This window comes from Hydra vulgaris, chromosome 14 (assembly GCF_038396675.1).
Source record: "Hydra vulgaris chromosome 14, alternate assembly HydraT2T_AEP".
Classification (NCBI taxonomy): Eukaryota; Metazoa; Cnidaria; class Hydrozoa; order Anthoathecata; family Hydridae; genus Hydra; species Hydra vulgaris.
In genome coordinates, this window is record NC_088933.1 from 20,651,667 (window position 1) to 20,723,755 (window position 72,089).

At 27.7% G+C, this 72,089-nt stretch overlaps 4 protein-coding genes across 5 annotated transcripts in view; 1 reads left to right on the forward strand and 3 right to left on the reverse strand.

The window, feature by feature from the left end:
- Positions 1–6,909, forward strand: part of LOC100204193 (glucose-6-phosphate 1-dehydrogenase) — a 43,070-nt gene extending 36,161 nt beyond the window's left edge. For both annotated transcript variants that reach the window (XM_065818178.1, XM_065818179.1), the window contains exons 11-14: positions 35–127; positions 5,270–5,346; positions 5,452–5,544; positions 6,599–6,909. In XM_065818178.1, coding sequence (XP_065674250.1) covers positions 35–127; positions 5,270–5,346; positions 5,452–5,544; positions 6,599–6,698 — 363 coding nt within the window. In that variant the 3' untranslated portion in view covers positions 6,699–6,909. The remainder of the gene's footprint in view (positions 1–34; positions 128–5,269; positions 5,347–5,451; positions 5,545–6,598) is intronic.
- Positions 6,910–25,705: 18,796 nt separating this feature from the next.
- Positions 25,706–26,654, reverse strand: LOC100211063 (enoyl-CoA hydratase, mitochondrial). The gene has a single exon (XM_065818441.1). The coding sequence runs from the start codon at positions 26,637–26,639 to the stop codon at positions 25,776–25,778; it is 864 nt and encodes a 287-aa protein (XP_065674513.1). The 5' UTR covers positions 26,640–26,654; the 3' UTR covers positions 25,706–25,775.
- A 15,631-nt stretch (positions 26,655–42,285) lies between these two features.
- Positions 42,286–43,227, reverse strand: LOC136090966 (uncharacterized). The gene has a single exon (XM_065817946.1). It carries the CDS (start codon positions 43,225–43,227, stop codon positions 42,286–42,288), a length of 942 nt encoding a protein of 313 aa, XP_065674018.1.
- Positions 43,228–49,342: 6,115 nt separating this feature from the next.
- On the reverse strand, positions 49,343–50,287 carry LOC124806015 (uncharacterized). Its single transcript, XM_065817947.1, has one exon. The coding sequence runs from the start codon at positions 50,285–50,287 to the stop codon at positions 49,343–49,345; it is 945 nt and encodes a 314-aa protein (XP_065674019.1).
- Between the last annotated feature and the right edge of the window lie 21,802 nt (positions 50,288–72,089).

Consider the following 72,089-nt stretch of genomic DNA (forward strand, 5'->3'; position numbering starts at 1 on the left):
CAAAATCTGCTTAAATTTACTCTTGATATTTCAGGCTGTGTATTGTAAAATGATGACAAAGAAACCTGGTATGTTTATTGATCCTATTGAAACTGAGCTAGATCTAACTTATTCTCAACGCTACAAAGTAATTTGCTTTTAAACATTTTTTTTATATATATATTAAATTTTTTTTAAACCAAATCATAATTTTTTTCTCAACTAATTAAATGCTTTGTAAAAGTTTATAAATAAATAAAATTTTGTTTTAGGTTTAAAGTTTTATCACTATTTTTTTTTTTAAAGAAGCTTAACTTAAATTATTAAAATAAATAAGCTATTCAGATTTTTTAGTCAATTTTTTACAGTCAATTTTAACTGTAAGAGTAATTTAGAAATTGATTTTTTATTAATCCATGTTTGACTATTAATTTTTTATTAATATATGTTTGACTATTAATTTTTTATTAAAACATGTTAGACTATTAAGTAAAATGTATGACTCAAAAGAGATTGAGTTATAACCTTGTTGGTTGTTTAATATACTTTAAATTTATTAGAAAAAGAAAACAGTCTGTTCAATATTGTGCTTCAGTGAATGTATATATATATATATATATATATATATATATATATATATATATATATATATATATATATATATATATATATATATATATATATATATATATATATATATATATATATATATATATATATATATATATATATATATATTTATATATATAAATATATATATATATATATATATTTATATATATATATATATATATATATATATATATATATATATATCTGTGTGTGTGTTAGCATCTTATAACTTGACACAACACCTGGTAAAATTTTATTAAAGATTTAATCTTTACAAAGTTTATTATTAAATTTTACATTTCATTTAAGGATTTGAGTAATTTAAATATAAAAAACTTAATGCAGTTGTGACAATTCAAACTGCATTACATCCTAGGATTAGTTCTACTCATTCCAAAAACTCAATTGTTCTCATTTTACATGTTAGTATTGTTTATTATTAACATTAGTGGCTCTGGATAAACCCAATACTTTTGTATATTATAAAATAATAAATTATTATAAAATATTATTTTGCTTATTATAATAATAAAATAGAGGATATAATAAAATAGTTACGACAATGTTTATTCTTTTGCTCCAAATTATTAATTAAATTTTTTAATTAATAATTGGAATAATATTTACTATGTTATTAACTTAAATAGCTCTAGGGCTTTTGTTAAGTAAAAAGTAGCCGTGTTGTCTTAATACTTATATTAAAATTAATTTCGGCATATTTTGACAGCATTTTAGGGGCACACAGAAAATTTACATCATCCAGCCTCTAACTCCTTTCTCCTCTAAAAGTTTAGCGAATATAGTAAATTTTAAATCATGATAGTATTATAAAATGTTTCATATGATATGAAAAAAGCATTACACATAATGAGTAAACATTAGTAAACTGAAAAATTTTCAAAGGAAAAAAAATATACACAAAAATAATAATATATTGCTCTCCTTCATCTCATGACTGCACTCTTTTCAATGTTAGTTCTGATTAAATTGGCCAAAGCCTGCCATTCTCAGGTTACGAAATTTAGTCCTACTCATTTCAAAAACTCAATAATGATTTTTTTTCTTTTGAAATTTTTTCAGTTTACTAATGTTTACACATTATGTGTAATGCTTTTTTCATATCATATGAAACATTTTATAATATTATCATGATTTGAAATTTATTATATTAATTAACCTTTTTATAGAAAAAGGAGTTAGAGTTAGTTAGCTGGCTGGCTCGTGTGGTAGAGCCCTAGAGCTATTTAATCTCCTGTAGGTAACAATAATTAATGATCAGTTTATTAATTAAATAATAATTAATAAACTGTGCTAATATTTTTTGATTGTGTTGTAGACAATTTTCTCTTGATGATTTAATATGATTTTTCTTAAGATGATATAAAATAAGAAAGTTTTTTTTTGTTTTGGATAAATTGTTAAGATTTTGGCTGCATTTTTGAAAAATATTCATAAAGCTATTGGAACTTAAATTTGCATTTATTAGATACAATTCATTAAGCATGTTAATGAATTGTATTATATATTGTGCATATATTATGAACTTTTTTCATAATTAAGTATGGTACTTTCAAAAGTAAGTTATGAGTTAAATTATAAATAGTAATTTATAATTTAATTCATTGATTCTTCAGTATTAAATGAAGCTTTTATTAAATGAAATATAAAATACTACTCACTTATTTAGTTCAGATTTTATTAATTAAACTAATAATCAATCTCTATGAATTAAATGACAATAATAAATAAATCTCTAAATAAATGTAACGAAAAAAGAAAAGCTATACATAAAGAACAAGTTAATCTTAAGTACAAAGCAGCAAATTTTCATTCAGCAAAGCTGCTTCATTCATAATATCAATAGCAACTCTTTACAACCATGTTCATGGCATCAGTGAAACAATTGATAGTGGTTTAAACATGAGATTGTTGCAATAACTTAAATCAACTTTGGTAGATATGCTCATCTTTGACTTAAGGAAATTTGGTAGACTTAAGTTTGACTTAAAGAGATTTGATAGAACTTAAAATGATATCATTACACTATTAACCAGGTTTAAATAACAAGGACAACCTCAATTTTTTTATCGCGCAAATAGGAAAAATTGTTACAAGCTTTTTATCAACCTATGGAGTCATAAGTTGTGCATTAGAGCTCCAATAATTCATCACTCTGAGCTGCTTTTACATGCATAAAGTAGTAGCAAAGTGTTTCAATACATTGCAAAAGTATTCAACAAAACAGATATTAACAAAAACACTTCATGTGGATTACAAAAACACTTCATGTCATTTGTGGATTACAAGTAATCTTTAACCTAATCAATTTGTTAAAAATTAATCAATTTCAATTTAATTAATTATCTAATTAAATAAGTTTGTATATAGATTTTCAATTATAAGTATTCATATTTTTTTAATGTACACCACAACAACAAAACGGACATTAGGCTATCCCGCTGGATGTGGTTACTACACTTTATAACCTAATGACTACACTGACACTCACGCATACGTTCATTTGGAAGCTCCACAACGCACATCGGATCAGCACTTGCTGACTATGTGCTCAGATCTAGAATCTCACTCATTCCACACCAGCATGGGGCAGTAGCTCTTTTGGCTAATAGTGATGGCTTGTGGCCTATGGTGACTAATGTGTGCATTTGATCAATTGAAATCCATTCTGTAGGTCTTGCGTCTGGCTCTGATGTGCTAGCCCATAAGCGCAAGGAGTGAGTGTGTTTAGCTTTCTATACTCCCGATTTGAAAGTGAACAAAAAAACATAACAAGACCATACTAGACAACCAAACGGTACATACTAATGCACTACACCATCACACCTGCAGACATCAACAGTCTCTAAAATCAGTATATCAAATATTTGTTCTTTGTTAAATATAATCTACACATAGAGTAACTTGAGCGTTAGTTGTTTTTTCCCCTGTCCCCTGAGGATCTAACTTCATTCTTCACCTTCGCAAAAGTCTTACCACTCATTTTATATTTTCTTATGATTTTTATTATCACATCTCCCAGGTCTACGTAACTGGATGGCTCCGTTGGTCACTTTTGATCATTGTGTTGCATAAACAAACAAATTAAATAAGTTTGTATATAGATTTTTTTGTAGGTATTCATATTTTAATTGCAATGAATATGTGACATTTTTGGATTGTACTTATTTGTATCTTTTTAATTGCCATGTTACACATTCTGTAGCACTCATCACACACCATGTCAAAAAGAGTCTGGTGCAAATTCAACAATTTTATGCAGAGACAAAGTTTAGCAATTTATTATAAGAATATTTTATTCAATTACAAATAAAACTTTTTCAGTTTCTTCACACATGCAATTAGTCAGTAATTTTCAAAATACTGGTTGTTTCTACTCAACATCAATTAAATTATTCAGTCAAAATTACAAATTACTTATGTTTAAAACATTATTATCTCAACCTAAGTCTTTATTTATCATCTCAACCACCAGAATCTATACCTAATACTATCACCACCATTAACTCCACTATCTCACCCTTTGCCTTCTGAATCTACACAGAAAGCATGTAGTATCAGCAAATGTCGCATACCACAAGCTGTAAAGTCAAATTAAAACGCACTTGCAAACTTGCAACCAACTTTTTTTATATTTGTAGTTTAAAAGTATTATTGTAGTAACTCAGGCTATTTAAAAGGAAATTCAAAAAGAAGTTGATTAACAAATGCAATTGGTCTTATTGTTTGCAGCAGCTTTGTAACAAATATTTTGTGTCCAACTTGTTGATTCAAAAAAAAAATGAGTAGATGTGCCAAGACCTAAAGCAATACAGAGTTTTATTACACCAAAAATGTGCCGCACAAGTGACAGCTCCACTCAATCTCCAGAACTTCATAACAACTCAACATCATCACAGAATAAAAAAACTTTTTTTTTGTAAATTGTTATCATTGGTTGATGATTTTTTTTTTTAATTAAATTTTCTTTTCATCAATTTGCATATTTCATGCTCCTCAAATGTTGTGGGTAGAATGAAATAATTATTTTTTAAATTATTAGTAAGTAATTATAAATGATAAAAGTATATAATAGTAGTATATAATAAAAGGGTTTGTGAGAAACCATAAATCAGCATTGTTTTTTAGGTTTTGTGTATATATATATATATATATATATATATATATATATATATATATATATATATATATATATATATATATATATATATATATATATATATATATATATATTATCCAGGCTTAAAGAGCCAAAACAAAGTGGTTGAACCGCTAGTTTTTGTTACAGCTTTAATTAAAGCTATAGCTTTAGCTGAGAAAAAACCAGTGGCTCAAGCTTTTTAAAATATTAAAAAAATGTAAACAAATTATTAGCAATAATTTCGAATTTCGAACTTCTTGGATTATTTTTTAAATTCTTTTTTGAGTTGTTGAAATTAGTTATGATAATTTTAGAAGTACAGTTGTGAGCTCTATTTCTCTAAGAGCGGGGCTGTCACGAAAAAAAAAGTTGTGGCTCCACAAGACTGCTGATTATAATTTGATTTGTAAAGTTCTATATTGAAACATTTGTCCCTCTATTAACTGTTGAAAAGAATGTTAGTTTGTTATAATTTAAATTTGTTTTTAGAAATCTCACAAAGTTATTCTTCATTTTTAGAATGTTCATATGCCTGATGCATATGATCGTCTTCTTCTTGATGTATTTTATGGAACCCAACTAAACTTTGTCAGAAGGTAACCTGTTTCGTAAAATTTTATTATTATTATTATTATTTTGCCTTGTTTTAAGCATTGCTTTTAAACACAATTTAATTTATTTCATGTAATGTTTTGTAACAGTGATGAATTAGCTGAAGCATGGCGGATATTTACACCTGTTTTACATGCATACGACGCTGAAAAGATTGAGCCTGTTAAATACAAATTTGGAACGTAAGCATTTATGTTTTATGTATCCAGAATTGACTAGTTTTTATAAATTGAAAAAGTTGCAATATTGCGCAATATAAGAGGTTTAAAGTTTTTCCAGTTTTTAACTTTGATGTCTTGAAGCTTTAGTGGTGGTGTGAAGCGTGAACACGTGAAGCTTCCTCAAAGTTATCCATCTAAGTTACTTTCATAATAATAATTCATTAGGCCGTTATTAGATGATTTTAAAGTTAGAATAACAAAAAAATTAAAATGTTTTACACTTTTAGATTCGTTTTGTAATAAAGTTTTATTAATTTTGTGAAATCCTTTAAAATAAACAAATTACTGAATTTTAGTTCCCTGTTTGGTAAATAGATATTTGGTATGGTATGTACAGAGTGACGCAAAAGATGCGAATGGATTTGAGTAATCTATAATTTCTTAGTTTACTACGATTAAAACTAGTTTTTCTAGATTATATATAAAATCTGTGAAATTGAATTAAATCATATTACTTTTAGACTATATAAATAAAACATTAAAATTAAAATTAACAGATACAAAGGATCATATATTCGTATTTCATAGAGAATAAACCAGGTGTTGTTACCATTAATAGTGCCCGTTATTCTGCCATGTTCGATATTTTTGTAAGGCTGATAAACAGTTCACAACTGTGGTTTTAACAAGATGGAATCACTAGGCAAGCATCAAGAAAGTAATGGTGTTGTTACGGAACATTTTTGATAAACTTTAACTGACCTTGACTTTTTTCTATAGGTGTATTTAAAAATGTTTAAATGATTAAAGCTAGAGTTTATTAAGAAGAGATTAAACGAATAACAACACGACTAAGCAAAGCTTAAAACAGACACCATTTAAGTGATCCTAATTTTTGCATTAATTGAAATTATTTTTCATACTTATTATTAATTTAAAAGTTTTATTATTTTAACTTTGTAAAAAATTATGGATTACTCAAATTCTTTCGGGGTTTTTTTTGTGCCACCCTGTATATACACACAATATTATTTTATACTACTTTGTTTAATTAATTGTAATTGTTTATTTTCAGGCGCGGTCCAACGGAAGCCGATAAGTTAATAGCCGAAAAAGGTTATTATAAGTACTCTGATACTTATATATGGAGCAGCAATTGCAAAGCTGCATTGTAAATAATAATCACTAAATTTCATTCCTTCACTTTTTATCAAAAAAAATCTGTAGTAATGCACTTTTTACTTATATTAGTTAATTTGTTTTTTGGATATTTTTGAAAAAGTGTGAATGTGTTTCAAATCAAAACACACAGAAATTTTCATATAAAGTATTTTGTTTGTTTGTAATTGTTTTTGTTGTTGTAAATACTAATTGTATTTTTTTAAAGTATATTTTGTTTCGACATTTCTATTTGAGTAATGGTGGAAAACATGAAAATCATCTAACATTTTTAAAAAAAATCAGGTAGGCCATAATATTTTCTCAAACGTTGTGGAGCTGAACTGTAACACTTTTGTGAGTCGAAAATTTACTCTCAGTTACATGTGAAAGCGAGTTCTTTTATGTCTCGGCGCATATAAACATGTTCTCATGCTGTAAGACCTAACACATCGCCAGTTTCCAACTCTTTTAAAAACAATGTTTTACCAATAGCCTGCAAAAAAAAACAAATGTTTTAAAGGAATGTCGCGTCTTATCTTGTGCTCACTATAAGCAACAATTGCGTTTTATAGCGCACAATGATGGTTTAATTTCACAGAAGAACTAAATTGTAACCCGTTTTTGTTAATTTTTGTTTTTGAAAAATCAATTGAGATAGCCAGATTTATTAAGCATTTTTGATAATAGAGTTAATAAGCATGTTGATAATATTATCGTAGTATGGATTCTAAAAACAGGTATGAGAACACAAGAGCAAAAAAAATACCTTTTTAACAATTAAAACCTGGTAAAAGTTTGGCAGGACTTAGACACACCACTAATTTCATTAAACAAAAAATCTGAATATTTTTGTAGAAACTCCAAATGCATTCGTATCTTTTAACAAAATTTTCTGTCTTTTTTAAAAGTAATAATCAACATTCAAAATAAAATTCAAGGAAGCCAGTAATAATTTGTAGTTTCCGTACTGAACAGTTACAATCAGATTTTTTCACGACAGAAAACAAAAAAGTTGCTCACAGTTTTTTCTTTTTTTTTTGCAATGAATATGGTTACAGTACAAATTTATTCACTTCTAAACCAATTATAAAGGATTTATTTTCATGAAAAATACTTACGTTGATATTATATATTGTTTTTGCATTTATAATGATATTAATTGTCTTGCCAGTTAAAAATTTTTATACATTTGTTACTAAGATTTTGTTAAAAAAAAAAATTAACTTTATGTTTCTAGCGTTATTTATACATTGTATATCTTAAATAAAACAATTATAATAAAAAAAATTGAAAAATGTAAATTTGCCACAAAAAAACACAGTTTTATCCCACTTTGCATTGAAAAGATTATGATTTATCATGTCACAAACAGTGATCATTTGAGACTCCAAACAAGAACACGCATGATTCATAGTTGTCAGCCTATTTTCAAATATACTTGTATTATGGCAACGGCGTGGATGTACAACTTTAAATAGCAATCACTCAAATTAAAAATGGAAAGTCTTCATATTGAAGCTCTATTAAAAATTTGAAATTTGTACAAAAAGAAATGAGGTTTATTTGACTACAATTTGTGAAAACTAGGCCATAACTGTAAAATCAATCATGTTGACATCTCTAGTGCTACTGAAATAGAAGATGCATTGAAGATCTTTAATACCCACTTATAAATCAAACATATCAATTACTTAAGTAGTTACAACCATCTTTAAACCGATATTTTTGAATCATGATCTAGCGAGAAAAAACTGTTTGAAAATGAGAAGATGGTAAAATTAAAAATATTCAAATGACATGATATGAAGCAAATGATCAGAGAGCTTAAAAAATCAAAAGAAAAAAACATAAAATAATAGCAAATGGCTCTAGTTCTTTTACTTAATCTGTTTTTTAAGCTTGTTTTATTTGGTATTGCGTTTTTTCTTCAATTAAAATAATTTCTACTTTTTTTTTATTATTTTTTTGTTATTAAGGTGCATCGCGGAAGAGCATTTAACTAGGAAGTTCACGTCTTCTTTTTTACCAATGTCGCTTTTTGGGCTAGAGCCGGCGCACTGAGCGCTGCACTCCCACTAAAAAGGGAAACAGGTTAATATTTTGAGAACCATAAAATATTTAAAAAATGGGTGACAGGAATAGTGTCAAGAAATGAACTTCAGAATAGTGTCGAATATATTAAAAAGACCTAATGTCGCAAAAAAAAAGGATAGTGTCGCAAATGAATTTAATGAATAGTGTCGAAAACAAAACAAAAAAGGAATAGTGTCGCAAATGAATTTAATGAATAGTGTTGAAAACAAAACAAAAAAGGAGGTGTTGCAAATGAATTTATTAAATAGTGTCGAAAACATAAAAAAGGAATAGCGTCGCAAATGATTAATTTCAGCAACTGCTTACTCTTTTTGCTTATCTTTATAACTTTTACAGAAAGAAAAAAAAGAAAAAAAATAACAAAGAATAATGAATGAAAAGATTGCTACCAAACCTAAACCCTCAGTCGATCTAGCGGTACTCCTTTGCGGCAGCAGGCTATAAGATAGTTGTATGTATGATAGATGTATGTACTGAAGTCCCCGGCAGCAGGCTATTTTAGTATGACATCAGACATGTTATCTAAACATACATTTATAGTTATTATTTTTTTAATTTTTGTTACTATTCATTAAACTCTTTTAGGACATAATTCTTTTTTTTATTTTCGACACTATTTATTAAATTCATTTGCGACACTATTCCTTTTTTCTATTTTCGACACTATTCATTAAACTCTTTTCCGACATTATTCTTTTTTTTTTTTTTCGACACTATTCATTAAATTCATTTGCGACATTATTCCTTACTCTGATATTCGACAAACAAAAATGCGACAATTTGCGACACTATTCATTTTTTACATTTTCGACAATCAAATTTACGACTATAAAAATTTGCGACAATCACAATTTTGCGACAATATACGGCCTCAAAAAAAAAAATTATATATTTAAAAAACTAGATTTTTTACTTCTTTTCCGGATTAATTTAGTTTACCGGTAGTAAAAAGTTGTAAAGCTATAGTTTTTTTTCATTGAGCATTAAAGCATTTTTATTTATTAGATCATTTTGTTATTTAAAACTATAAAAATAGTTTTTGGGAGAGTTTTAGAATAATCTGAGTCGGTTTTATATACAGTTTACACCGGTAAAAATGAATTGAAGTATCTTACTACAGAGATAACTAGAATATTTTTTTACTTATAATAATTCGATTAATTGCATCAAATTTGTATCAAATAAAAAACTGGCTACCTCTATAGTAACATGGTTCAATCCATTAATCTGTGCGGACTGAAATAAATAAGAAAAAGCCATTATGAAAAAAAACTTTTTTTGACTTTTAGAAGTTTAAAATTAAATATATCATTAAGTTGATAATATATAATTATGATTTAAAAGTTTGATTAGTATTTTGAGCAATTCGAAAATTTACCAAAAACATGTGGTTTTTTAACCCTAAAACTTCTCCTCTTAAAAAAGAAAAACTAAAAAATATATATTAATCATTTTTTAATAAGGAACTATAAAAACTTTTAAAAACTTAAATTGCAAATATCTTTAGGAAATGTAAGTAAAACCCCACTTTTGCTTAGTAACGCATAGCGCGGCGTCGAACCTCTTGGTTCTGAGCCAGAACTCTAACCACTGCTATACCTTTTAACAAAGGTATATTTGGCTTATTTTAATATTTTTTATTGTAATTTTGCACAAAGATAGAACTTCGTTGGAAGAATGCAACAAGTCAAAAATATTTATAGTATGTTATCTCATTAAATTTAAAGTTTAGGTATAATATACCCAATTGATACTTTAAATCAAAAGCTCTTGAATATTAAAATAAATTAACAATTTTATTTTTGATTTAGTACATATTTTATACCATATATTATGTTATTATATATTACATATTTATATTAGATAATTATATAAATAGTATTAAAAATATAAAATTTTGTTTATGTTTATATGTGTTTCAGGCCCGTAGCAACCGGGGGGCAGCAGGGGCATTTCCCCTCCCAATAATTTTTCAAACAAATAATTTTGAAAAAGTTGACTGACAGAATGACTAAAAAAAAAAGGTCCTTAAAACTATTTCGGGACCCCTTAATCCAGCACAGCCCCCTCCTCAATATAATTTTTGTTCCAACGGGTTTGATGTATTTTGATCCTAATGCTACTGAAATGTTATAGTACCGGAAACAGAAGGGTTCCTGTAAAGATTCCTATAAATAGTGAGTACCTTAGGTACCTTCATACAACGCTCGCGTAGCAGAGTTTAGTTAATAAAATGTCCATATAATGACTAAAATCTTGCTCAGTTTCTATGAATTTTATTATTGTCCTTTTAAAGAGTTTTATGAGAGCTATTCAATGATGATTTGTAGCTGATTGTAAAAAAAGAAAAATTATTAGTTTTTATTGGCTATTAGTTATCAGAAAAAAACACTTACTGAAATTTTTTAGTCCCTGTGTAATAAGGTTATTAATAATTAATAAAACAAATTCACAACGAGAGGTAATCCACTGTTATTTAGGGTGGTAGCCCTCTAAGTTCAGAGTTTCAGACAGACAGTAATCCACTGTTATTCGGCGAGGTAGCCCACCTACCAAGAGAAGAATAAAAAAAACTACTAAAACTGTCATTTTGTTGAGTTTAAAAAAGTAACTTTACAAAATCCAAAAAAACATTTAATCAGTGTAAAAAAAATTAATAAAACATTTAATCAGTGTTTTACCAATATCGTGCAAAAAATGAACCGATCATCATTCTCAATCATTTTATTAATATCACTGATATTAATAAAATGATTGAGGGCGATATAGCGTTAAAGGATATAATTGATTAATTATGCGAAGCCGCTGGCATTTCAGTTACTATTTCAACTTCATGCAGAAAAGCTAGTGCAACATTACCAGATTTACGAGTTATAGCAAGAGAAAAGATTCTAGATGAAAACGTCCAGTTAAAAAATCAGCTCAATGAATGAGAGAAAAAAAAAACCGCTACCACACCTGCATCATTTTGAAGTAACTTTCCTAAACCAACATCATTGCCCAAATCATCCGAACAAATTGCTTATGACCTTGCTGAAAACAATACAACTTACTCATTAGAACGTACCAATATTGATAAAACCAGCACAACAAACTTACTTGATGAAACACTGAAAAGAATAAAACACTGAAAGAATAAGAAGAAATCGATTCAAAAATCGAAATTCAAACGAAGCAGAGAACAAACCAACTCCAATCCTTGCAGAATTTGATAATAATATAGATCGCTCTAACGCATTAAATTTTGCAAGAAGACTAAGAAACAATAAAAACTACACGTTAAGCTTTTAAACACTTTTTTGACGTTTCTAACACGAGTTTTGCATCGAGCTTTTAAACATGTTTAGAAAAGAAGCGTTTAGGTAAGGGGTTTATATGTGCTCAAAATCTAAACACTTTTCTAAACACTTTTCTAAACACGTTTTTTGCATCGTATTTTTAAACACGTTGAGATGCTAAAAGCGTTTAGCGGTTAAACATGTTTAAATGTTTGGTATTTAACAATCGAAGAATGATTCTAGTTAAGAAATATATTTATTTCATTAATTTATGATTTATAAATTAATGAAATAAATCAAAAGAAACTAACAGCTAAATAAAAATTAACTTCTAATTAAATCAAGATATTTTTTCTTAATGACAGCCATTTTGGTACTCTTGAAATTGCTTTTTCCTTTTGAATCATTTAATAAATATAATTCAAAAATTTTAAAATTTGATATCTTTTCAAACTCAATTTTTCGCAGCAAAGGAAATTGTTCTACTATCTTCATAACCGAACCATTGTCTATAACATCCAGTTCTTCTCTTCTACTTAAGTAAGACATTCTAAATGTTTTTTGGTCAAGACACAATCCTGCTTGTCCTTTGGACAGTTTCTAAATTCATATCAATATCAACAGATATTGATATGAATTTAGAAACTGTCCAAAGGACAGTTTCTAAATTCATGCTTCTCCAGTTTCTAAATTCATATCAATATCAACAGATATTAAAAATGTTAAAATAACATAACATAGTAATGAAATAAACAGTTTAAAAGATTAAACTAAATATAAGAGATTATATATATATATAACGGGTGGCCCAAGATAAATGGAATAGGTAGTATTTTTATTATAACTTTGTTATTCTTTTAGCTAGAACAGTGAATTTTTTTAAAAAGATTTATTAAATTCTCTATAAATCTGTCTTGGGTCATTCCATATCAAATCACCTAATGGTCCCCAGGGTACCACCTCAAATTTGCTTCAAATTTTGACCGCCCACAGCTTTTATGAAAAAAACACAATCCTGAAAATTTCAGCTTGATTAACCAAACCGTTCAAAAGTTATAATTGAATTAATATTGACCAAAATTGGAAAAATTTGAGTATCTGGAGGTACAGTAGATTTTTTTGATTTTTACCAGATCATAACTTTTTAAATAAAATAGATGATCACCTGAAATTTTTAGGGTAATAGTTTTTCACCCAAATTATCTATTTTTGTAAGTGTTTTTGACTGATTTTAAACAGTTTTTGAGTTCTTGTACCTCAAAGTTGCTAAATAACACAATATTAGAAAAAATTTTGGAAACTTTAATGTGCTACAGTCCAATACCAACAGACAAGCTGTGCCAATTTTTTGTTATTTTTGTGTACTTAGAGTAACCACTTGTGGAAAAAATTAAAGTTATGCGTTAAAAGTTATTTTAGCACTTGCAGCAGCCTGTTAGAATTTCACTTTTTTTAAAAAAGTATGATAAATTACATTAACTTTGTAGGCATAGAAAGTTGCGTAGACAGTTAAAATAAATTATGAAACTTTTTACTGGCAAAGTTCTATATATAGACAATCACCAAAAAAAAAATTAAAGCCCTATACTCTATTTTATCAAATGATTGTAGCCCTATGACTTATGTGTATATTTTATTTTTTCCCTAAATAAATATAATCAGTTTTTCATAAAATAAAATTATCAGTGTCTTAACCTAATTTATTTGATGTGATTTTATAATATATATTTGTTAAATTTTATGCATATAATATAATTATAATGATATTTTCACATGGTTATAATTTTAGTGTAAAATACTTCAATTGCTTCAAGACTTTGTATTAACAAAACATAGCTTCCTTTACATATATACAAAGTATTCAATTCAAAAAACGTCTAAAAGTTTTACCCATTCATAGTGAAATTGTATTAGTCCAAAAAAATATTACAATTTACAAATTCAATAAACTTTACAAACCATTCTGGTAGCATATATAGCAGTTTAAAATTTAACGGAAATGAGTTAGTACAAAGGAATATGGAAAATATTATTTTATTACAAAACTTATACGCACAATATTTTATCATCAGCCTATCATTTTTTGTCTACTGTTTGATTTTAATATGACGAGTATGCAGCACCAATTTGGAATCCATCAAAGAAATACGATATAGCAGCTCTTGAAAAATTTCAAAGAAGAGCGAGTCGAACAAGAAGCCTCTCACATCTAAGTTATGAATCACGATTTAAAAGGTTTAATATCACAACGCTAGAAACTCGAAGGTTAAGAGGAGATTTAATTGAATGCTTCAAAATTGTCCACGGTTTCATACAAGTTAAGTAGTGTATATCTACGTCAAAAATAATAATAAAAACCTAATGAGTTAATGGTTAAAAAAAGAACTAATAAAGGAATGTTGTTCATGAGGAGAGAATTTTATTCTTAATAGAATAGCCGCTGTATGGAATTGTCTTCCTCTGTCTATCGTGCTATCTACATCAGTGAAAACATTAAAAAAACGATTAGACGAATATATTAAAAGCAAATATAAAGTCACCGACTCATTATTATTGTTATTATTATTACTATTATAATTAGTTAAGTTTTGAAAAAATGGAAAAAAACAAAAGAGTTTAGAATAAAAAAGAATAAGAAAATATTTATGAATTGTAAAGTCAAGAATGAGAAAGTAGAAAAGAAATGCAATATTAAAAGTTCAGTGAAGATTATTGGGTTTTGCGGAAATATAAATTAAATTACGCGGGAATATAATTTATTTCATGCGGAAATAAAAATTAAAATAAGAAAAATAAAATAAGAAAATTTAAGTAAGATTTTTTAAAGTTTAAAAAACAAAAGTTAAAATATGAGCAGGTTTTTTTTTAATTTCTCATTGTCATTTCATATTTTTTTATTTATATTTTCTTATTTTGATTTTTTGATTTTAATTTATACCGAATAACCCTGTAATAAATTAAAAGTCTTAAATAAGACAAATATAAAATATATTTAATAGAAAAAAAATTATATTCAATTCATCTATAAGATAACGATATCAGCTAATCAATTTAATTACATATTAAACTTAATCCTTGCATTAGGTAATATACGAGAAATGCTATCATAATAATTAATAAAATTCCATTGCCGGCCGTTTATTTAATTTCGATCATTGTTTTTTATTTCTTCACGTTTTTGAGCTAATAAACGAATGATTTTATAACTGCCTTTTAAAACACGGAAAAATTTTTCGATGGGATTAAGTTGAGGGGAATAATATGGGAGAAATTTATACAACATGTTGTTCTCATTTAATATTTTTAAAACATCAGATCAATGATGAAAACAGCAATTATTCATAATTAAAATGCAATATCGATTTTGAATAAAATATGACAATAGCGTTCTGTTCATAAAATCAATGAAACAATCACCATTACAAGCACCATCTATTAAATCGTATCCAATTATCCCTGTAGTTGAAATGATTGCCATCAAGCTTATATTTTGCCCTTTGTTAGCTAGAACCGTTGTATATTTGTGTTTATTGGAGCATATTCATAATTAGATGAGGTGTGGAGGTTGAACCCCGTTTCATCCAAAAAAACTAACTTTGGTGTTGGTATTTGTTGAACCTCTCTTGCATAACTCTGTCTTAAATCAAGAGCTCTTATATTGTTTCTTTCTTGTGGAACCAGTGATTAACGCTTTTTTGTTATTTTCAATACTTTAAGTTTCCTAGAAACAAACGTCTGAGACACATGAAACCCTGATTCAGCCAGATTATCGCAGATTTCAGCTTGTGTTAGTAAGTTACCTCAATTGATCACAGTGTTGATTGTGTTTCTTATAGAATATTTCTCATAATATTTTCTTCCTTTTCTATTAATAAGTTCAGAATCTGGTATATTGGCGAGGATTTTGTTTGCGTTTTTTTAAACACAGCTATATGACAATTCCAAAGTTTGACTTGTTTCTTTGACTTCTTTTCCACTATCAAGTAAGTCACGTGTCACGTAATATTTTAAATAAATCAGATGTTAAAGTAGCTCTTTTTTTTGCTGATTTTCCATTAAAGTATATAAATTGATTATCAATAAAAATTGTTTTTTAATTTAAAAAATATTTTTTTACAGATTCTATCCAATAAAATGAATATAGATATATAGTGAGATACATCACAATAAATTTAACATTTCCCCATTATTTAGTTTATATTAACTTAATCTATATTTCCGCATAATTTAATTCACATTTCAGCATTAAATAATTTATATTTTCACATAACTTAATTTATATTTCCGTATAACCCTGTAACTACTTTATTACAGGGTTATACGGAAATATAAATTAAGTTATGTGAAAATATAAATTATTTAATGCTGAAATGTGAATTAAATTATGCGGAAATATGGATTAAGCTGCGCGGAAATATAAATTAAGTTATACATCACATGTACCCAGAGTGTTATAATGTATTGCAGTGAAAAGAGGAGATTAAAGGTCGGCGATGTCCAGCATTTGGAAAGTGCAGAAAAAATGATGATCAGATTAAGATATGGTGCAACTTTAAAAGACTAGCTGTCTGACTTTTCATATCCCTACTACTATAAACTAGTAAATTTAAATTAAAATAGGAGTTCAAATACATATTTATTTATCTCTACAAATTTATCTCTGAATAAACTAGAATATACTAATCTCTTAATAAACAATATATCTTAATCTCTTAATTAACATCTCTTGCTTTCTATCAGTTCTAAAACTTTTTATTCATTTAACAAAAGCGTTGAATTTCACAAGTTTAAAAAATAAGTATAACGTTATGCAACTGAGAAATGTTGAATTAAATAAATTTTTTATTTTTAATGTTTAAAAAATATGCGTTTAGGACGAAGAGGGGAGATTTGTAATAAATAATGCGTAAGTACGCAAAGGAGGGATAATTTATAGCATACAGATGCGTACAAGGGGAGAGGGAGGGTCCTAAATTAGTAGTTTTACAGCGTACTACTTTATGGATACCCCTTATATATATATATATATATATATATATATATATATATATATATATATATATAATTTATAATTTTGTTATAATAGTAATACAAATACTCATGTGCGTTTAAGAATGTTTAATACTATTAAATAATAGAGCAATATTTATTTATTTATATAAAATGAATAAAAACAACTTTTGATGGAACTCTTTTGTATGAAACTCATCAAGAGTTCCATCAAAAGTTGTTTTTATTCATTTTATATAAATAAATAGATAGTAGTAGTAGTAGTAGTAGTAGTAGTAGTAGTAGTAGTAGTAGTAGTAGTAGTAGTAGTAGTAGTAGTAGTAGTAGTAGTAGTAGTAGTAGTAGTAGTAGTAGTAGTAGTAGTAGTAGTAGTAGTAGTAGTAGTAGTAGTAGTAGTAGAAGTAGTGCGAACTCAAGTAAAGGACGAACATAGGTGGAGTAGAGTTGTTTCCATAAGAAAGTGACTCTACTTAGACATCATGAGATTGGAAAATGTGTTTTAGGATTCCTAGCGTTTGATTTTCTTTACATGAGGTAATGATGGATTGGGTTTTTACTTTTAGATCATTGGTAATTTGTATTCCCAAGTCACATTCAGAGGTGGTTACTTCCAATGTAGTTCGAGTTGTTATTGAACAAGTGGCTAATTTCTCTATTAAGTACTCAAAGTGAGTTAAATTTTTCTGGCCATAGTGCATGACCTTACATTTTTTTGCCTTTAGCTCCATGAGTCAAGACTTGGTCCAATAAACTATTTGGTCAATATCTGATTAAAGTTGAAAATGAGACAATGCTTAAAATTTTAGTATCATCAGGTCGATCTTACAAATGTTTTCTTTGCTTGTTACATCTGGCAAATGAAACAAGCAAAGAAAACATTTGTAAGATCCCAATATAAATTTATTATACAATGATAAAAACTAAAATATTGAAATTTAAACAGGTGTTTATTTGTATCAACAAAAAAAATGTGGGCAAAATAAACAAACCACAAAAACAAAATTAAGAAACCTTTATAAAAAAATACTTACAAAACATAAAAAAAAGAATTAACATTTTGATGACAATCCTTTTGCTTTTAAGTGTTCATTGATATGTTTCGGCATCGAGTTCACTAAATTCTGCATTAAAAAATTATCCAATATGTCTAAATATCTTTGGAATTGAGCCTTTCATCAAATATTTTAAAACAACCAACACTTTCATAGTTCATGCAGGCCAAGGTGCCTATACTACCACTACCATGTCTTGTTCTATATGTTGAATAATTTGGGTCCATTTTTTTATGTGGCTTTCTTCTCAGCATTACTTGGTTTCTTCTTAAATCAACCTAAAAGTTTACTCCATCTATGAAAAGAATGTTGTACCACATGCTCATAGACCAAATTTTATGAGCTAAGCATCAGTTTTTTTTTTCTGATTTTTCATTAAAAGACGTGGTTTTTCGCAAGACGTGGTTTTTTGCTGCTTTCACTATACATATAAGTGAACATTAATTTCTTTTATTTGAAATACTGAGTTTTCTAGGACATGGAGGATTTTAAATTGCATTGTATCTTTAGTATTGGCTGATTATTCTGCTAAAAGTGGCATGTGTCGTGTTAAAATGTTTTGCAGTTTCTCTCATTAAGAGGTTTTGTTCATTCATTACAATTATTTTACATTTTGTTATATTATAGTATAATCTTTTAGCGTTCAAAAATTATGACTATATAAAATTTACATCTCCCTAAATTTGAGGGGGTTACAAACTTTATATGGTCATAACTTTTGAATGTTAAGAGATTATTGTATGAAATTTAAAATGTATCGATTAATAAAACTTTTGCTAAGAATAGTAAAAAAAAATTTTTTCTTGTTGCTTTCACGTTTAGGGTAGTTGTGGCCGAATTTTTATGGTGTTTTGTTCCCAGGCTCCAATCATCGTAATTTTCTGCAAAACATCCTTATTTGACATAAGTATAAACATATAAATGTTTGGTGTTTGTTCCATGTCAGAAAGTTTGTGTCTAAAACACCAAAAAATACGGGATCCGCCCCTGTAATAAAAATGAGTTTCATTCTGATTAATTTTCAATAAAAGTCACCCACAACACAAAGCCTAAAATGAAATATACAATAAGTAGTAGTTGCAGGCTGTAGCATTATGACTTTCTGAAGCCTAAAATTTTCTTAAACATGATGGAGCTTTCTAGAATTTTCTGGACTCTTCCGGATGTTTTTAGTTTGAAACTTTCCAGAGTTTTCCTTGATTCTTTTAGTAGTTTACGGAAACAACGAGAACGTATAAAGAAAATTGAAAACAAAGTAACAAGTTTATGGCAAATAAATTAAATTTTCCATATTTATCAATTCAAGTCGTACTGACAAAACTTGATCAGGTGCGGAAAACGTACGATTAATGTGTAAAAAGAAGAAAATACAATCCATTAAATGAAGTTTTTGACATCACAAAAAAAGATGAATGGCTCTGCAGTGACAAAAGATTGTACCATCTTCAGATTGAAAGCAAAGGACAGATAGGGTATACAATTAGGCAAGCTACTAGTTTAATAACTATCCATGCATCTAAAAGAAGAAAATTTCTTTGAAGTCTACTTCAACCACAGTAACGACAACAGCGACAACGTCAGCTTCTGAATCCGAGGCAGAATATCAAGAATCTGAAGATTTAAAAGAACAGTCCAAAAGTATCAGCAAGAACTACACCAAAACTAAAACTGCAACCAAATTAGTAACATTTTTAAAATTATCAATCAGCAAAGCAGCAACCGTTTATCGACAGTTATCTCAAGATAAAGAAGAAATGAAAAAAACATTATATTAGAAAGCTGGTCACTGCACTTTGATGGTAAACGCGTTAATCGCCGAGAAAATCAAGCGTTATTCGGCAAAAAAAAATCAAGCGTAATTATTGAAGAATAAACAATAAGAAGGTAAGTTACAAACACTAGGTCTACCAAAGGAAAAAGCAGGTACTGTTGTTAAAGGTATAACAGCTGTTTTTAAAGAATATATCTAATGGAAGACGTAAGAATGTGCTCCGCGATGGAGATCTTAAGAAAACTATATTTATGATAATGTAGTTTTGTAAAAGATTATTATATAGAAGTAAGCGATAATAAAGATTGTTTTACTTCATCAAATTGGCGACGAAGATAAAAAAAAATAAGAGGATTTAAATAAACATTAAATTTACCACGGCAATAAAAAACCTTAATCTGCCAAACTTTCCACCATTTTCATGTACGGAAGATGCGAGTAAGTTATTTTCTAGCTGGAAACGCTTCGATTAAACGATTAAACGATTAAACGATTAAACGATTAAACATTAAACGATTCGAGTTACTTTGCGATTCACTTATAATTACAGATGATAAGCAAAAACTTTCGTTACTTCTTACTTTAACTGGAAATAACACTTACGAATTTTATGAAAACATTAATTCGCAAGATACGCTGATCACATACCAGCAAGCTGTCAAAGCTTTTAACGAACACTTCAAACCCCAAGTAAATCCGAGCTATGAAATTTTTATCTTTCGTAAAATGGCTCAACGTACAGATGAAACCACTCAGCAGTTTTTCGTTCGATTACACGAACAAGCTCTGAAATGCGAGTTTGCCGATAAAGATAAAGAAATTAAACAACAAATTGAGCTTAGTACAAACATTTTAAAACTTCGTAAATACAGTTTTCAAAATCCTAACAAAACTTTACTAGATTTGTTAACTACTGCAAAAACATTCGAACTGATGGACAATCAAATAGAAAAACTGGAGAAAGAAACGAATAAACAAAGCGAAGTAAATACAGTCAAGAAAACAAACTTACCACTAATCAGTAAAGAACCACATGAGATTATAAATGAGTCGCTGAAAAAAATTTGTTATCGATGCGGAACTGAATTCCGCATCGATGACAAACTTTTTTTAAACAACAATTTAATTGTTTTTAAAAAAAAATTTCTTATCAAATTTAAACAACCCAAATGCTACAGTACCATTTTGTATTGATCGTATGATTTTATGATTACATGGATATTTTTTTGATTTACACTACGTCCAAGGAAAACATAATATATCTGATTATCCAAGTCGACACCCGGTAGACTCTTGTGACAACGAAAAGCTAGAAAACCGTACCACTCCCCATTGCACAACTTGGATACCACCATAAACGCTCTTGTTCAATCGCCTTACAGGTTTCACAATACCCTCATTTCAGACTAGGGTTGATACAAATATTAATGATCAAGCCAAGAAGAGACAAGAAAATGCTAAGTTATACAGAAAGAAATACCACGATTCAAAATACCACGCAAAAAATCCAAATTTAAATATTGGAGATACTGTACTGATAAAACAAAAAAGATATAACAAAACTACGGCACCGTTTGAGTTTACACCCTACACAATTACGGCAAAGAACGGTACAATGATTACTGCCAAATCACACGTTGATAACTCGCAAAAAACTCGGAATGCTTCACACATGAAGAAAATACCAATGGATATACAATTCAATCCTACACCAATTAAAGAAGAGGGAGACGAGGAATATTCTCAGAACGAATCAGTTTCACCAAAAAAGGAAATAACAACTACTATGCCGATGCACACGTCCTATAGAATTATGAAGGAAATATTAAAACATTCCCGAACTTAAATAGTAAAACATTTCATTTAAAGAAGAAGGGGAAGATGTGAGAATGTGCTCCGCAATGGAGATCTTAAGAAAACTATATTTATGTTAATGTAATTTTGTAAAAGATTATTATATAGAAGTAAGCGATAATAAAGGTTGTTTTACTTCATCAAATAAGAGTATAAAGATGATTATAGTGGACAATACGAACGTAAACACTAGAAGAAGGAATGGGATTGTCAGTCAGTTACGCAAACTTTTTACGGAAAAGAAACAAAAAGAACCGCAGTTCATTGGTTGTCAACATCATGTTCTTGACCGATTCTTTCGCATAGTATTGGATGAAGAACTTGGAGGAAACAACAAGTTGCCCAATATTGAATATCCGTTTATCCTGGAACTTGTAAAGAACTACAAACAGTTCAGGAAGAATTTCAATAATAGTAAAAAAGTGATTAATGAAACAGCAGAATGGCGTGGTGATATAAAATTTCATTTATTTATTTTAATTATTTCATTTATTTATCTTATTTATTTTAAGCGAATTGAAAAGAAGTTGCGAAAATGCAGAACAAAAGAGTAGAAAAAGATTGCGAGCCAGAAAAAAAGATTGTGAGATAAAAAGAATTTTTAAATCAAATGAGTATAAAAGAATCAGTAGATTCATATCAAACTCGTGCTTACTGAGTAGACTTATTTTTCAAAAATTTTATTTTTGTTTTGCATTTTTCTGTTTTCAATTTTTTGCATACTTGTTATAACTTAAAACATGAACTCGAGATAGAGTTGAGCAAATTGCTTTAAATTTTGAATGTGTATTTAATATGATCTAATACTCTGGATGACCGGAGTATTTGGATTTTACATAAAAATTATGAACTTTTTGTTTAAAAAATAAAAAGTATTTGTTATGCAAACTACTTCTCTTAATGTATTTAACAGTTTTAATAAACTAAAAAATGTTGCAATGACGAATTTTAGAAAGTAATCAGTTTGCATTCCTAACACCTTAATAAGTCATTCGGAGTGGATGAGGGTTTACTTTTTGTGGTGTTTTTGTTCCCATACTCCTATTATCTCAATTTTTTACAAAACATTCTTATTTGACAGAAGTATGCAGGGGCAATTTTACATGGGGCGGGATAAGTGTCATAACTCCCCCTCCACTCAAGAAAGGACAATTTTTAAGCTACATTCGGTTTTTTAAAGAATATAGTCCGCTATTGGAGTATTTGAAACATTTGAGTCGGGTGATTTTTAGTTTTAAGGACATTTTCTTTATAAGATTTGCTCTCTTTCTCCCCCCCCCCCCCATTTTATTTCTAGCAATAGTTTATGTAAGTATGAACATCCTTGCGTTTTCAAAGCACCTGCATTTAAAATAATTAATACTTAAATTATATAAATAATTAATAAATAATATTTCCAAAAAAGTCTATCAATTTTATAATATAGATGCCGCGATGATTAAATTTAAACTCTTTTCTGATAACATGAAGAATTAAAACTTTGATATATACACTATTAGGGGGGATCCAAAATTAACTTTTTTTGGATTTTGTGTGGAGCAACTACTTTTTCTTAATTAATTTTTTATGCTGATTTCGAGTTACTTAATACTTTTTTTTATTATAAATATTTGGCCTCCTATTTCAATTTCAACTAAAAGTGATCATTTTGACAAAATCAATTGTTAAATTAAATAAGATCATTTTTATTATAATAAGTAGAATCTGTGGTAAAAATTTTTTTTTTTCGTTTTATCAATAAAATACATAATCATTATGTGTAGTTATAAATACAACAAAAAATTAGACATTATACATGAAATTACTCTATATAAGGAACAATTTGTTTATATATATTTGTTTAATATTGTTTGGGGAAGTACCTCTAAAAGTAAGTTACAAAATCTCTACCATCGTCAGAAACACGCAATGCGTTTAATATGTTTTGAAAATCGTTTTTCTCATTCTGATATTTTGTTTAAAAACGTTAAAGTACTTAACGTTTACGAACTCAATGCCTATAATATTTTATGTTTTATGTTTCGTTGTAAAAGTGAACAACCATTGTTCATTTTTAAAGATCTTTTTACCCATAAAGCTGTAAACAAATATACTTTACGAAATAATAATTTAATAATTGAACCCTTTTGTCAAACAAAGTTTAATCAATTTTGCATAAACTATCGAGCGCCGTATTTATGGAACAAAATTGTTGTTCCAAATTTTGATTTGTTAATTTCGTTTTCTGTTTTTAAAACTAAATTCAAAAACTTTATTCTTTCTACTGACAATATATATAAATATTTTTGAAATGTAAAATTATTTTCTGTTTTTGATTTAATAATTATTAACAATGTAGAAACATTGTTAATAATTATTAAATCAATTGTATTTTTATTATATTATATATACACGTTTGATATATTTTATATGGTTCTGACGACAAGATCTTTTGGATCTCCTTTCAGATACCAAGTTTATGTATTGTTATATTGTTATATTACGATTAATAATTGTAAACTAAAATAAAAAAAAATATTAAAAAAAAAAATATATGTAACAACTACTGGTGAAAATGTGAAATAACGCGATACAATGATTTGAGTTCTTTCTCAGAATCAAAAGGTCTGAGGTTCGTTGATCTGTCGCTTATTTGGTCTGTTGGCTCTGACCAGATAACGACATTGATAAAGAAGATGTAAACTTCTTATTTAAATTTCTCTTCCACGGCGCTTCGCGATAAGACAGTTATAGTTTTTCTTGGAGCACCTTAACAACTAAAAAAAAAGGCATCGTAGGTGATTGTGGATTGTTGTGAGGACTTTCCAAGTTAAATAGAAACTTTAAATTACTAGCTTATTCTTCTGTTGACATAAGACGACCAGGTTTTTTGATGCGTATTACGAACTTCTTCTACTGAGCAGTCAACCTAATTTAATGAAAATATCCAAAAGATAATTTATTGTTGACTTTGTTAAAGACAAGTACAAAAACAACCCTGAGTAAAGACAACTTTATGTGATAAAATTTATCAATTACAGGGAAATTTTTAAATGAGTTTATTAATTTTGGTTTATTTGTTTACTAGTTTATGATTTATTAATTAGTTTGTTACTTTTTGTTGCAATATTTTCTATTTTAATCGGTGTCTAAATTCAGTTTACAAAATTAATAGCAAAGCATTTTCTAGCGAAGCAAATCAAAACAAATTTTTACTCTAGATTGGACTTATTTTTGTTTAAACGCAACTTTCATTCATCTTAATTCAAAGTTTTCCAATCAAAATTGACATAAAGTTGCGTTACTTTACATGCAAAGGATGCGCTGCAAAGATTTCTTGTTTTTAAATTTTTAAATGCTTTTAAAATTTTAAAAATTAATGTAGAAGGTCAACCACAAAAAATAAGCAAATGCTGAACTATTTATTGAGCTTTTCTAAAAAAATTTACTAAGAATAAATGGTTAAACAAAAAATATAGAGTTTTGGACCCCCCTAATCCTATAAAAATCGAATATACCTGTCATCAATTGATGAACTAAATAAAAAAACGAGTATACTTAATTTGAAACTATTTTGCTCGCAAATTAACAAATGTAGTATATATATGTTATGCCGAAATTCTGTTTACATATTTGAATCCAACCATTCCTGTTTGGTCCAATTTAGAGATTAATGTCGGAGTTAAGCTGAACCTTGTTTAATAAATAAATTATAATAAATTTTTTACCATAATACGATATCAGTGAAAAGACTAGTTAGATTTTAAACTTTGGTTTCTAGTTAGAGTAGTTTTTTTTAAATTAATAAATTTCTAACCAGTAGAAAGGATTTTTCAATGATGGTTTATTTTTAAACAGAGCATGTTTTTGGACAACTTTAGTTTATACCTAAATTAAAGTTTAAAATTTAAAACGTATAAAGTTCAAAATTTTAAACCTGTCAATGAATTTTAATTTAGCACAAGTAAAAATATAAGATAAAATAAAGATTAAAAACTTGTTTTTATTATTTTGTGTTGTATTATTGCTTTTGCTTATATTATATATTTAGATCTACTTGTCTTTAAATGATGCCTTTCTTTTTTCGACAAATGCATCCATTCCTTCTTTTCTATCAAGAGTTGCAAATGTGGCATGAAAAAGTCTTTTTTCAAGGTGACAACCTTCTTTAAGAGGCAGTTCAAAACCTTTGTTAATGGCTTCTTTGCATAAAGCAGTAATAAGCTTTGAATTGGCTGCAATAAGAGATGCAGTCTTTACAGACTCATCAACAAGTTGATCTGCAGGTACTACTTTACTAACTAAACCGAACTGAAGAGCTTCTTGAGCATTTATTGGAACTCCAGTAAGACACATTTCCATAGCTTTAGATTTACCAACAGCTCTTGTTAAACGTTGTGTGCCACCAGCACCAGGAATAGTACCAAGTAAAATTTCTGGTTGACCAAACTTTGCTTTATCACCAGCATAAATAATATCACACATCATAGCAACCTCGCATCCCCCTCCTAATGCAAAACCATTGACAGCAGCTATTATTGGTTTAGTGCATTGAGTTATACAGTCCCAATGACTGAGAAAAGAACCGCCAAGGACATCTGCATACTCTTTATTTTGCATCTCCTTAATATCTGCACCAGCAGCAAATGCTTTGTCACTACCAGTTAAAACAATAGCCCCTATGTTGTTATCTGCTTCAAAGCTTTTCAATGCCTGAGATAAATCATTAAACAAAGCATTACAAAGGGCATTAAGTGACTTTGGACGATTCAAACGAATCACACCAACATTGTTTTTTTCGCCAGCTATTTCAACCAAAATGTTATCATAGCTTGATTGTTTATATGTTTGATAAAACCTTTGGCATAAGAATGGCAGTCTTTTATGAACAGAGTTGCTTAATAATACTTTTAGCATCTATACAGAACTATAGTGTACAATTAGAAAGAAATTACAATTTAAAATTAAAATAAATTTGAGAAAACCACAACAATATTTTATTTATATTTTGCATCAAATTATTGTAATAATTGACATACAGGATTTTATAAGATATTATATATAAACTGATATTTAAATATAAAATTACATCTACAAATTTATAAATGTATTGCCTAGATCAAACGAATTCCAAAAAACTTATTTGTTATTGATGGAGTTTTTTTTTTTTTTAATTTTGTTTGCTAATTTTAAAACATATTTCCACAATCTAAAACTTAAATCTTACTACTACTATTAAATCTTATACTATTAAATCTTACTTCAAATTTTATATATATACAAAACTTTAAATGATTAAAAAGTATATGTATAACTATTTGAAAATTAAATACATAAATTGCATACTTGAATAATTAAAACTACTAACTAAAATTATGTACAACTTTTAAATGCAAAACAATAAAACACCTTATTGCTTGAAATTTTGGAAAAATCGTATGTACATTTAAAGTTGTGTACAACTTAGTAGTATCTAGTATTACTAACAGTAATATGGTATATAGAATTACAAACACATAAAAGTCATGTATACCAATTTCATAACATAATTATAACTTCGTCATATGCAATTTTGGATCATTTAATTTAAAAAAAAACCAACAAACTTATTTCAAAGTCTTAAAATTACATTTAAAAACAACTTTCTTAACACTATTATTAATAGTGTTAAGGAAGTTAACTAAAAAAAAAACTATTTTTATAGGGTGTTAAAATTTTAACTTAAAACTAGAAGTAAAAACTATTTTTTTAATTTAATGAAATATTAGCATGACATTATTTTGTTTCAGTTTAATAAATATATTATTATAAAGTATATTGAGCATATTTTACAGGTTTATATATATATATATATATACATACATATATATATATATATATATATATATATATATATATATATATATATATATATATATATATATATGTATATATATATATATATATATGTATATATATATATATATATATATATATATATATATATATATATATATATATATATATATATATATGTATAAATATATATATATATATATATGTATATATATACACATATATATATATATATATATATATATATATATATATATATATATATATATATATATATATATATATGTATATATATACATATATATATATATATATATTTATACATATATATATATATACATATATAAACCTGTTTATACATATATATATATACATATATAAACCTGTTTATATATGTATATATATATACATACATAAACCTGTTTATACATGTATATATATATACATACATAAACCTGTTTATACATATATATATACATATATAAATTTATACATATATATATATACATATATAAACCTGTGAAAATTGCTCAATATATTATATATATATATATATATATATATATATATATATATATATATATATATATATATATATATATATATATATATATATATATATAATATATTGAGCAATTTTCACAGGTTTATAATATATTGAGCAATTTTCACAGGTTTATATATATATGTATATATATATATATATATATATATATATATATATATATATATATATATATATATATAAAATATATATATATATATATATATATATATATATATATATATATATATATATATATATATATATATACATATATAATGTATAAATGATTAAAATCGGTAAATAAAAAGTATGTGTGTAATATATTGAAATTATTTAAATAAATTGTTATACATCATTGTAAGGAGATTAAAATTAATAACACGATGGCGAAAATTTATATAAATTTGATAAACATACAATAAGTTATGGTCATTCAAATATTAAATTTGAAGTCTAAAAAAATCACGACTTAAATTTCGGCACACGGTAGTTTTGCTATAACTTTTTTGACTGTTCATTTTTTAATGGTCAAAAAATCGACAAAAAAAAAAAAGATTAGGTACCTCCACTTTTTAATTCCTCCGATAGCTGACTTGGATAAATCAAATTTATATTTCAATTGGTATATAAACAAAGAAATAAAATATTATGAAATTCGATGATAGTCTAGATAAATTTAACATAGGAGGTATAGTAGAATGGAGGGAGAAAGAAGCCGAAAATCGTTTTAAATGGTATTACAGTCTTTGTTGTATTATTCCAGCAGCAAGAAAAAATTGCGCCTTTGCGTTTAAAAAGGATAATTTTGAAATGTTTGTAACCTTTGTAATCTGTAATCAAAATAGATTACACTCTTAAAAGTTGATTGGATAAGTTTTTAACAACTGTTCGAACTATCAAGTAGTAATCACAACAAAAATCATGATCTACGTAAAGTAATCGTTTTTTGAATACCTCGATACAAGGTATAAACATCAAAATTTTAGACAATCTCTACTATTTAGTTGCTCCTTATTTTTTGCTACCCGTTTAGCTATAGGTTTGTTACATTCTTAAAGAACGTTTTTTCGACAAGAAACTTATTATATTTCTCTAAGATTTTTTTTTGTGTTGTAGTATTTTTTGTTGGATTTAAAAACAAATTGCTATATTTTAGGTATAGAGATATAATAAATCTTAATGCAAATCCGGCGAAAACTACCAATTCTTATCAAGACATTTATTAATTCAATTCTTGTCAAGAAATTTATTAATAGTCGTTTTGAAACAATATCATTGGATAATTTTTATTAAAAGTAGAATATCATTGGTTAACTTTAAGTTATGATGATCACGCGGTATTTAGTAGAAAATTATGCTACTACTATGACTGTTCTTTGAGAAATGACATATTTTAATGATAGACCCTAATGATAGGTTTTTGGGTTTTGTTCGGAGGTTACCAGGTAGTACGGTTTTCCGAACTTTGTGGTAACTCTCAAAGATGGTAATCACTGATTCCAACTTCAGCTAATATTAAATTATTAACATGTATTGTCATGTTGTGCATGGGTAGCGTTCGAGTTAGTACTTTTTGTGTGCGTTGTCTAGGGTACGTAAAGAGCTCTGAGCTACATTACCCTGCTGGCACTAAAGCTCATAATTTCTATATTTTTTCAAACTCTTACTAAGGTTTAACTTATCTTTGTCCTGACAAAAATTCTTTCCTTTTCAATCGCTTAGAACAGGCAGTCAATCTTGAACCTGATCTCTCTGTAAAAGCTTGAAGCTTGCAGTAACTTGTGAATTTTAACACCGAAAAAAATAATTTACTTACTGTAAATAACTATCGCAATAATGTGGACTTTCCTATATTTGTGAACCTTGTCACTGAGTCCTCCTCTTTTTCTACTGACCTCTCATGGAAACTATATATACAATCAATTACAAAAGTAGCATCTGCTAAGGTTGTTTCTTTTTATCTTGCACGACATTATCTAACTCCTAATTCAATTCTTTACCTCTAAAAATCTGTTTTTTGTCCCTGAATGAAATACTTTTATCACATTTCGGCTGGTTTTTCTAATGATGCCCTTTCTCTTCTAGATAAGGTCCAAAATCGCATTGTAATTTACTTTATCTGCTAAGCTTGAACCTTTTTCCATCTTCAAAAGGATGCAATTCTTTCTCTTTTCTACAAATACTATTATGGTTGCTGATCGAAGGAGCTATCATTTTATGTTCCATCAACCGAAAATAATTTCTTAACTTTTCATTCAGCCAAGTTGCATCCTTAACCTGTATCGATAACTTTTCAAGAAATCTGGCTACCGTTTTCTTGCTCTTTAACACTATTCTTTGTTTTTTAGTAACTCTTAACTTAATAGTGGTTGCTTGCAGGGACATAGTGAGCCAAGCCGGGCCCCAGGTTAAAAAAAATATTCATATCCATATTAAAAACGCAATGTATCAAACTTAAAGTCTAAAGTATGATATGTTTTTAATTAGTTAGGTTAGTCAACGAATCCTTACATTTTCTTAACAAGTTTCAGTTTTTAGAAATTAGTTTATTTAACAATATACTTATTTATAAAAAGCCTTTTAATTAAGTAACCTTTTCTTTAATATTGATATTATTACTTGTATATAAATTTACAAATTTATATACAAGTAATAAAATTTTGTTATAACCTTGACCACGATAGTCTATCTTTGGTATGTTTGGTATGCTGTGTTTTTTAATAACTCTACAATTTAATTCAGCAATGGCTTTTCCCGTTTTCTGATTGCAGTCAATAAACTCTAGAAATAGCTTTAGAACTTCGTAGAGATTATTTTCTTCATTAAAATTAACATAACGCAATATAAATACAGTTTGTTTCATTTGTGCGGAATCAAGAGTTGATCAACAAGTATTGAATAATATTTTTCTGCTCTTGTTCACTCAGAATAAAGTCTAATATTTTTTGACTCAACATTCTATAAACTTATTTTAAATTTTCGGTGAAAGACAATTTACAAGTTGTCTTCTCATAAATTTCTGCAACTTCATAACTTTGTTCAGATATTCTTTCAAGACAGAATCATTATGGCTCATCAATTTTTATATACCCAAAAAAATGTCATTTGCTGCAACTCCAAATCACTCGTTCCTCAAATCCCAAACTTTGTTCGGCTAGTAACAGTATATAATCGGTGAAGAAACTGTTTCCCGTGCAATGCTTGATTCTCAATGCTCTGCAGCAGCATAATATTGACGCTGGAATCAGAGTCAATACTTTTTTCCAATGGCCGTCATGTAATATAACAATATTTATAGTTGCTTCTGTTTTTGTGCTCTGGACTTTTGTCATAAATTTTTTTCCATTTCCTTTGAAAACAATACCCAGATATAATGGTTAAGCGTGAGGACATACTTTTGGTAGTTCACTAAATAAGCAACAAGTAAAACAAAACAATGGTTGTTTCATTTTGCTCCAAACAAGTCAATCACGGGGAAAAGCTTCTCCGTTTTTCATACTTGTATGTAGTATAAAAACAGGAAATGAATGTCCGTTCACATCTTTTGGAAATTAAGATAGGGTCTTCTCTGGACCCCTACGAACTGCTTCTTCAATTCAGAAGCGTTTGGACTTTCATTTTTTAGACTACAAACATCAAAGTCGAGCAGTTTTATTTTAATAATATTATCAACTATATTTGATTTATAGTTCTCAGAGATATTGTTGATAGGAAATGAAAATATCGCCGTGCTTGTTTTCATTCCTATTAACGTATCATGTTATAAGGACCTGGAAAGTCGCCAGTCATATTATTTACAACTGCAACTTGTTTAACAACGTTGTCGTTATTGCTGAAATTAGCTTCTACATTATGATATTGATTTTCTGAATCTTTTTCTATTGAAGACACTAAAAATCCATAACTTTGAAGTAGAGTTGTTTTTTCATATCATTTTTCAACCTCTACAATCTTTCTTTTCTTTTTTGAGCTCCAGATTGGTGATGGTAATTCATTTTTTATTTGACTACTAAATAAGATTTTATTTAAATTGGAATGAAATAAATAAAACATTTTGTATATGATATATCGATGGTATGTATTTTTAAGCAATATGTACAATATATTTTCTTAAACATTAACGTAGCGAGGGCAGACCATGGAGGAAATGGCCCCGAGCGTGAAAGATTTAAGGTGACTAAAAAAAGTCGAGGACCAAAATTCTCTAACATTCATTGACTTTTATTTTAAAATACCGCAAGTGATTTAAAGTACCGCAAATGATCTATAAAACTATAAATGCTTCCAAATAACGTGTTCAAAGTAGTTTTTACATACATTTTTCTTTATATATATTTCTTTTAAAATAATTTCCGAATAACTTAGCTTAGAATATTGTTTTGATTAACAAAACCAAATACAATTTGTATAAAAAGGCAATTATAACACTTTATAACTCACATAACCGGGCCCTTGAACATAGCCGGGCCCCAGGATAATATGCACCCCTGACCCTTTCCCTCCTTATTTACGGCCATAGTTGCTTGCAATCTTGTTGCGAGTAAATTAGTATTTAAAAAATTTGTCTGAAAGAAAACTGTTGAAAAGTTTAACTATTCAATTCAATAAAAAAACAAACATGTTTGTACACTTTTATTTATATTAAATTTTAAAAATTTTATTAGTCAACTTTAGGTTCCTTATGTTGACAGCTGCCTAGATTTCCCAAGTAGATAAACCGGGCCTGTATTCCAGATTATAATTTCAATACTCATGATTATAGCTAAGAACGTATTGTCTAAAAACTAATCAAATTGCTTGGTTTAAGGCAAACTTTATGGTTGCAAGTCTAGATGAATTCCAATTACTACTTATAATTTTCTTGCATAAACATAAAACTAAAATTAAGAAGTTTTTCTTTTCTTAACTTAATAAGAGTTTGTCTCTTACAAATTCTACTGAAAATTTATATTAATTTATAAGCCTTTAAAAATAACTAATAAAACCCGCGTAAACTATAATTATTCTTAAATCGTACAGAAATATTACAATATCCTTGACATCTAAGAATATTCTAGCATTTTACGTAATATAATCACACTCCTCCTTGACTTTTATAGGTCACACAAATAGTAATCAAAATATTTTTGAGGCATGAGTTGCCCTTGATTACTTGCATTTCACTTGTGCTTCAAATGCACATCAATTTCTTAAAGACTATTCTTGCATTGGCTTCAATGCGCACTTTGCATACCTCGGAAACATGTTTACTTTGGCTTTCACTTTTTTCCACAATCTTTTCTCTATTGTTGCCTGCATCTATTTCCACGTCAGAAATAAGGTATAGTGGCTGATATGATTTTTTCGAGATCTGATGTGTTTCATATGATGCGGAACTCCATCCACTTCTACAACTATTTGTGAAACATCTTTGTTTATTAATTCTAACTACAACTTGGCGTGGCACTTTGCACTAGGTGGTTTTAACCAAACTTTAATGCCAGTTTCAGTTGTATCATTTTCTTCTAGAAGATTTCTTTTTCTTAATTCCTTGATAACTATACGAAACTATATATTTTTTCCAATGGTCTTACGCCATTTTTTTTGACAGCTGCATAATAGTACCAATATACTACTTCCGGTATTGATATTGTTCTGCTGCTCTTTTTATTGTGCGACGGTTTTTCTATACAGTTCCGTTCCAGTCAGGGTAATTGGCAACTCAAAAAACAAAACGTACAAAACTATCAAGGAAACTTCTCATTTCTTTAGTCTTAAATGTTTTGTCATTGTCTGTTAATATTTCAGACAGTGCTCCTCGTTCACAAAAGTCAGAGAAATCAAATTATAGCAACACTTTCGTATGAACTTGACAGTTATTTTACAATACATATCTTGAAGGTCCGCAATCAAATATGCTCAAGAACTTTTGCGTGACATCCATGGCTAATCTTTCCCAACTTTCGTCAACATTTAACTTCAATTTGTCACCAACTTTTCGCGCATGTAATACCAACACACGAACGCTATTATTGTCAATCTGTTCTCCTTCTTTGCTCTCCAAACCATACTTTTTTAAATATCTTTCGACATAATCGAAACTTAACACATTCTCATCAATAAAGATGTCATCCACGTAAGCGGATGTTTCATTTTCACCAATTCGTTTTGACCAATAATGACGTCCACAACGGTTTTCGTAGTCTTTAACAAAGAAATTCAATCCAGTCGTGTTAAACAATTTTGCAAAATACTATAATTTAGAACAAACAAAGATGTTCTTTACGGATCCAATACATGGATAAACTTTTCCTTCGAAAGTTACAAAATTTGGAGAATTTAAATTTTATTTTAATTTTTGGACAAAAACTAAGATCTATAATTGTCTCTGAACATCCTGTGTCTGCCTTAGTTGTCGCCACCATAATATTAACTTTCAAGTGAATGACAGATAATACGCTAATTTCACTATTCAGAAGCGTGGTCGCACAAATTCCTTGCTTCTGCACTCATTTCCCTGTATATTTAGGCATCTCAATGTCACATGTCTTTTGTCACCACGTTTAAACATTAAGCACCGGAAGATTTTCTTCACAGGTAAGCTCTTTGCGTGTAAACAATTCTTCTCAATGTAGTGAAACCCTCTGCTGTTGTAACATACTCAAGGCACTTTTTTAGAATGATGCTGAAATATAGCTCTCACTTTAGGTAACATAATATTGATTTGGTTTATCAACCGCACTGACTTATCTGGCAGTCTTGCAAGATAACCCTATTGTTTCAAATCAGCCAAAAGTACGTTAGTTTTAAATCCATTATACAACTTTTGTTTCATGAAAAGCTCATATGCGCTTAAAGCATTCACAGAGAATGCTGCAAGCAGCACTCGCTGGACTTTATTGGCATTTTGCTTATATTCAAGAGTTAAAGCGTCATAGACCGTCATAAAGCGACATAAAGCGTCATAAGTATTTTTTTAAAGAAGAACTGGTCTTTTTAAAAGTATTTAAAGCTTTTTGTTCTGCATTTCAGCAATCACTTTTGTTCTTTGCATCCACACAGCAGCATCTAAAGTTCCATCAAACGTTTCGAATATATTGAACAATTTCATACTTGATTCCGTGCCCGATTTTCTTGTAATTCACTCGCATAAACTCAACACTAAAATTAAAAAGTTTTTCTTTTCTAAACTCAATGAAAACGTGTCTCTTCTTTCTCAAAACTCTAAAAAATTACTGAAATTTAAATTAATTTATAAACCTCAAAAAATAAATAAGCGTAAACATAATATGATTACACTTTAACTGTACAAAAGTATTTACAATAATTGTCAACTAAAAAACCACCTAAAATGCAATCTACTTGACATCAAAAAATATTTAAAAATTTTATGTAATATAATCATACTACTTACTAGATAAATGATTAGTAATAAATTAAATAAATTAGTAATAAATTAAATAAATTAGTAGTAACTTAATAAATGACATTTTTGATTTTTTACTCTTATAAAATAATATCATAACCTTTTCATAAAAAGATAATGCAAAAGTTGTGTAAAAAAGGCTACGCTCATAATTATTTATAGAGCCTTTTATTTGATACTTTATCGGATATTTCTTACTTTCCTTTTTACTCGAGTATTTTGTTTAAAGCAAAAAAGCTTTCAAATAAATTTTATAAATTTTGTTTAAAGTTTGGCTGTAAAAAAAAAAATGAAACCCTAGAATTCATATATAAAAAAAAACTATTTTTTAAGACTTTTTTTTTTTTTTTTATTCAAATTTTATTTCGCTGGTTAAAAAATATTACAATTTTTAATATAAAATAAATAACATCGTAAACATAAAAAACCTTTATAAAAAACGTTTTTAATCTTTTTAATTTATAATATATATACAGGGACTCAAAGAAGGTAAGGATGATGCGTTTATCATCACATCCTTTTCATAGAGCCTCTTTAGTCACTATTGAAATAAAAATAAAAAAACACTTTAATTTTTAAATAAAAATAAAAAATTTAATAAAATTAAAACATATAAAAATAAAAAAATAAAAAATAAATAAAAAGAAAAAAGTACAAAATAATCTGAAAACAAATACTGTAAACTATAATATATATGTCAGGAATTAAGGAGATGCATTTTAGTTTGTTGTTTAAACGATGAAATGCTTTTTAGATCTTTAATATTTTTATTTTGGAAACGATTCCATATTGATGGACCTCGGTTTGTAATTAGAAAACTTGACTGCTGTGATTTAATTTTTCCTAGTTGATAGTCGTTCCTGGTATTTGAACGCAGATTATATTTTTCAGAAAATGATATAAGAAAGTTATCTGAAAAAACGCTTGGTAGAAGATTGTTTTTATATTTATACATACAAATTAAATCTCTGTAATGTGTTAAGTTTCTCAATATCTAGAACCATCATGCTTTTCATCACTGGGGCCGGGTTTACTAACCTATTTAAATAATTAACTGCTTTGCATGCATGGTTTTGCAGATTTTGCAATTTTAGCAATTTGGTTTTATGGGTGCTGGCCCATACAATATTTGCCTACAAAAGCTGACTATGTACAAGACTAAAGTAAAGCATATTACGTGATTTACTATCGAGAAAAGGTCTTGAATTATACAAAACACCTATTACAGAGGACACCTTTGTTTCAAGAAGACCAATATGGTTTCTCCATGACAAATTTTTATCAAAAAGTACTCCCAAAAATTTTGTGCATTTGTCACGTTTAATTTGATTTTTATTAATAAACAGCTTAGGCAGCTTTAACGGAAGATTAATTGATTGTTTTTTTTTATGAAATAGAGTAAAGCTAGTTTTTTTACAATTTAGGGATAATTTATTTGCTATGAACCAGAGGTTGAAATTTTCGAGTTCAATATTCATAGTTTCAAACAAAGGTTTTGCATCAGGATGATTAAAAAAGAAATTTGTATCGTCAGCATACATAATAGTTGATATTTTTTGGGAAGCTTTATTCATAATAGTTGATATTTTTTGGGAAGCTTTATTCATATCGTTAATATACATTAAAAACAATAATGGACCTAGGATTGAACCCTGAGGAACTCCACACGTAATATCAAGGGTTCCTGACTTTTCTAGTAGTACAAATTGCTTTCTGTTAAACAAGTAGCTTTGAATCCACTTAAATGTTGAGCCTATTATGCCGTAATATTTTAGCTTGGAAAGTAAAATACTGTGATCAACTGTATCAAAGGCCTTTGAAAGATCAATAAAAACTCCTAATACGAGTTCATCACAATCAAAGACTCAAAGTACAAAAGTAGTAAAAGTGTTAAAATAAATAATAAAATAAAACACAACTCGGAATAAAATTTTACCTTTTTTTATTTACATGTGTGTGTGTGCGTGTGTGTGTGTGTGTGTGTGTGTGTGTGTGTGTGTGTGTGTGTGTGTGTGTGTGTGTGTGTGTGTTTGGTGTTCAAAGTATTTTCACATCTATGCAGACAAACTTTATAATGATTTTTCTTAGTACCATAGTAAAGTTTGTTGTTTGAAGTAAATAAGTAGAAATGTTACCACACATTCCGTTTCATTGTTTTTTCTGTGCAGCTGAATATTATATGGTAATATAATAGCAAAACTGCCTATTACACATTAAGTAATTCAGGTATTCCACCTAAGGAGACCAAAAATACAGAAGCAAACTAGATAATTTTTTTATAAAAGTAAACACAGCAACTTATTTACGCTTCAATTTGCTTTAATCAAGAAACTATCTTATAAAGAGTACTTTCAATATTAAGTGTTGATAAAACTATGCTTTATTGTTTTTTTCTTACATGATATTTTAGATAAAATAAAAATTATATTTCACGATCGGTACTTTTACTCTCTCTCTCTCTCTCTTTCTAAAAAAATTGAAGAAAAAAATCGAAAAAGAAATCGAAGACCCAAAACATGACCTAAATTTTAACGGTGATCAACTTGAGACAAAGATAAGCAAAGTTGAATAAAAAATGTACGAAATTAAAACTTCGTTAATTGGAATAAAATTTTTCCAAGGAAAATTAGTCAGCAAATCGACCGAGAATTAAAATAAAAACAGTCGGCCTGGAAGATCACAATTGCCGAAACAATTTGCGAATTGCGGGTGTAGAGGGACCCAATGAGACATACAATGATGTTGTAAAAAAATAAAAAACTCTTATTAAAGAGGACCTTCAAATAAATGAACCAATAATCATAGAAAGAGCCTATCGGGTTTAAAAATTTAAAAACAAGTCGAGGACAATTATTTGCAAATTATTAAACTTGCAGGAAAAAGAAAACGTTCTGGCTATGGCAAGAAATCTTAAGGGAAAAAGTATCTTTATTAATGAAGACTTTAGTGAAGAAACTATGATAATCCGCAAGGAATTATATGCACAAGCAAAAATGCATCGAAGTCAAGGTAAATATGAGAAGGTAGTACACAACCGCCTGGTCGTAAAGAGAAATGTCAAGTATAAGCAACGCAACGACAAACAAAGATAAGTGAAAACAAATACTTTTGTATTGTTTTTATTTTTATTTTATTTATTGACTTTGATTAAAAATTATTAAGAAAATGATCTAATAAGAAAATGAGTTCAACTAACAAGAATAATAATAATTTATATTGAAAACTTAGAGTCTCTAATTTTTTTTAGTTCTCAAAGAGTTTAACTCTTTGAGAACTAACAAAAATGAATATAGTTTTTTGACTGAAATAACTATAAGCCTCGACAACTCATTCTATAAACCTGATAAGTGATAACCTGAGAAAAAACAATAAAGATTTTGGTATTTTAAGTATAAACATAAGATCAATGAATAAAAACTTTGAAGCTTTTAAACATTTTTATTACTCTATAAACTTGGGAAGATGCAAAGCTGTCTCTGTCAGAAAATTCTTTAAACAATTTATCATCATATAAAGTACAACAGTCAACAGCGTGTTGGAAGCATGGGAGGGGGCGTTGCAACCTATATTCTTGACAAGTTTGTATTTAAAGCAAAAAATACTTTTTGTAAAGCAAACAAACATATTGAAACTTTGTATATTAAAGTTCTAAATAAAACTGGTAAGCCTTTTTAAATCTCCTCGTTTTATCGACTACCATGCGGTAAGCAAATTAACTTTCATAATATAAGTGAATTAAAACTTATCTTTTTAATAGAAAACAGTATGTAGTCCTGGAGGAGTCAGGAGCTCTTGATATTGTATGAGAAGTACCTCAGTGATCAATCTTGGGACCTTTATTACTTTAATATATACCAATGATATGAATAAAGCTTCTCTTAAAATATCGCCAATTATGTATGCACACGATACAGGTTTATTCTACAACAACTCTAATGCAAAAATATTGTTCAAAACAATGAGCACTGAATTAGAAAGCTTTAACCAATGGTTTATAGCTAATAAATTATCATTAAGTTGTGAAAAAAAAAGTTTTTTTTCTTCCATAAAATAAGACAATCAACTAATTTTTCGTTAAAGTTGTCAATTAATAAAAATAAAATAAATTGAGTAAATCATACAAGGTTTTTGGGAGTAATATTTGATGAGAACCTATCATGGAAAAAATATATTAGCCTAAGTGTATTATAAAAATCTAGGCTCTTTCTTGATTATAAATCGCGCAAAATGCTTTACTTTAGTCTTGTTCATTGTCATCTCTCCTACACTAATATTATTTGGGCTAACACACATAAAACTAAAATAATTCGATTACATAGCCTACAAAAACGCGCATATAAAGCAGTTAACTATTTAAAGAGATTAGAAAGCCCTTCCTCTGTAATGAAATACATGAATATGTTAAATATATCAAAACTTAATTCGCTCAAATATTAATATTTATGTATAAATATAAGAATAACTTGCTGCCAAAAGTTTTATCTGATATTTTTACATCTGTTTTTTTTTTTACAAAAACACAATCTTCGGTCAAATATCAACCATAACTATCACTTGAGCAGAGTAAAATCACAAGTGTCCTCTCCTTAATTTCAGACATATATGTAAGTATGTTTGTATATGTGTGTGTATTTATGTGTATATGTATATACTCGTATGTATGCATATATGTATATGTGTGTATGTATAAATATACGTCTATATATATGTGTGTATATGTGTATGTATATGTGTGTGTACGTATGTATGTGTGTATGTATGTGTATTTGTGTTTATATTTATATGTTAACATGCTCCTATATCTTATATAGGAGCCTCTTATATATATATATACAGTGCCGTGGCTTGTGGATTTGCCCCTCCCCCCCCAAAAAAAAAAAAAAAACAACTAGCCATTACGGCCCCAATTTTTTTTTTTCTTCTTCTAAAAAAGTGAATAAACCTTACAGATTACTTCAAAACAGCTGGGTACCTGACATATTTTAACGTCGCCGTTCATAAGACTAAATGCAATCAAATTAACGCTGAAATTCAATTAGATATATTTTATAATTGTTAAATTGATATAGAGTTATTAGTGAAGAGTTTCTTTAACTATTGTAAATGCATTACGCAGATAATAGAAGTATGTCGCAAACCATCAAAAAAAGGAATTGCGACGTGTTTTCATGCTTGCAAACTCATTTATTATGCCTTCATAACTTAATGTTCTTGCAACCTCGTTCTCAATAGACAGCATTGCTAAGAAAGACAAACGTTCATCGACCATTGTTGACCTATTTAAAAATACAAAGAAATAAAGCTACACGTATTTATGTATAATGAAGCAAGATTATTTATACTAACCTATGAAATGTTTTAATTAGTTTTAACTTGCTGAAGCTACGTTCTGCACTTGCAACAGTAACTGTTAAAGTAAGAATGATTCGTAACGCAATTACTAGATTGGGATAAGTTTCTTGCAGCTCTTCTTTGTAGATGCAGTTTAGGAAGTCATATGCAGATTTTAGGAGAGCATTTTTTTCCTCCTTTATAACTATGACAAAACGTTTTAACTCCGATTCTAAATCCTCAGAATCTATATCAGCAAGCTTTATTTGCAAATTTTTGCAATAAGCAGACAGAGAATTTTCATTACAAGCTTTGATAAGACTCTCAGATCGGTAAAGAAAGTCATAAAGCTTTGTGACAACGCTGATCTGTTCAAAACGCTCTTTTACTGATGCAATTTACATATCAATAAGTGTCAAAAAGAAATCTGCTTTATACTGATGATCAGGTTGCCAAGTGTGATCAGCACACTCGTATGAATAAATCGATTTTTTTTTCGTGAACGCACCATCAAAAAAACCTTTTCAATGCCTAATACTTCTGCGATTTCTGATGCCTTAACACGTGCGTCAGAAAATCCATTTTCGCGATACTCATAAAGAAACGCTTTTGTTGCATTTATTTCACTAGCTAATATGTCGAGAGAGGTTGCAGAAGACTGAAGCAGCTTACTTGATTTGTTAATTTGAAATAAAACGTCATACCAAATAATGATTGATAATAAGAAAAACCATGTTCTAATATATTCTGTCAGCGATCGTACTTCTGTGGCTGTTGCCCCATCTCTTTTTTCTAAGGCATGTTCTTGCAATTTTTCAAGTGCCTCTAAGATTTCTTTTAAATAGAAGCGAAGTGGTTTAACACAGTTTATTCTACTTTCCCATGTGGTATCTGATTGTGGCTTGACTGAAATTGCCACGCATGATTTTAAAATTTCCCATCGAGGAGACGATGAAAAGAGCGTGTATAACCTTGAAAGAACACCAAAAAAAGAAATTGCACTGATGGATGATAGTGCACCATCAACAATAACAAGATTGAGTGAATGGTTAGCACATGGAACATATAAGGCCTTAGGATTCATTTCCAGAAACCTTGCTTAAACACCTTTTACTTTTACTTTCATATTAGCACCATTATCGTAAGATTGACCTCGACAGTCTAAAATGTTTAGATCCCAATTTTTTGCCTGATTTAAAAATGCATTGAAAAGCCCTTTTCCAGTGGTATCATTTACTGTGAGATATCCAAAGAAATTTTCGGAAATATCGATACCTACTCCAGGAGTACATGTTACTGATCGCAGAATAATGCTCATTTGTTCTTTGTGCGAAACGTCTGGCGTACAATCTAAATTAATAGAATAGTATTTTGCCTTTTTTACCTTAGAAAGGTTTTTGGATTCAATCTCCCTGGCTAAAAGTCTAATCAACTCGTTCTGTGTGTCATTGCTCAAGTAGTGCTCCTTGGTTCCTTTGCATAAGCTCATTGAGAACGGTATCATACTTAGCCAGTAATTCAAACACCCCAAGAAAGTTTCGATTGCTCTTTGAACCAATGGCTGTGTCTGAACCACGGAATGCAAGATTTCTTGCAGAAAGAAATAAGGTAATGTCTAGTATCCTTTCTAACACAGCCCTCCAAAATATCCGCTCTTTATGAAGTAACTTTTGTTGTTTCTTGTCTATGGTAGCTTGATTTGCAATGCCTGCGTTACCAAAATTGAGGAAAAAGAAATTAAGAAAAAAAAAGTAACAAAGCAATAAATTAAAGAAAATATCAGTTAACCTTTTTTGTAAAGTCATCCATTGTTCAAAGCACTTGAAATGTGCACTGCATGTTTCGTGTTCTTTAAGTTTTTTTGACAAGCCTTCCCAAGTGTTCATTCCTTGCCGGAATGGTGAAAAAGTTATCCCAAAAAGTTTGCAACAAAAACAAAACACTTTATTGCTGTTCAAAGAATATATGAGCCAAGTGCGTTCAAAGATTTCTCCATTCTTCATCTTCCGGTTATAATAATTCAGTGAAAATCGTCTTCTTTCTAAATTGTATGGAAAATCAATTTCTATCTTTTTGAAACCACGTTTAACAATGTCACACCTCTGCGCGTAAGAAACATTATCTGGCCACTCAGAAGGATCATCACTGAGAAAAATAGGCGGAATTGTTATGGCATTTGACGTAGACTCGCATATCAACCTATCTGACTCTACTCTATTATTCAAATAATGACAATCAGAATTATTTGTAGTTTCTGTTGGTATCGAAACACTTCTAGTCTGAACTAATGGTTTCAAAAAATGTGTTAGCTTGGGGTAATTTGCGATTTCCTCCCTGGCTGCAGCTTTTTCTCTTCTCTTAGTGGCACCACTTTTCACTTTTTTCATACCAATAATTATATCGTGATATACTATCGAAATATAATTATAAACTTTTGGAAACCTTCATTGTTTTTTTGTTTTTTTATATAAAAAACTAACAACGCATAATAATAATAATAATAATAATAATAATAATAATAATAATAATAATAATAATAATAATAATAATAACAATAATAATAATAATAATAATAATAATAATAATAGTAATAATAATAATAACAATAATAACAAAAAAATCAGTTCAATGATAATGGCCTTATAACCATTTGAACTTTAAAATAAACAAATGCAAAGCGTAATAGTTTTCAAATGCATTTGTTTCTTTAAAAACAATGCGTATGATTTAATTGAAACAAATAATAGACTTTTTATTTCATAGTATTAAAGCAAAAGTAATAACATATAGAACAGTAACAAGGCCTTCTTAAACTTTTTTTAAGAAGGCCTTGAATAGTAATAGTTTAAGAAGGCCTTGTTAAAGTTAAAGTTAAAGTTTAAGAAGGCCTTGAATAGTAATAATATAAATTATTACCGAGATAAATTGTGAATCGCCAAAAATAAAAAGCGATTTATAATTTATAAATAAATAAACATTGAAATATGTAATCTAAATAATAATATATTCGCACCTAATAAAATATGCGAATTAGAGAATATGTTTCTTCGCACGATTGACTATTGCTTTTGACACGATTGCTTAATGGTTTCTCTTTAACGGTTTGACAGATTTTTATAAAGCTCACGTTTTTCATAAAATTCGGACCTCGAGAGTTAAACATTTTTTTTCTTTTTTTTCTACATGAAAAATATTATTGCTTTTTTCACGCTTGCTTAATTTTGGTAATATCGTGTTTAAAAGCCCATGTTTTTCTATTAATAGTAACAGCAACTATATATATATATTCAAATATTCTTATTATAAAAAATACAAAAAAAAAATAATTTCAAATTACAAAAAGGGCCCCTAAAAATCCTAGCCCCCCCCCCCCAGTTGGGGTGTGTGGGGGAGCCTAGCCACGGTTCTGTATATATATATAAATATATATATAAATATATATATATATATATATATATATATATATATATATATATATATATATATATATATATATATATATATATATATATTATTATTATTATTATTTTATTAACATCAATTAATACGAGTTTCTCTCGATACTAAATTTATTTTTATTTTTATTAAAGAAATTTTCGCTGGATTGTTGTGACCAGCGTCTTCAGCTTTAAAATTTTTTTTTTTTTTTTTTTTTCTCCATGCTTTATATAAGGTTACTTTCTATATATATATGTTTGTCTGCCACAAAATTTGAAATCAACTTTTGAAAGCTTTTTTCTCAACCAATTTTGCTCAAATTTTGCACACTTAATCATTTTCGATGACAATACAAGGAAATGGAAAACTTTGACCAAAAAAAAGTTAATTAAGTTAACAAAAATTTAATTTGTATTTCCCCATACATTTTATTTATTTGATATGAATTGCGTATTACGTCACAAAAATCATTGATTTGCAAATTATTTGTAGTTTCGAAGACATTAAAGCGCAGCGATTCAAAACCTATTGTTTTTTCCATGCTTTATATAAGGTTACTTTCTATATATATATTTTACTTTCTATATATATATTTATATAATTTATATTATATATTTATATAAATATATATATATATATTTATATTTATATATATATATATATATATATATATATATATATATATATATATATATATATATATATATATATATATATATATATATATGCTTTTTACTTTATATATATATTTTTCCATGCTTTATTTTAAAAGAACACTGAATTAATAAATAAAAAATTTAAAAACGTAACAGTAATTTTTCCTTCGACAAAAGATAACAAAAAAAGAATTTCTAGGCCCAATAGAATTCTGCTTGCATAAAGCATGGATTTGAAAAAAGAATTTTTTTTTCATTTACTAGTTGTATCTTATTTTTAAAACGGCAGTTTTATTTTATGTCAATGGGATAGCTTCATCTTTTTCTGACGTAAGTGCGCCATAAATGGCGTCCAAAATTTTGTTGACACATATTGACCCTCGTCTAAATTGATACCGTTTTGTTGAGGGGTACATTGGTGGTACTGTATTTTGAGTGCCTCACAAACTTTCCTATCAAACTTTTTAATATCAACTTTTAAAGTTCTGCAACTGTCCCAGTTAATTTGTTGTGAACAATGTCTCATGTGTGTAGCTAATGCAGATCGTTCTGTTTTATTTCCAATTGTACTGTTTTTGTGTTGCTGCATGCGTGTTTTTATTTGCATTTTTGTTTCACCTATATACTTTTTGTTACAATGACATTTAATAAGGTAGACTCCTGGGTGGCTGTTCATTTGTAGTTTAGATTTATTTCTTGATGTTAATATTGCTTCTAGGTTCAGGTTTGATTTAAAGACCGTTTTATATCCTGCCTTCCTAAACACCTTGCGTAATTTGGGAGACAATATTGGTACCCAGGGAAATTCATATTTACCACTTTTGTTATTTATTATGGATATGTCTAGAAAATTTAGTGTTTTTTTGTCATTTTCAAATTCGATAGTATATTGTATTTTTGGATGCTGTTGATTAAGTATTGTCTTAAATTGCTCAGCATGGGCAACGTTAGAGACTCTAGCATGACTGTCATCTACGTATCTATAAAATGACAAAAAAACACTAAATTTTCTAGACATTTCCATAATAAATAACAAAAGTGGTAAATATGAATTTAAAATACACAGAAAAAATGCAGTTACTAACATTCAAGTTAAGGCAACATCAAACCATGACCCACAAATTTTAAATGGAATATTCAAGGGCTTCGTACATAGAGCATTTAATGTATGCAGTCAAAAACATATAGAAAATGAACTGAAATTCCTTATTCAAGTATTTGTCGAAAATGGCTACAAACAATCTAATCTCATAAAAATCATAAAAGAAATAAAACGAAAGAACAAAAAATCACTAGTGACTACTAAAAACAATGAAAACATCACCAGTACGTATCCAACAATTTCATTACCTTGGGTACCAATATTGTCTCCTAAATTACGCAAGGTGTTTAGGAAGGCAGGATATAAAACGGTCTTTAAATCAAACCTGAACCTAGAAGCAATATTAACATCAAGAAATAAATCTAAACTACAAATGAACAGCCACCCAGGAGTCTACCTTATTAAATGTCATTGTAACAAAAAGTATATAGGTGAAACAAAAATGCAAATAAAAACACGCATGCAGCAACACAAAAACAGTACAATTGGAAATAAAACAGAACGATCTGCATTAGCTACACACATGAGACATTGTTCACAACAAATTAACTGGGACAGTTGCAGAACTTTAAAAGTTGATGCTAAAAAGTTTGATAGGAAAGTTCGTGAGGCACTCGAAATACAGTACCACCAATGTGCCCCTCAACAAAACGGTATCAATTTAGACGAGGGTCAATATGTGTCAACAAAATTTTGGACGCCATTTATGACGCACTTACGTCAGAAAAAGATGAAGCCATCCCATTGACATAAAATAAAACTGCCGTTTTAAAAATAAGATACAAAAAAACAAAAAAAACAAAAAAAAAAAACAAAAAAAAAAAAACTTTAAAACTGAAGACGCTGGTCACAACAATCCAGCGAAAATTTTTTTAATAAAGATAAAAATAAATTTAGTATCGAGAGAAACTCGTATTAATTGATGTTTATAAAATAATAATTTACATACTCTCATACATGATGTCTACATTCAAAAATATATATATATATATATATATATATATATATATATATATATATATATATATATATATATATATATATATATATATATATATATAAGATATAGGAGTTTTATATATAAAAACAGAAAGACAAATATTAACAATATGTCAGCAAAAACTATTTAGGAAAATAGTGTTTCGTTTATCAAATGAACTAAAATGGAGTTATAATAACAGTTACGCAGTCAATGAAGCAATTTCGGCTTGAATTTTGTTTACTATTTTATGTTGGACTTGTTCGCATGCAAAATAATATATATATATATATATATATATATATATATATATATATATTATATATATATATATATATATATATATATATATATATATATATATATATCAGAGTAATGGCTTCTAACATTTTAAGATATGAAAAGATGTTAAATTTTAGGAAGCCTTATATTGAACATAGATTTGAGTTTATTAAATTTATTTTCAGATAAAATAAATCCTTATCATAACAGATGATGGAAACGAGGCAATCGTTATGCGTGGCAAAAAGATTATTTCACGAAGTTTTTCATTTTCTGACGCCGTGCTTGGACTTATTGGAATACACTATGTAATGGACATGGATTATGACGCCCATGTCATGACGGCATACACAATTTACATTATATTTTACACTTGGATTATATTTTATTTAAAGATAAAGGCTCAACAGAAGCTTGTTTGAGTGAGATGAGTTGCCAATAGGATGAGTATTGCCGCTACAAGCAATAACAATAACTGGACATTTCAAAGAACAACAAGTTTTACTTCAACGATAAGAGTTGTTTAAATGTATAATTAATTTTTGAATATTCTTATTTTATATCATACTAATTTTAAAATGTTTCATTTTTTCTATAGAAAAAATGCTCTTGTTATATTGTTTAACAGTTCACGGAAAATATTATTGAAACAAGAAAATAGAATCTTATTTTAAGCAAAAATGTCCTTGAAATAAGAAAAAATTTCTTATTAATAAAAAGATAAATCTTAAAACAAGAGAAAAAAAATCTTTATTTGAGCAAAAATATTCTTAAAACAAGAAAAAAAAATTCTTATTTTAAGAAAAAAAATTCTTGAAACAAGAAAAAAAAATTCTTATTTTAAGAAAAAAATTCTTGAAACAAGAAAAAATATTTTTACGTGGCGGACAAGTTTTTTTTTTTCTTGTTTTAAGACTTTTTTTGCTTAAAACAAGAATCGTGGATTTTGCTGTGTGTTATAATGATGTTATAAAATCTAAGAATTTTACAATACATTCTATAACATATATAGAGTAAAAATATATTATTAAAATTTAACTCCAATACATGTAAAATTAAGCCAACATTTATACAGCGTTGAGCAACGTAAAATACGTCGTATCAACTAAAAATACAACGTTAAATCAACGTAGTTGATTTGAATCTTATTATTAAGAACAAAACAAGTTATTGTCAGTTTTTTTACGATTTTAGTCGGGTATTTGACACAATTCAGTCGGGTAAGTTTTAGTTTTGAGGACATTTTTTTTTTTTTAAGAAACCAGTTGGTACTTTTAAGGATTCACCTCCCCCCCCCCCTCTTTCCTTCTCCCTTAATTTGTTTTTAGAATTGTTTCTGTGTGTGCTAGCTGGGTATTGCTGCAAATTTTAGTCAAAAGAAAGATCACCTACAAATAAATTATACCGTGATTTTTGTACACTTGCTTTAATTCATTTAAATTTAAAAAGTTGTTTAAAACTTTTTAAAATTTAATGCAATTTTTCAAATATATAAATAGTATTGTAAACAACACTATTTATATATTTGAAAATATTCACCAAATAAAAAGATACTAAGAACAAAGGTAAGGTATGTATGTATGTATGTTTATACTATATATGTATCATTAAAAAGATGATTTGCGTCAATCATATTCTGAAATTTGAATGTTTTATTATTTTTAAAACTACGTTTTGCCTTGTTTGCCGCCACTAAAAATATACCTTGTTTGCCGCCGCTAAAAGCATACCTTGTTAGCCGCCAAATATACGTTGTTAGCCGCCACTAAAAAGCACGTACGTCCTTATGTATTTATTCCAGAAGTACGTCCTCATGTATTTATTCCTACCTGCCTATCGCGGCTTAGATCGGCAGGAATAAATCAATTAAAAGTTTAAGTTTGTAGGAAAATCCCATGAAAAACATCAGAATATATTAATAGTATTATAGTTTGTTATAGTTAGTATTATTGTATTTTACTGTTCAATTATTGTTTATTATAATTAAAACATTACTCTCCTTCTACTTAATCCAACAATTATTTGTTACAAACTTTATAAAGAAATCATGTATGTTTTAAATAAATAAAATAATCGAGTATCAATGTTTGCTTATTTTTTATAGATAATTCAAACGGTGTTATCCCTAGTTTGGTCGTCAAGTAAGGGTTTCCACCACGAACTGTTATACTATGAACCATTTTCAAGTTGTTTAAAATAATTGCTAAGTGTAACGCGGTCCAACCATCATTTGAGCTTTCGTTCACATGTGAGTTGTGTTGTAATAAAAATGTTAGTGCTGAAATATTTTCACCCATAACGGCAGCATGCAAGGGAATAAATCCAGACTCGTCTTGTTGAGAAATTGAACAGCCATTTTTTATTAGCGCTTTAAGACACTTATCGCAGCATTTGAATGCTGCATCATGCATTAAAAAATTCGGGTAACATCCAAGGTCATAGATTCTTTTTTTTAATATTGTCCTTATGGTTTTACAAGAGTGTATCTGAATGTTATTTTGTAAATAATCGTGAAACACTTGTCGACGATCATGTTTCCTAATGTTCGGTAGAATCAAAGAAGGCGAACTAAACGATCTTTTACTTTTTTGATTTTCATTATGTACATGAACATTGTTTGACTTGTTATTATGTATAATATTTAAAACACTACTTGTTCTTCGATTATTAATACTATTTTGTTCTTGTCCCGAACAAACAAAAAAAAAAATATTTTTTATGAAATTTTGCTTTTCATCTTTATCTATAAATTGTTTAAATCTTTCCGGTTGTTTGATGTATGAATTCAAACATGTTTGATCAAAATGATTGGTAGACTTGATTTTATTATTTACATCAATACAATCTCTATTTGCTTTGATACAAAACGATTGGGTTGTTTCATTAAGCAACATTGAGCTTCTAATCTGATCGAATTGATCAATTCCAAGAATATCAAACACTTTTTTCTTAGTTTTCCTGTATGAACAAGATTCATAATGTCGGTCCATAACGATGCCATGAGGAGTTTTAGAGGAAATCATGAAAACTTTGAGTATTACCAACTTTGAATTACGAGATACTTCTTAAAGCTGTTTTTTAGCTATTAGTTGTCAAAAAAAATGAAAAAAAATGTTTATATCAAATAGAATGCCGTTTTTGTTCTATTAAACAGAATACTTACTTTATTAAATATATGTTAAATATACTGAATTAAAATAGTGCTTACGAAAAAAAATAATTAAGAACCACAATTAACAAACAAACTATTAAGAAACAATGTTAAAAACCTATTAACAAATTTTATTTATGTATATATGTAAATTTATAGAAATAACAATGGTAATCTAATCTAAAACAGATCAAAGTTTTTATAAAAATATAAAAATATATATTATATAATGAGATATTTTAAACTAAATTACAAGTTATGACGGGTAGTCTTTAAGTAAAGACAAAAACATTTTAATAAATTAGTATATATAAAAAAATTTGTTTAACATATATAGTATAAACATCCTATTTATTTACTTTTAAAGAAAAAAAAAAGCTCAATAAAAAAACGAAAAATGTGTTTTTCTGGGAAAAGATTAAATAACTTACTCAAACCGAGCTTGTTTTTACTATACTGTGCTTAATAATAATGCAAATTCATTTTTTAAATAAAAATGTCACTAAAGTATACCATCATACGCATTGATGTTCCTTAACAAAAAAAAAAAATACTCAATTTGCAGGTATCGAGTGAAGCGCGTTATAACTTTTATTATTGTCTTGTCTCAGATTTACATTTTATGGTTTTAAAATGTGATTTTGGGAGGTCATAAGGAAACTGAAGTCTATCAGTAAACTTTAATTATGTCTCGTTTTAAAAGTTATTTTTAAATAACTTTATTTTTTAAAAGTTTAATGCATATATATATAAAATATATATATATATATATATGTATATATATATATATATATGCATATATATATATATATATATATATATATATATATATATATATATATATATATATATATATATATATATATATATATATATATATATATATAAATATATATAATATATATATTTTAATAATATATAGAATGTTATGTGAAAATATATATACAATTTAAAACTTGTTTTCATGTTTAGAAATGAAGCAACGTAACATTTATATTTTAGTAAAATTGTTTACCATAGGGTTATAGCACTTTCAATAATCGAAAGTTTTTATAAAAACAACAATTTATTTATATTTATTAAAAATTTAATATATTTATTAAAAATAACAATTTATTATTTATACTTTAATTATATATTAGTGTACTTTTAATATATGAGTATATTGATATGTTATGATATTTTATATTATAATATTTATATTTGGTGAAAAAGTGTTAAATGAAGAAACCATATCACTAATAGTAGAGTTGTTGTTCATAATTATGAATAAAATCATAATTAGAAAAACATGTCACCGTCTAGCTATCTTAATTAAAAAATTAAAAAAACAATCAAAAAATACTGTCAAAATTAACAATTAATAAAATAAAAAATCTTTAGAGTTTTTAAAGTAAAACGTTTATTACATAACAGTGTTGCATAGCAACAAACAAAGTTATTATTAGCTTTAAAGCCTCAAGTCTGTTTTCTATTTTGAAGTTATTCACGTTTTATGCTTAAAAATATTTAAGTTAATTACAAAATTTAGAAACTGAATAATGTTTATTCAATTAATGCATAGTTCATTTAATAATTATGCAATCTTTCCCAAAACTTATACAAACTAATTTTGTAATACTTCCATTTTGTATTATTTTTCAAAAATACGCTGTTGCTATGTAATTGTTATTATGCATACCATAAAAATAAATCTTTATAAAAAATTTGTTCAAGTGCTAAAAAAAGCGATTTAATTTTCATCATTACTACCTTATTCTAGCATCGTGTGTAGGAAACAAAAAACTAATGTTGCTAATGTTGATAAAGTTTGAGATGTATTTTACGTTTAATTTATTATTTAATATAGTTTTACAGTGTCTATATAGTTTTAAACCTAACTTAAAATATTTAACAAAGATATTTAATTAACGATAACTTTTATTTTGATTTGAAACGGTCATTTCAAATTAAAAGTTAAAAAGCAAGACCGTAATAAAAAAGTTCGTAGATGTAAGCGCACTCTATACACATTGTTGCGTGAATCCTTGGATAATTAAGTCAATGAATGAGTACACGCGCAACTAAAATGCCTCGCGCATACTTACGAAAATGAAAAATACAATAAAGAAAAATGTAAAAAAAAATGTTTACTACACTATAAACATTAAAACACAAATCATAGTTATAAAGAAAGTTGAATAATTTTAAAGTTGTTTAAAAATTAAAAAAATATATATAGATAAAAAGGGTTCAAGTTTACTTTTATAATTTTATAAAAAACGATAAAGTTTAATGAGGTTTCCTTAATTTATTTCCGTTAATATTAACAAGTTCCGCTATTTATAAACTTCAAATAACAAATTCCGCTTTTATAAATTCTCCGCAATTATATATCAACATAATGTAGGGTTTTGTTTATGTAACAAATACGTAATTAAAATTGTAATTATTGTAACCATAACATTTTAAAATACTTAAGGTATTTTTATTTAATTAAATGTCTCATTTTTTTCAAAAGTTCAAATGTTTGTAAGTTACGGCATGTTTATAAAAAGAAGTGTTGCGCAGCGTCGAGAAAATGTCGAAGTTTTTTTGTTTTGTTTTTTAAATGACGCTAAACAAAAGCGGCATATAACTTAGGTGGTGATAATTTTAATCTATAATAATGAGTTAAATGTCCATCTATCATTTCGTTTTGCTGATTTGGTAACTGAGTAGTCCAAGCAGCACAATTTAGTCGGCCCATCGTGTTTGTAGTTTTTTGGGCAAACAATGAGTTATAGCTAAACGTATGTTCGTGATGGCTTCTTATTGAGACAACGTTGACATAATTTACAAGATTTCTTATTATGTTAGTTATTATTAGTATTGCTTTATAAGAGATACGTTAATCTAATGTAGCGTTTTGTTTGGGTTATTATTGGGTTAACGTTATTGGGTTAACGTTATTGGGTTATTGGGTTAACGTTAACATTCCGCATGTTTCACTTCACCTTTTCAAGATGTAATTGAGAACTTGAAAGTTGTAATTAAGAAACGTAAGATGTAATTTAGAACACAAAAGATGTAATTAAGAAACGTAAGATGTAATTTAGAAGATGAAAGTTGTAATTGAGAAATGTAAGATGTAATTTCGAACATGAAAGTTGTAAATAAGAAATCGTAAGATGTAATTGAGAAAATAAAAGTTGTAATTGAGAAAAGTATAAAGAATACAAAGTTCTTTGTATTTTGAATTTTGTAGTCCTAATATACTTTGTAATTTAAGGCTGGAAATAATAATGTAAAATCAATAAAATATAAAAAGTCATGAAAAAGGCATAACTTAGGCGGTAACTGGAAAAATCCTATATGGTGTCAATTAAAGCTTTCTTTTATTTTTTTTTGTGAAAAATTTAATTGAGATTTTAGATGAATAATAAATAAAACACAAATAATTTATTTACATAAAAATTTAAATAAAGTCATTAAAAATCATTGCAATACTCAGTTAAGCACCAACTTGGACGTCTTCCATATTAAAAATGGATGCGTAATGCGTGGTCATATGTTGTACAGCGCGTGTACAATCACCTCCCATAATTGTATTTTTTGCCGCAGTAACAATTCTTTCTGAATACTGCGTTCGTTGTTCCATAATCCCAGCACCGAATACAGGTGGAATGCGAATAACATTTTTAACGTTTATTTTTATTTTGGACCAGATGGCCTCCACTGGGTTTAACATTGGGCTGTAGGGTCCTAATTGTAACAACTGAGCCGGTGAATTTTCAAACACTCTTTCCAAGCAAGCGTGACATGGAGCATTGTCTGTTACGACGACCAAATCCTCTAAACGATTCCCGAATGTAACCCACTGGTTAAACAAAGCCAACATCCACTCTTTATAAGAATCTGCTTTAAATGATCCTCTGCAAGTTTCCATCATGATGACAATTGTTGTTGATATAGCTGCAATCAAATGTATGTTTGCACCTTTTGAAGAATGTATTTTCATTATTGCTCTTTTCCCCTGTTTGGCACGTCCTTGTGTTTTTCTACAAAAAAGATTAAAATTTGTTTCATACAACCAATCTATCTGATGACCATTTGTGATGTGTTCGTTAATGTTCCTAACATATTCAGTTTTTATTTGTTTGTTTTCATTACTATTCATTGTAGTAGGCTCCTTGTGCAATTTTTTAAATGAAAATAGTCTACCTTCGAGGTAATTTGCAATTGTGGTTGTGCTGAAGCTAATATTAAATTGTCTTATTATTCTTGTTTTAATGGCCACCAATGTCAACTGACAGTCATTTTCAATCCATGTTAGTGTTTCTTCGATTTGATCATCGGTTAATTTTTTCGGTTTAAAACCACCTCTTCCAATAAAATTTGAATTTCCACTGCGGACCCAATTGTATGCTGTCTTGTACTTGACACCTAATGTTTGCGCCAGAGTCATCCAGTTGTCATTTCGCTCAGTACATTCAATAACTCTTCTTCTATCATTCGATGAAAATAAAACATAATATTTTCTTTCAACTTGTTCAGTTGTATGTATTTCATGTCTACAAATTGGACAAGGTGGTTCTGGTTTTTCCAGAAGTGGTTGTAAATAAATTTGGTAAAACAAATGCTTGCACGGATTCAATTTTAATAACAGACTTTCTATTCATAGTGTATTGACAAATAATACAAAGATCTTTCAATTCTATTACTGTATTACGGTCCATACAAATGCTAGATTTTATATTATTAACTTATTAAAATGCGTGTCCAAGAAGATCTTTTATAATGACCTTTAAGCTTACATTGAATTAGCAATTACAAATAATGTATTCTCGTTTACATATTATGATTTCTTAATTACAACTTTTGCTTTTCAAATTACATATTGCGATTTCTTATTTACATGTTGGGTTTCTCAATTACATTTTAAAATTTCTTAATTACATGTTGTGTTTCTTAATTACATATTGCGACTTCTAAACTACATGTTGTATTTCTCAATTACATCTTACTTTACTTAATTACAATTTTCAAGTTCTCAATAACATCTTGAAAAGGTGTAGGTTGGGCTACAGTTAAAACTAAGTTGGAGGTGTTAAATTGACCTAACGTTTGTTTATTGTTAGTGTTGCTTCGGCATGCAATGGGGTGCTGATTGGGTTGATGTTTCAACGTTAGTACCGTGCTTGTGCTACTAGATTAGTGTTAGTTTGAGTTTTAACTAAGTGTTTGACACTAAATAAAAAAACATTTATTGGGTTGCCATTTATCTAACCAAAATTCTCTCCGAAAAAGTTGTCAGCGAGTAAAAATAAAAATCAGTAAAATTTCTTCTTTTATTATTCAAAATGAGCTTATAAAGCATTTTTAAGTTTTTAGTATGTAAACCAGAAGTTGTGGAAGTCCTGTTATTTTATTCTAGATTTGGAATTAATTACAAACGTGTGAGTTGCGTGATTAGCAATATGCTTTAAAATTAAAAAAAAAAGCTTTTACGCAATTTGTAAATCTTTATTAAATCAGTCATAGTAATTCATTTGTTAGGGTTGATTTAGCGATTGCAAACCTGTGATCCTGGGCTTTTAAATACTTCAAAATCCCAAGATTGTCTAAAAAATCAATCTCGGGATTCCCTGTAAGGTCGAATAAAACAAAGCATAATGAAAAAATATATAAAAATAACAACAAGTTATGCGTAACTATAAAATAATTTTTATTTAGCGTAACATTACAGAAAGTAAATTTATGTTTTTAATTGCACTGTAAAGAAGTTCTTGAAATAGTTTAATTTTGATAAAAAAAATTCTTGCAAATCGTCGCAAGATGTAGTGTCGTGTTAACGCATACACAATTTTAAACTTATATATATTTTATATATATATACAGTCGTCCCCCGGTTAACGAACCCCCCTGATAGCGAACTTTCGGTTAACGAACCGAAAGTTTGCCCAAAATCCTCCCCCGGTTAACGAACCGGAACTCGGTTAACGAACCGAATTTTCAATTTTTTGGTAAAAAATTTGACAAGGATTTTTCATGTTCAATTTTCAATTTTTTCTTAAAATTTTGACAGGCATTTTTCAAGTTCAATTCTCAATTTTTTGGTAAAAATTTGACATGCAATTTTCTTGTTGAATTTTCATTTTTTGATAAGCAATGTTCATGTTCAATTTTTAGTTTTTTCTAAAACTTTGACAAGCAATTTTCATGCACAATTTCAATTTGTTTCAATTTTTAAAAGTGCATAAATCTCAGGTTTCAATCATTTCACCTTTGCCTATTTTATTTATCAAGTTGGACAATTTTTTGAATTTTTTCCCCCATTATTTCGGCAAAATCCACCAATTAAAAATTTTTTAATGGCGGCTTATGGGAAAACGCGTTTCGGTTAACGAACTTTTCGGATAACGAACTAGTTCGTACTCCGAATTAAGTTCGTTAACCGGGGGACGACTGTATATATATCTTTGTTAAATTAAAAATAATTGATGTAAATAAATATTGTTTAATATTTTTGATAAACGACTTATGTATATAAACATAAAAAGATATAGATTTCAATAAATCTTAAGTTTACATATAGTCTTTGATTAGAAAAGATCACAATTTTTAAGATTTTTTTATTATTCAGTTATATACAATAGTAATACTACTGGTAATATGTTTAATGATAACAGTTAAATTGAAGTGGATAATATTAGGCTCAAAGAAGTTATTAATGTAAATGCTAATAGGCAACTTGAAAATAGTTGTTGTCAAGTGAAAGAGATAGATCTAGGTAAGATGAAATTAATTGTTGCTGAAATTTAAGAAATGCTGCTCAGTTAGAGGAAAACTTACTTGCCAGAATTCAGTGTCAAGCAGTGTTAATGTCTGTTAATTTGATTTTACTTTAGATAATTTAGAACAAAGCAAAGTATGAATTTTACTATTTATAGTAACAATTAGTAAGAGTTTTAAACTTTTTTTATAATTTCAAACATAATTATGTTCTTTTTTTTTAGTTGCCTTTGTCATAACTTGATTAGTTTGGTTACTCAACTATAGTTGTCCCTCGATTGTTCAAATATTGTAATAAAGAAAATCTTTTTAGTCGTGGTATTTTAGTTCATAAAATATCTTATTAGTTTGTGGTGTTATTTCCCAGTGTTACTACATTGTGTTGTCTAGCCTTTTTATAATCTTTTCTTTTTTAATTACTCTGGAGACACCGTAATGTGTTCTTAAAAACATTTTATGGTCTGCGTTATTGTGACATAAAAATATTTTATGGTCTGCGTTATTGTGACTGTGTTTTGTGTTGATAGACCTAGGCTTTTATAGCTATTTTTTTATTCTTTATATTTTTTGTTATATTATTATCCTAATTCTACTAACAATAAAATGCAAATAATACTTTTGCTATTAAAAATTGTAATTTTTTTTTTCATTTCTTTTTTTAGGTATTTGCAGGCTTTACTTGACTTTCTTTTTTTGTTACCTGTGTTGTGACAGATTTTACAAATAACTTAACTGATGTTAATGCGGTCTTTATCTCGTTAACTTTAAGCAATGACATTACTGTATTATTACACAGGTCAACAAAATTTTTTTTTTTTTATAGAATTTCTCATTTTGATTTCAAATTTGCAACTTATTATTCACCATCACGTCAAGTTGTAAAGATAGTTGTAAACATTTATAACATTTGCACTTTCAATTAAAGTGCAAAAGCGAAATTAAAAAATTGTGAGAAAAGTCATATAGTTGGGCCGGTAATGGCGCCAACTGTTAGCCAACTGTTTTATCACTGTTGGGCCGTTAATGGTACCAACAGTTTATATAACAGTCGGCTAAGTGTTGGCAAAAGCGTTACGTTTTTTTCACGGCACCAACTAAATAGCCGACTGTTGGCCCAACTGTAACTAATAGTTGGTTATTAGGATCGGGCCAACTACTTACCAACTGTTTAATGTTTACTGGGAATCCTGTAATTTAAAAAATAGTTATTTTTTAAAGTTTTCATCAAATATTTTGAGAATTAGCACTAAATTTTCAAGAATTTGCAGAGAAAATCAAAAACAGTTGTTAATTTTCGCAATCAACTTATATCGCCAACTTATGTATTAAATCTCAATTTGTGAAACACGTGTAACCAATTCTAACAAAATACACGTATAAAAAAAATAGCAAATGTTAAATTGCATTTTAACTAAAGTTTTCTTATGAAATTAAATTTGACTAGCCGAAATGTCGGTATCGGATTCGGTAAAATATTTGCTGAGATGTCGGTTTCGGTTTCGGCACCAAGCTAGAGACTCGAAATTTCGGTTTATTTTGGTTTCGGCTTTTTTTCTGTTTCGGTTAATCGCTAATATTAGTCGATTTGGTAGAGAGGGTGAGATTCAGTGCCCCCTGGTCCAGTCATCAGTTCTTCGGCTCTATTAATACTAAGTTTATTTATTTAGTACTGTTGTATTATTATAACTATTCATACCCATTTTAACATAACACCATAACATAACAACATAATTTTAACATAACAAACGTAAATTTTATATCTATCTATCTATCTATCTATCTATCTATCTATATATATATATATATATATATATATGTATATATATATATATATATATATATATATATATATATACATAAATTCATATATATATATATATATATATATATATATATATATATATATATATATGTATACATATATATATATATATATATATATATATATATATATATATATATATATATATATATATATATATATATATATATATATATATATATATATATATATATATATATATATATATATATATATATATATATATATATACATATATATATATATATCTTTTAAAATCATATTCTTGTTATACGATATTTTCATATTTGTTGAATTTGATTAAAACGGCAGCGTATAAACTTTTTGTTTTAAATATATTTTTGATGTTATTATATATTTACAATATTTCCGGTATAGGTCAGCGAAATATTGTAAATATATAATAACATCAAAAATATATTTAAAACAAAAAGTTTATACGCTGCCGTTTTAATATATATATATATATATATATATATATATATATATATATATATATATATATATATATATATATATATATATATATATATATATATATATATATATATATATATATATATATATATGTTTATAATTGTTAATGCGACACAATAATCGCATATGGGTGACCAAGGGAGCTGGCTTTATCAGGCGAATATTTCTTAGCAGCTACAATGGGGTTTTTATCTGAAACTTCAGTGATTAATTTTTGGCAGTTTCATACTTAAATTCATTTCTTAGTTTCAATTTATGTTGCATGAAGTAACTCGGGATATTACATCATTTACAAACTATTAATTAAAATAAATAAGTGCTATTTATTTATTAATATTCATATGTATCAAATGCTATAAAATATTTTACAAATAAATAACGTATTCATAATATATACTTCTAAAATATCATTTAACGAACAAGAATTAAATAATATATATATATATATATATATATATATATATATATATATATATATATATATATATATATATATAACATCAATAACAATAAAAAAAATTTAAAGCAACTAAATCATATGTATGGGATCATCTAGATGCGCCTATAATTAAAAATAAATTTGTAAACTAAAAATAAAAAAGTCTGACGATTCAACTGACAACTTTGGAATTTAAAATCTGTCCATAAAATAATATGCAGTTATGTTTTTAAGATTTGGGATATCTGATGCACGGGCGAATCTGGAAATAAAATGAGATAGCGAATCCTTAAAAATTACCAAATGTTTTCTAAATAAAAAACAAAATTCCTCAAAACTTAAAATCACTCAATGTGTCTAATGCCCAACTAACCGACTATAATCCTCAAAAAACCGGCCATAACTTAATCCCCCGTAGATTCGTCCTTAATTTGATGATCGCTAATTTGCGTTCATCAAATTCAAAATAAACTAAATAGCTTCAAGTATTGTAACTATTTAGTTTTTACTATATTTGCTACAATACATATATATATATATATATATATATATATATATATATATATATATATATATATATATGTATCTTCTAAAGCATACAGCGTTTCCAGAAAAAAAATAAAAAAATAAAGAATGATGAATGAAAAGATTGCTGCCCTATCCCAAACCCTCAATCAATGTAGCAGCTTTCCGCTGCGAGTCAGTCTATTTGTCCGTCGTTGTATGTACTGAAGCCATTTCAGTGTGACGTCAGAGTGCTCATCTAAACTAAGCAAATTTAAGTAAACACACACACACACACACACACACACACACACACACACACACACACACACACACACACACACACACACACAAACATATCATCATACCATAGATATATGTATAAACGATTGAAAAATAGTTTATCAATATTATTTTCATTTGAACAAAAAATAATAGCATTTTATTTTTGTTTTGTATAACAGTTTAATAAGTGTTTTCGTGTATTTTCTGTAAGTATACGTTTCAAAATGCTCCTTTCGTAAGGGGCTGTTGCAAAAGTATTCTTTCGAAATGAATCGTTTTGCAAGTTTCTTATCGCAAGTCCAGCGAGCAACCAAAGCAAATAACCCTAATTAAAAGTTAAAAGTTTACCTCGTTATTTTAAAGCCAATTTATAAATGTTTTATAAATGCTAATCTTTACTTCTTTTTTTTTTCGTAAAATGTTAAATTGTTTAAATATATAAACTAATCCTTACATACATAAAATTTTAAAAGTTTTTACTATACCTATGCATAAAAATTCTTTTTTTCTCAAAAAAAATCTTTTTTTTGTTATTCAAAGAACCGCAACTGATTTTTGAGGTTTTAAAAGATTCTACTATACTCAAAACAATTTTTAAAATAGTACAAAAGAGTATCTTGCGTACCTAGTACTAGGTGGGAATTTTTTACAGAACTTTTAACGGTTGTTTATAATAATTTCAATATGATTTAATATGCTTAAATAAGTTTTACTACGTGTTTAGTTCACTATGGTGAGAAATAAACGAAAAAAATATTTTGATCGAGATTTACGAAATTTTTTTAAAGTTCGACAATTTTCAAAGCCTGATCACACTGAAAATTTTTATCCTTATCAGTGACTGATTTTGTTTTCTGATTAATTTTTTCTTAGTTTTGAGATATTTTTTAGTCTTATTTTGTTGATAACGATTAAAATTTAATAAACGAGATGGTCTTAAGCTTGAGTTGGGTGGGGAAAATTTCCAAAAATTTCCAAACGTCCCTTCCCTCGCATTAATCACCTAATATTATTATGAATATGTTCTATTATATGGTTATGAATATAATACATTTTTTCAGCTTTTGTACACCACCTGACCCACTTCTTGATTTACACAATAACGTTGTCACTATAATGACTGATGGTTCTAGTTATTTAAAACAAGTATGTTCATGCCTATGCCAAATGAGGTAGCTTTGCAAAAAATTGAAATGATGGAGGCCTGGGAACAACGTACCTTAAAATCCACCCACCTCTCAACCCTGCCCAAAAGTGAAGGCAGTTGTGTAGTAAAATTTTAACTTTACTTTACTAAATTTAAACTCATCGACAGGTTTGGAACATCATTCAAAAATATGGTAAACTACAAAAGTTATTGAAAAGACCATGCAAAATTTACAACCAATTAATTTTAGGGGGAAGGGGTATGAAACTTTGCCTAAAGTAACAGTTAAAGCACTTCGTCGCCAGGATTCTAACCTGTTTATTGTCTACATTGATATATAATATTTTTAAGCTGACCAAACTAAAAGATGCTGACAATAACACAAGCAAAAAAAATGCTACTGGCATTAGTGGTTTGTGTTATGAACGCTGAACTGATATGAGTGGACTTCTGCAATACCTCCATAACAGTCAAAGCTCGGCTCAAGTCAATAAAAAAATTAATACAGTGTTTTCTTCTTTAAATATTGTTTAATATCTTTTCTTTGAATATCAAAAATTTTTGGTTGAGTTGCTTAAAACATTAAACGTTTCTATTCCTACTCTAAAACAAGCATAATAGACTTTTTAAGTTAATATGTTTTCCATCCAAAAATAAATTTTTGTTAAACGCGTACTTTTTTAAATTCTAGTCAAGGTTATGTCGATATTATATCTGTTTAGCATCCTGGGGTTAGACAGCACCTTCGGGATATCAATTCCTACTTCCATTAGATAAGTACATGTTAGTTAGGAATGGACCGTTAAAACACCAGCACTTAAATTAACTTGCCGAATCCTGAGTCGTATGAGAACTTTACTCCCCTTAAAAATTTATTTTGCTCAAACTGTAATTTTGCAACCAAGTTGTACTTTTTGAATACTTTTAAACAATTTTAAAATTAAAAAAGCGATTCTATTTAGTATAAACATTGTTTAAAATTCATTTAATGTTTTAATCAATTGTAGAAATGTTTGGAAGTGATAAGTAATAAAATGTCTCTGTAACACGCTTTAAAATAACTATTTCTCTAGGGCAATTCCATAGAATTAAAGTAGATATAAATAGGTTTCTCAAGCCAAACTTATTTAAAACTTGTAAAATAAATACATAATGTAATATAAATTTACTAGAGTTCATTTGAGAGAAAACTCTAAGAAGATCTAATGGTCTTACTACAGAAAAGAGGAACGCGAGAGTTAGCATTTATTGAGTTAGTTCACCATTTCTAACCTAACCGACAACGCTTATGCGCCACGGTTGCTAAAGCAGCTTCGTGATCATTTAAAACGTGATACTTGCATAAAAAAAAAATTACCTGTTTTTCCATTGTATTAATTAAAAAATAAGTATTTAACATGAGAGCCAACGGATGTACAGCATGCCAACATACCACTTTTTGAGACGTAAAAAATCGTTTGATAATTGATGTTTAAATATCATAGTTAACACGCTTATATTTAGATTGAAAATTTATTTGTCAAGGTAAAAAAATTAACTTCAAAAAAGCTAATATTTAAAAATAAAATAAAATACTACAACTAAAAAATCGTAATAGTTGGTAAACTAAGAATGCATCGTTGATTTTTAATAATATTACAAAAGTTGCAGCAATATTTATATTGAACGACTCACTTTCTTATTGCATGTTAATAAACCGCAATAATTAAAACATTTAAAAGTATTCAGAAAATAAAACGTGGTTGAAAAATACAGCTTACTTAAAATACATTTTGTTGCAATACATTTTTATGGGAAGTTAAAATCTCATAATAGCGGTATTTATTATGAGATTTTTATTATGGAGTAAAAAAACGCGAGAGTAAAAAATTTCTTACGACGCCGGACCATATATATGGTTGCATGACCATCTAGCTCGGTAGATTAGATTTTATACCGCAGCCAACAATCGTAAATTTCAAAAAAAAAGTTCTCCAAGCCTAAAAATTTATTTAAAAAAAAATTGCTTTAGAAAAAAAATAGGAAAAGAGGGGGTTTGTGGTCCCTCTGGGGTCACTTGAGATGCGAACTGCATAATTGAGCCTAAAAAGGAATAATAATGCACCATTAGTTAAAGCAAACGCTAATATTAACAAATTAGTCTATAATACAATTGCATAATTTTTAGTTCATACTTTCAATTAGCACTTAAGTAAGGTAAAGTTTTGGATATTTTAAAAATTGTAAGAGTCGCAAATTTTATGGCTAGAGATAAATCCTTTTTAAATACAAATTTTAAGTTACATTTTTAACTACCTTTTTAATTACAAATCTATATCTGTCTTATCTTGTTTTTTTAAATTACTTTAATCTATAATATACAAGATGATTATACATAAATTATTCAACTGAATAATATGTTGTACTGTGAGCAATTTGGTTTTAAAATAAAACACTCAACTAATCACGTAGTAGTAGAGTTAGTTAATTATTCATCAAATGCGTTTAAAGAAAACTGTTTCACGTAAGGAATGTTTAGTGATGACACCTTTTAACTTTTTTTTAGTTCATTCCATGTTAATAAAACATGACCTGACTTTTTTATGAACATGATGGTATAAAAGATAAAAATTTACTCTGGTAAAATTTGATGGTATAAAAGGTAAAAATTTACTCTACGAAAATTATTTCTTGAATAGAAAACAAGACACGCACACTATAAAACCTGGAAACAACCAAAAATACTATAAAATAGCTTCTCATTGTAGAACTATTCAGATGTATATGTCTTGTAATTACTTTAAAAGAAATCTAAAACATGCATAATTTATTTTATTATAGAAGTTTGACAAAACTTAGGACCTTGTCACTCTAGAAATTCTATTTTAAGAAATGGATAATAAAGTAAGCAATTCTATTATTATTTTTTATTTATTTATTTTATTTGCCGTATATTATTATTTAAAAGAAGATTTATATTATTATACGGGCAGGACTTCAAGAAGATTATAATGACCTTATCACGAAGTCCTTAACACAACTCTTTTTACTTCAACAATAAAAACATCCATATACCTTATAAAATAAATATATACTGAAAATATACAACCACTAAATATATCATAAATTTGATACTGTGCATACTTCAGAAGTGAAAATCGCAATAAAACAAATCAATATGCAGTATAGCAGCTGAAAATATTTTTTTTTTTAAATCAAAAAAAAAGTCAAGAATACTTTTTGTTTAATAAATAATTTTTTAATAGATTGTTTGAAAAAGATATAAGTCAATTCAGATGAAAAAACAAAATTAGGCCGTACTGTTTCATTCCAAAGAAAAGGTCCACGAAAAGCTAAAAAATTAATCTTTTTCTCAATAGTTGAATCATAATTTGTGCATTTGTAAACTATTTAAAAAGATAAATAACTGTGGTTAGGATCTAAATGGGATGATGCTAACTCCAAGTTCCGAGAAACTAGACTAGTTGAAACAGGTTGTCTCAGGATACCTCAATAGTACAGTGCCTAAAAGAGTTTTGGATATTTGAACATTTTTGTTTTGAATATGAGTTACAGGAAAATGTTACTGAGGTTATTAATACATTTTTAAAAGTTTGTTTTGTCACACTCAAGTTCTTGCAGAAATCATTGACAAAAAGTTCCATTTAACTTGGAAAGTCTACATGATAACGAATCATATTATTTATTTGAATTCATCAATCTTGTGGACTGGTTAAGTTTGCTGAGCAAACGGGCGAGGTAATTTATTCTAAATTTTAAAACACGTATGTACGATACAAAAAATATATTTCTCATCCTTATCATGATAAAAAATTAAAAAAATAGTGTACAGCTTTTGATCAAAAAGGTTTTAACCATAATATATTTATATATAATATTATGAAACAGTATATATTATGTAGATGTAAAAAAATTTTCGATGTAGTAAAGTAATACATGTTGTTTGATCTCTCAAGTCCTACTTCTTTAAACATTTAATCTCCTTAAAATTTATGTAACTTATATTAAATTTATTACTGAAAGATAAATGGCTTATTTAAAAACATAATAAGATAGGATAAATAATTATTTTTCCAAATAATTATTTATCCTATCTTATTATGTTGTGCATGTTTTTAATAAAACATAAAAAAACATGCACAATTAATTTTTTAACAATTAATACTGATGTTGTTTAAGATATTAATACTGATGTTGTTATCTATTTGAGGCCAGTTCTGAAAATCGTGGCAAAGAAAATATTTTAAGAAAATAAGAAAATTTACAAAATATTACAAAATAAAATTTGGATTTATAATTGCGTTGGAATTGTACCTGAAAATGTTTTATAATAGACTCTCACCAATATTTAAAGATCTTAATTAAAGTTATAGTATTTACATATATAATCGAACTACAAAAAAGAAATGATTAAAAAAGTTTTTCCAAAACACACCCGCCCACCCTTTTAGGGATCTGTGTGCCTATAAAAAGCAACCTTTCTGACAGACTTTGATAGATGTGATTTTTAAAAAAAATGTTTCACCAATACGAGTATCTTTTTAGTGAGTTAAAAAAAAACTTGTAGTGGACCGGCTTAAAACCTCTAGGTTTTTAAAGCCGGTCCACTACAAGTTTTTTTTAGCACACTGTGTATATATTCTTGTAAAAACTTTGTAAAAAATTTGAAATTGTTAAACAATGCATCAGGAGGGTATCAGACAAAAATCATGCAAACGAGACTATCAGCCAAAAATAATTTTTTCTTTTTATTCCGGCCATTAACACTTAATTTTAATATCTTAGTTTGTAATATTTATTAAACGATAAAATATAATGTTGAAGGATAAAAATAGAAAAAAAAAGTAACCAGCTTATGATGATCAGGTCATTCCTCAAAGTCCACTCTGACGCATTGATTAAACTTGATTCCAAATTCCAAATCAATTAGTACACCAGAAATCTTATGGAGCTCCAAGAGATATTTGCTCAGTTTGAGGCTATAACAAATCTGATTCAAAATCAAAATGTTGTCACAGCGATTGTTATTGTGTCTCGCATTTACGACTTGCGTCACATTGTCTTAATTTTATGTTAAAGCATATACAAATAAAATTACTTTCAAAAATACTCATGATAAACAAAACTATTTACAATTTGCAAACCTTAAATGAAAAAACGACTAATAATAATGAAAAACTTAAATTAAAATAATGTAATATTTAAAGTAACAAAATTTAGGAATGCCTTCATTTTGAATCTATCTTCTTGTTTTATAAAAAACGAGATGAGAACTTTTATAAGAACTTGTTTATAAGGAGTTATTTATTATTAAAAATTTTCTTATTACTTCTTATTGGCTTCACCAATAACATGTACATTACGGTGTATTGAAAAACAGAATTTTTTAAAAATTGTCTTGTAATAGCTCTAAATATATGCGGTATAATAAAATATCACTGGATTAACAAAAAACTTCTGAAAAAATTTTTTATAGAGGTGCCCCGAGTCCCTTGAACATTTATAGGGCCCCTAATACTCTGGGAAAAAAAATCTTCAAAAGTAGGTCAACCTGGTACTCAAAAGAAGCGAAGTTTTATAAAAAGTTCGAAAATAATAATTGTTTTATAAAAAAGTATATCGAAAAAAACATTATCAAAAAACTAGTAAAAATGCACTTTTTTTATTTTTAGTGAAAAAACCATAGTTATTATGCAATAAAATTTAAAATAATAATTTTTACATGAAACATATATTAATTTTGAACTATTTATAAAATTAGGGCTCTTTTGAGTACCAGGTTGATCTACATTTGTAAAACGTTTTTTTCAAAAATATTAGTGACCCTGTAAATGCTCAATTGACTTGGGGCTATTTTAAATCCAGTGATAATTTATTATATCGCATATATTCAGAGCTATTGCAAGACAGTTTTGAAAAATTTCTGTTTTTTAATGCACCCTAATGTATATCATCAGTTTAAATTTAAATATTCGAAAACTTATATATAGAAGCCGTAGCGCAGTGGTTAGTGCACTTGCCTCCTTTGCAAGTTTTATAAAATTGTTAAGGAAAAAGGCGTGAACATCTCTTTAAATGCTTTTCCGTGGTGCTCTTTGATAAGACCGTAAAGACTTCTTGGAGCACCTAAAATAAATAAATTATAAAAAAAAGATATTACAAATCAAGTCACATTTATGAAAGCTAAACTAACATTGTTTTCATTGACATTGTTATTAACTAACATTGTTTGGGTTTTTTCCCTATGGTTATCCAAATAAAATTTATGGTTATTATTTTAATTGAGATTACCTTAGTAAGTTTGACAAAACTGTTATCTGTGAAGTTATGCCAGACTGGCTTCTTCTTCACTGGCTTGCAGTAAAACTTATTGCTAGTCTTCCCGATCTTTGTGTATTTAAATAAAGACCATTGCATTTATTATAAAAATTGGGTTTTACATTTTATAGATAAAACAAAACGGTTTTATCTATAAAAAAAAATTTAGTATTAAATTTTTATACCTGATTGCAGCGTTGTCAGTTGTGCTTTAACATTGCCGAAACAACAAACTGGTGTTCTCTACCCCAAAATTTACCAAAAATTTTTATTGACCATAATGAAATAAAAAGAGATTCTGTAATTAAATACCTGGGGGTTTTCATTGACGAGAACATCACATGGAAACATCATATTAACTATGTCTGCTCGAAAGTTTCAAAAAGTATTGGAATTCTATATAAGGCGCGTACTCATTTAGATAAAAATATTTAACTAAACTTTATTATTCTTTTATTCATAGTTATATAAGTTATGGAGTTATAGCCTGGGGTAGTACTGATCAAAGTAAGTTACAATGTCTCCATCGCTGTCAGAAACATGCGATCCGGGTAATTAATTTTGCGGATCGGAAGTATGATTTATCTCCTTTAATTTTTAAAGACCTTTTTATTTTGAAACCTCTAAGCAAATTTAACATGAGGAATAATAACTATTTAAATAAACCACTCTGTCGAACAAAGTTCAATCAATTCTGTATCACTTATCGTGCAGCTCATCTCTGGAACAAAATTATTTTGCCTAACTTCGGCTTACCCCTAACTTATTCTGTTTTTAAAATTAAATTAAAAGATCTCATTCTCTCTATTGAAAATATCTTAGAATATTTTTAATTTGTCTTATGATATATAATAATTTTAAAATGTATGTTCAATCTTTGTTTTATACTTGTTGACAATTTGTTTCTATTTATCTAAGTACTATTTTAATATTTTTATGTTAATTTTTTTACGTTCTCTTATTGTAAAAGGCGTTTTTATAATACTTTATGTACTCTGTTTTGTAAAAGGCTTCTGACGATAAGATCATTTGATCTTCTTTTAGAAGCCTTGTTTGTATTTGAAAAAAAATATGTAATTTATATATATTACGTCAAATGTAAACAAAAAACTTACGAAAAAGTGTTGATAAGATATTTTTACAGAATTGATTTGGGGCCATCCATAAAGAACGTCGTGCTAATAGAAGGGAGATCTCATTCAATCATTCGATCTTCATTCAAACTATAAGCAATGTGGAAGAAGTTTTTTAGGCCCCAAGAATGTGTGCTTTATGGGTCAAGACAATAAAGCTCTAGTCCCAATTAGAATCACCGTTGCTAACAAACAAGCTCCTATATTAATGCATATGGAATATCAAGTTTCTCTTCCTGATCATGATTGGGTCATCGCCGCAAAGCACAAGCTCATCCCATTTCTCTACGCAGGCATTGAAATTAAACCAGATGGGCTTGGAATTTTATTTCGGTCCCACTTATGTTCTTGTTCGATCTGGAAAGCACTCACCATCGACAGCGTATGCTTACGGATTGGAATTTGAACAACTTTTAACTCTGTCAAGGTTTGATTCCATTACAAAAGACTCTTTGACCAAGTTGGTCAAGCCAGTGGTTGTCTTCAGTGTTGTTTAGCGGGATAGATTTTCCCTGATAATCACTATGGAACTCATCTAGACACTCAAGGAATTCAAATTCTTTTTTAATATCAAATCTTTATCAAAATGCAATATTTATAGCAAGACCTATGGTATTAATTATCTGCATTGTGACTTATATATAAGGTAAGAGAGTGAATCTTCTTTTGGAGAAAAAGAATTTTGATTTGGCTGGAAAGATCTGTGCCTCGATTTTTCAGGTCTGACGATTGATCAGTTTCTAACGGTGCACAGTACCTCAACGAGGTCATAAAACGGTCAAATCAATTTTTATTTTAAATTTTATTTATACCAATTTTTCAAATTTTATGTATACCAATTTTTCAAAACAGTCTTTATTTGAAATTTTATTTATACCAATTTTTTTTTTTATTTTTTTATTTTTTTCGTGCTATAACCTTAGTTAAACTAAAAATGGTAGGAAGTTAAGCATAGTAATAGCTTGGCATTTATAGACATTATGGACAACCGGATAGGTTTGTGCAACTGAATGATTCAGGAAGTTATTTAAAGTGTTTCTGACAATCATAAAAATGTAGAGGGAGGGAATGCACTTGTAGGTAATTTGAGATTATATTTCTAAAAAATGGCTTAAGTTAAATAACTTTATTGGTTTTTTATTATGAAAAAATTAAATATTTAAATTTAAAAACATCCCAATTTTATTTTGGATCGTTGCTCATGATAGATAGATTGACCTTTACGAATCTCAAAAATTATGCCACTTTTGGTATTTTCGGTCTGTAATAATAATTTGACTATGTATAAAAAGTTTTAAAACCGTTGCGAAATTCGCAACATTTTTTTTAATTTAATATCTAGACACATATTAGGGGATGCTTAAGCACGTAAATAAAGAAAACCGAATCGTATTCATTTAATTTATAGCTGCAAGTAAGTAAGCTGCAGCCATTCCAACAGTTTAGAGTGATTTTTTATATTAAAAGGAATTTTTACAAAATTTGAGTTTTGGTTATTTTTTTACCTTTCTGAGTTACTGTGTGGTGGTTGAGTATATCGATGCAGACGGCAAGATGGAGCTCGATGCTAGTCATATCTTATCGAAGGATCAGAAATGGTTTGCCTTTCATGTGCGCACCAGCCAATATTTCACGCAAGTTGTAAAGGTGAGGATCTCGGATGTTGTTCTTCTCTCCTTATGATCTGTTTTATCTCTCTGTGCAATCAAGTTTGTCTCAGAGAATCTGTAAGCATTGTAACTTGTACTTTACCTCCCAAGTTATGTTAAAAAAGTATGTCAGCATTACTTGTTCATATTTTATTAACGAAATGGCTATTACCTTTTCTCGAGTTATACCTGTTTGCGTAATTGACCGTAATTGTGACAGAAGAGAACACGGCCTTTGCTGAATGGTTCAATGAGGACGAAATATAAACGGAGGGCCTTAATATTCCAAATGATGCGACTATTTCAGACAAATTGAACTGCCCTATTCCAATCATATCAACTGACAATTATTTAAAAAATCCCTGGATGGACGAAGAGTGAGGCATGTTCTTATGACACGCTTTGATTAAATTAAATATATAAAATAGTTTTAAAAAATATAGGGAGGGGAGGGGTCCCAACTTTTTAACATCCTTTTTAAGGGGGGTAAAAGAAAAAAGAACGATCGGTGATAAAAGAGGGGGGGGGGGGAGTGGGACAAAATCTGTCTAAAAAATGATGACGTCCTTTATGGACGGCCTTTTTTGATATAAAGTCTAGTTTTTAAAGGATCTATAAACTTCAAACTGTCATTACTGAAAACTCTTACAATTTAATTTCCAAACTTATGAATATTTTTTTAACAGTACAATGCCATTCTCAATAAATTTTTTATTTACATCTATTTTTTTTATAAGTTATTGAAACGTGTTGAACATGAGGGGGAACTTAAACAACAGTGTTTGCCTTTATAGTTTATGCAACTTATGTAATTTTTGGACAAAAAATTAAATTTTTGAGCATCGCTTCTTCTTTACTATACATCTTTTATAAAGTACATACGTAAAATAGTATAAAAAATGCATTTTTTCTTTTTTAGACTCTAGTTAGGCTCACTAAAAAAGCTGTTCATTAAAATACCAGTTTATTTGGATTTTCAGCCAATCAAATTTTTGGACTATTCGTTTGAAGAACAGATTTACAGGGATCACAGCAGCTTATTTTGATGTTTGAAAAAGATAGTTTTCTTAAATATCAAAAGAAGGTTGGAGACTTTTTGTGGTCAGAACTTTTG

Coding starts and splice junctions, on each gene's coding strand:
- LOC100211063 (XM_065818441.1), bottom strand. CDS start 26,639: ATGCTAAAAGTATTATTAAGCAACTCTGTTCATAAAAGACTGCCATTC.
- LOC136090966 (XM_065817946.1), bottom strand. CDS start 43,227: ATGAAAAAAGTGAAAAGTGGTGCCACTAAGAGAAGAGAAAAAGCTGCA.
- LOC124806015 (XM_065817947.1), bottom strand. CDS start 50,287: ATGGACCGACATTATGAATCTTGTTCATACAGGAAAACTAAGAAAAAA.